Raw genomic sequence first — 72,089 nt, 5'->3', positions numbered from 1 at the left:
AGGCGGGTTAGAAAGTGAACCGAATTATCTATGGGTTTCTATCATACTGATAACTTTAGCAGTCAACCCAGATGCTATTTAAAAATATAAGGAATGGAGTGGGCTGGAACTCAAAACCTTATGTTTCTCTTGAGTGATGCTTGCCACATTTTTTTTACAAAGAAGTCTGTGATCAGACCGAGAATCCATCCCACGGCCTCTCAGTTTCAACACGTGCGCTTTACCGCTTTTTTTAAAGAAAAGGCAATTCCCCCCTTTCTCAAATCTTCGAAAAAGAATAAAAACTAAAATCAAAGCCATCCCCATCTAGCACCACCACTTTTACCCTATCTAGTTATAGCAGTAGACAACGAGCAGATACAGCACTGACTCAACTCTTGAAGAGTGATAGCAGTTCCTAGATACATTTCCCCACCCTACAGTGTGGCTAGATCCTGGATACGATCGGACTTACAAAGAATCCTGAGGGGCGTCCGGCTATATTGGCTGCCTTAAGTGAACAACTCAGACTTGGTCTATGCGGCGCCAGCGGGTGGCCGGGTTTTATGTATACGATAGTACATCACCAGCTATCCTAGCCAATATTTGACTTGTTTCACTGACAAACTGTGTAATGAGGGAGAACCTTTTATGAATGTAAAACAATGTTTTTTTTTTTGTAGAAACTTTGAACCAACCAGATAATTGTAAAACATGTAGTTAGTAAGGTGTACAAGATGTCGAGAAAATTACTATTTCCCTGTTTCTACTATGAGTTTCACCTTTGCACAATAAATCAGAAACTGTAAGATAGTAAAAGTAGTGTTGTATAGAAAGTGTCGTGAACGTCTTACAAACCTCCCCTGGAAATTTATTTGCAATGCTACGTTCTCCTACGACTTTTCTTTTCACTCATTTTATGAAAATATTAATAAAAGTAATATAGTGAGTATTATTTCGATTTATTTGCAGTATTGGTAACGTATAAAGAAAAGAAAATAAAAAACTTATTTCAACAGTGAGACTCAAACCGACGACCACCAAATTACAGTTTTATTCTCTTACGGCTGCGCCAAACGCCGTCCGGAAACTATGTTAACATACATGGTTCGTGTCTTGCGCGACCGAAGCCAAATAAGTTACACTCTGCTGTCTTGAGCTACTACCCTTGTCAGTTTTATTTCTGGACATGCATTTATCACAAATGTAGACGAAATCGGCGATGACAAATATCTATTGACGGACGTCTGGCCTGTTTAATCACAACAAAAACCATTGCTGATCGCAGAGCAACAGAAGTATGAATTAGGATCTACGGTGTACCCAGTGTAGCACATGGCACCATCGAGAGTCGTTACCAGGAAATTGGTGTACAACCGGGTGCCACTTCTCAAACTTGCACCCTTAACTCATCCCCATGCAGCCTGTCTCATATGGTGTGGAAAATGACACAGCTGGAGGGAAGAATGGCGTATACTTATGTTTAGTGATGAGAACTATTCTGAGTTAGCATGAGTGACAGTCATTTGTCATTATTGGCAACGAGAGCGCAAACATTAGAGCGTATCACGCAGCATCATGCATGTTCAGCCTGAAATCCGCCCATTACCTTTAAACTTCATTCTGTGAGTTCATAAGTTACTACGAGCTCGATTTTAATGCCCTGAACATTCCGCATTTTAAACTACACCACTGGCCATTAAAATTGCTACAACAAGAAGAAATGAAGATGATAAACGGGTATTCATTGGACAAATATATCATACTAGAACTGACATGTGATTACATTTCCACGCAATTTGGGTGCATAGATGCTAAGAAATCAGTACCCAAAACAACCACCTCTGGCCGTAATAACGGCCTTGATACGCCTGGGTATTGAGTCAAACAGAGCTCGGATAGCGTGTACAGGTACAGCTGCCCATGCAGCTTCAACACGATACCACAGTTCATCAAGAGTAGTGACTGGCGTATTGTGATGAGCCAGTTGCTCGGCCACCATTGACCAGACGTTTTCAGTTGGTGAGAGATCTGGAGAATGTGCTAGCCAGGGCAGCAGTCGAACATCTTCTGCATCCAGAAACGTCCGTACAGGACCTGCAACATGCGGTCGTGCATTATCCTGCTGAAATGTAGGGTTTCGCAGGGATCGAATGAAGGGTAGAGCCACGGGTCGTAACACACCCCAAATGTAACGTCCACTGTTCAAAGTGACGTCAATGCGAACAAGAGGTGACCGAGACGAGTAACCAATGGCACCCCATACCATCACGCCGAGTGATTCGCCAGTATGGCGATGACGAATACACGCTTCCAATGTGCGTTCACCGCGACGTCGCCAAACACGAATGCTACCATCATGATGCTGTAAACAGAACCTGGATTCATCCGAAAAAATGACGTTTTGTCGTTCGAGCACCCAGGTTCGTCGTTGAGTACACCATCGCTGGCGCTCCTGTCTGTGATGAAGCGTCAAGGGCAACCACATCCATGGTCTCCGAGCTGGTAGTCCATGCTGCTGCGAACGTCGTCGAACTGTTCGTGCAGATGGTTGTTGTCTTGCAAACGTCCCCATCTGTTGACTCAGGGATCGAGACGTGGCTGCAAGATCCGTTACAGCCATGCGGATACGATGCCTGTCGTCTCGACTTCTAGTTATACGAGGCCGTTGGGATCCAGCACGGCGTTCCGTTTTACCTTCCTGAGAACACCGATTCCATATTCTGCTAACAGTCACCGCGACGTCGCCAAACACGAATGCGACCCTCATGATGCTGTAAACAGGACCTGGATTCATCCGAAAAAATGACGTTTTGCCATTCGTGAGCCCAGGTTCGTCGTTGAGTACACCATCGCAGGCGCTCCTGTCTGTGATGCAGCGTCAAGGGTAACCGCAGCCATGGTCTCCGAGCTGGTAGTCCATGCTGCTGCAAACGTCGTCGAACTGTTCGTGCAAATGGTTGTTGTATTGCAAATGTCCCCATCTGTTGACTCAGGGATCGAGACGTGGCTGCAAGATCCGTTACAGCCATGCGGATACGATGCCTGTCATCTCGACTGCTAGTTATACGAGGCCATTGGGATCCAGCCCGGCGTTCCGTATTACCCTCCGGAGAACACCGATTCCATATTCTGCTAACAGTCATTGGAGCACGACCAACGCGAGCAGCAATGTCCCGATACGATAAACCGCAATCGCGATAGGCTACAATCCGACCTCTATCAAAGTAGGAAACGTGATGGTACGCATTTCTACTCCTTACACGAGGCATCGCAACAACGCTTCACCAGGCAACGTTGGTCAACTGCTGTTTGTGTATGAGAAATCGGTTGGCAACTTTCCTCATGTCAGGACATTGTAGGTGTCGCCACCGACGCCACCCTTGTGTGAATGCTGAAAATCTAATAAGTTGCATATCACAGCATCTTCTTCCTGTCGGTTAAATTTCGCGACTGTAGCACGTCATCTTCGTGGTGTAGCACTTTTAATGGCCAGTAGCGTAAATCTGGCCAATAAGTGAAATATAACGCGATCAGATTAACCTGTAGTGACGAGTAAGTTTCTGACAGTGCAACGGAATAGCAAAGGCGAGATTTAATGTAAATTAAGCCAAGGTAACTTGGAAGTATAACCCTTGTAGTAAATTTCATGTGATTAGGCCCTATCAGTGTTGGGGAATCTCTCCTTATAGGAGAAATTTGTGCAACGCAAAAAGAGTTGCATGTCTTCTAGAAGACCTACTAAATTGGAATGAGCTCATGTGCTATGTAAAGATCGACGTATTTGTCACCGCAAACACGTGACGTGATTTTGTACTGCGAAACATATATAATGTACTAGCTGAAAACTGCGCTGCAAAACAAAAAAATGTCTCCACTGAAGACAGATAATTCATTTTGTTTGTGGAACATAACTAAACTTAATTTAATTCTCTCGTGAAGGAGGTTCGTAAAGCTGCCCGGATAGACGAACGCGTTAACGTGTCGCTTCCAGGATTCATGGAGGCGATTTAGTCTAGACGGTAACAGGAGGGGTACACACATTTCCGTCTTCCGTCTCCTGGAAGAGGGGTGGCATCATGAAGAGCATCCGGCCACCAACTGTCAATTACAATGCCACAGCCCAATTAACAACGTTGCAAGCCATATAGCAATGGTACAAAATTATAGAATAGTGTCACAATCCATATAACAATGCCACAACCCATACAATAATGTCGACATCTTAGCGGAACGGGAAAAGACGAAGGTGAAGAAAAGAAGAAGAAGAAGAAGAAGAAGAAGAATAAGAAGAAGAAAATGAAGTGAAAGATATTCTTAAGGAAGCATATGTTAAAATTTAACTGAAGATCATAGAAATGAAAATTTACGTCTTAATAGTCGCAAACCACGTGAAAAGTGAAAAAGCATTTGTATATTATGCAGAAAAAGGGGAAAAGACGAAGGAGAAGAAAAGAAGAAGAAGATGAAAATGAAGTGAAAGATATTCTTAAGGAAGCATATGTTAAAATTTAACTGAAGATCATAGAAATGAAAAATTACGTCTTAATAGTCGCAAACCACGTGAAAAGTGATAAAGCATTTGTATATTATGCAGAAAAAGAATACAAAGTTTCATATCTTACAGACAAGTGCCCTTCAACGAGCTATGGGACGTCTATAATGTTATTTAACGAATAAAAAAGCTAGGAGATAACTACTTGCAGACTCAGATGAATGAATAGAAAAAAGACTTCGATTTCCATGTCTTCCAACAAAGTTCTGAACCGAACAAAGAAACTAACATTGCTCATATGAAATGCAATTTGAAAGAATCTCGAGTGAATGAATCTGATAAACCACATAACTTACAGTTACCCAAAGCACACGCAAGGAATCCACCATCTCACCCTAGTCCTGCAAGATGTCATTTCAATGAGCCCATTTCAGTATCAAAAGACAAGTGTCTATACTAGGTACATTACACAAAAGAATTAAAAGGTCACTTTTTCAGAACCCCGTCATTTCCCCCACTGCAAGAAAGAAGTTTGCAATTTAGCTCAAAGGTGCCCATAATCTTTCTCAGTATTGGTGTAAAATGCTGACTCCTCCAATGTCACTCTCGGGCTCAGCGACACTTCAAACAGTAAGGTGTCGACACATGCGAGGAAAGGCCAGATCTCCGAAGATCATGTGAGATGTGAGATGGGTTAATGAGATCACAATGGCTACAAATTTCATCATAATTCTGCCCAACGCTCTCGTGGATGTATCACACGCTAGGTAGTTGGTCACAACTTCTCTTACCACATTTTACCTCTTCGTTTGACGACGTTGCGATGGAGGTAAGCCTCCCACCGGAGGTTCGAGTCCTCGCTCGGGCATGGGTGTGTGTGTTGTTCTTAGCATAAGCTAGTTAAAGTTACTTTAAGTAGTGTGTAAGTGTAGTGACCGATGACCTCAGCAGTTTGTTCCCGTAGGAATTCACACACTCCTGAACGTTTCATGGAAGTCAGAACAGCGATACTTTCCGTTGAAATCACGTGGGCTTCTTACGAGTGAAAGAGGAAAGCATTTCAGACTCGCCACCACTCATAATCGACACGAAAAGGCCTCAGGCGATCTCATAAAGGCCGTCAATGGAACCACACCTTACCTTGGGGCGTTCATTTACAGACATTTCGAGGTTGAAAATGATATTTTTCAGTGCTATATGAGATAGAAAGACGTTCTTGACACCTTTGATACTAGTAACAAGAGGCCAGACAGTTCAACCTTCCTCTAAGGACATCGTGGCGTTGCAATCCAGTTGAACATGATTTGACCCATTGAAGTGTAGCGTTACTGAAATTTTTTCTCTGGTATACAGGGTGTAACGACTAGGCACCGTTCAAAACCATTCGACGAAGCAGCTTCATTATTTTTGAATTGATAAATAAAATTATATCGGTCCGTGGTATTCCTTCTCCTGGTCACAGAGACGGGATTAAGTTTCCATCACATGTTTCCATATGAGACATATCCACCTCACATGCAGCTTTTTGGTCCGAAGCAGGGAAGGACAATTATGCTTTTTCAGTCCTGTTTTGCACCCGCTTGTTAAGTGATGACACGTGGTGCGGCATTGAAATGAGCTTGTATAAGATGGCAAAGGGTCTATGCAAGATACCCCAGTTCGGCAACACCCTCACTGCCACCCACACACCTTCGTTTCACATCTATATCTACGTGATTACTCTGCTATTCGCAATTAAGTGTCTGGCAGAGGGTTCAATAAGCCACCTTCAAGTTATCACCACCATTCCACTCTCGAACGGCGCACGGGAAAAACGAGCACTTAAATTTTTCTGTGGGAGTCCTGATTTCCCTTATTTTATCGTGATGATCATTTCTCCCTATGTAGGTAGGTGCCAACAGAATGTTTTCGCAATCGGAGGAGAAAACTGGTATTTGAAATTTCATGACAAGATCCCGTCGCAATGAAAAACACCTTTGTTTTAATGATTGCCACCCCAATTCACTTATCATATCTGTGACACTATCTGCCCTATTTCGCGATAATACAAAACGAGCCACCCTTTTTGAACTTTTTCGATGTTATCCGTCAGTCCCACCTGATGCGGATCCCACACCGCACAGCAATACTCCAGAATACGGCGGACAAGTGTGGTGTAAGCAGTCTCTTTAGTACATCTGTTGCACCTTCTCAGTGTTCTGCCAGTGAATCGCAGTCTTTGATTTGCTCTAGTCACAACATTATCTAGGTGATAATTCCAATTTAGGTTACTTGTAATTGTAATCCTTAAGTATTTAGTTGAATTTAGAGCCTTCAGATTTGTGTGACTTATCGCGTGATCGAACTTTAGCGGATTTCTTTTAGTACTCATGTGAATAACTTCACACTTTTCTTTATTCAGGGTCAATTGCCACTTTTCGCACCACACAGATATCTTATCTAAATTATTTTGCAATTCGTTTTAGTCATCTGATGACTTTACTAGACAGTAAATGACAGGATTATCTGATAATAATCTAAGAGGGCTACTAAGATTGTCTTCTGTGTCGTTAATGTAGATCAGGAACAATAGAGGGCCTATAACGCTTCCTTGGGGAATGCCGGATATTACTTCTGTTTTACTCGATGACTTTCCGACTATTACTACGAACTGTGACCTTTCTGACAGGAAATCACGAATCCAGTCGCACAACTGAGGCGATATTCCATAGGCACGCAGTCTGGTTAGAAGACGCATGTGAGGAACGGTGTCGAAAGCCTTCTGGAAATCTGAAAATACGGAATCAATTTGACATCCCCTGCCGATAGCATTATTTCACGAGAATAAGGAGCTAAAGTCTATTCACCGAGAGATAGGACGAAACATAAACAGTGTCACGTGAGCGACTACGCTCGTTTCCAGAGAAAGCATTCGGTGTTCAGGTGATACGTAGGGGTGTGGAAAATCCTTGGCGCACGCTTTGCAGCTGGCGGCGTTCGGCTGGCTGTCGAGCTGGCACAGCGGACCGTGAGAAACCTGGGCAACAATGTACGAAATAAATTTAACAATAATGTTAAAATAATGTTAAACTGAGTTCATTCTGTCGAAGCAGATTTATTTTCATTCAGGTTGCTAACAAAACGCTCCATTAAAACACAATTAATTGTTAATTTTAAAAACAATACCAGTAATAATAATGAGAAAGAACGAAACAAAGTTCACTCTGTCGAACTTGAACTGTTTTCAAATGGTTCAAATGGCTCTGAGCACTATGGGACTTAACATCTGTGGTCATCAGTCCCCTAGAACTTAGAACTACTTAAACCTAACTAACCTAAGGACATCACACACATCCATGCCCGAGGCAGGATTCGAACCTGCGACCGTAGCAGTCGCGCGGTTCCGACTGCGCGCCTAGAACCGCTAGACCACCGCGGCCGGCAACTGTTTTCATTGAGACTTATAGCAAACCGCTCCTCTCTCTCCTCTATAATGCAGTCTAATTTCCACATTTGAGTTTCCACTTTTTCTACGACATGGAGGACGCACTTGTTCCAATCCTCTGCAGTCACTGTTCTTACTGCTTCTTCTAGCAGTACTTTAACTTCCGGCATTTTGTATGTTTTCCTTTTCGCTGCAACATAGCCTTTGATTCTGGGCCACGTCCGCCCCAGTAGCTGAGTGGTCAGCGTGACGGATTGCCGTCCTCCGGGCCCGGGTTCGATTCCCGGCTGGGTCGGAGATTTTCTCCGCTCAGGGACTGGGTGTTGTGTTGTGTTCATCATCATTTCATCCCCATCCGGCGTGCAGGTCGCCCAATGTGGCGCCGAATGTAATAAGACCTGCGCCAAGGCGGCCGGACCTGCCCCGCGAGGGGCCTCCCGGCCAATGACGCCAAACGCTCATCATCATCATTCTGGGCCACACTAACTCGATGGTGTTTAATACACAGTGGTACGGAGGAATTATGAGAACTGTTTTCCCTGCATTATTCGCCATTTCATCTATTGCGTATTCGTTGTGCGCTGTTCTGTGATTTTTAACTATATCTAAAAGTTCTTTCTTCAACATACCGTCTTCGAAATCCATGTTTCTAGATTTTAGCCACTCAGATATTTCGTGCTTATTGGAATTCGCATTGGGAACTTTTTCTTTTCTCCGAGAATGGTACGGCGCGTTATCAAGAACAATAACTGCATTTTCCTGAAGCCGAGGAAGAACATCTTGAAACCACTTCTCGAAGGTTTCGGTGCACATCTCCTGATGATAATCTCCAGTATTCTTCGATTCGAAAGTCCACAAACATCCTTCAAAGAACCCTGCTTTGCTGCCAATGTGTGCGATAATCAGACGTTTCCCTTTACCTGATGGGCCCTTGCTTCCGGTGGATAACCCGGACAGAAACGCTCGTTTTGAGGAATTTATAGTGTCATCTACCCAGACGTAACTTCGGGTATGTCCTGCGTTCACCCACGTCTCGTCCAAATAGTAAATGGGTCTGCCTTCATCTCTCAACCGTCTAATGGTTCGAAGATAACGCCGCTTCCATAAAAAGATGTCATCCCTGTCTATTAGCATGCTATCGCGCGCACGCCGGACATATATGAAATTCATTTCTCTCAATAACTTATAAAATGTAGTTCTCCGAAAATTGGCCAGATCTGCATCTTCGTTCAAGACTGTAACCACTTTGCCAATTGATGGCAATTCGTTACGAAAAAAAAAAAATCGTCTACTTTCCTTCGTATCGCATTTCTGTCGAAGTCATCAACATTTTCAGAAAGTTTGTCCTTATTTTCCTTACTTGGTAGTCTTCAAAGAGTGTGTGGCCTTGTACTCACTTATCACACGATACACTGAAGAACGTCCAACACCTGTAGCTGCAGCTGTTTTCGAAACAATATCATTCATCGACTGCTCTGGATGTAAAAGTTCCGTTTTATACACATTAAGCACCATGTGCTTCTCAGAAGAACTTAATGATTTCTTTTTTACTCGCTTCTTTGGTGGACTCAAAACTGACACGTCAACCTCGCTCGCTGAATCCGTGGATGACATAATAAGGACAGCCGTATGTGATGCTAATGAAATAAATGAATATATAAAATAAGAAACCATGTGATGCTATTGGATGCGCACATAAACAGTGAATTCTCAGCGTGACTACAGACACATATACTTACTCTAATAATCAACAACTAGTCTTTCAAGCGTCTTTACAGATGAGCTTAAGATATCCTGAAATACCTGCTGTACAACACCCACTAACGAGCTCACACCTGCAACTGAGGCGGCCACACTGACTGAGCGCCGCGCCTGCGAACCGCGCAATGCATCGCTCATAAAGGACAAACGGTTGCACCCATCGCATTCGAACAAACTACAAAATTAAATTCATACCTTTCTGAAACTTTTCTCGCTTACACCCCCACAAAAGAACTTAAAGGGAAAAAGTTTGTCGCTTACTATATTTCGGATGATGATTTGGTAAAAGTTCTATATCAGACGTGGGATTTTAATTCATTGCTTCACTATTACTGACTCTATTGGGCAGAAAATTTGCAGACGTCATCAACATATAGCACTGAAGGCAATTATAAAATTATTTTTCTGTGCGACACACAGTTTAGGAGATATGGCGTGATAAATATAGAGTAACGCGAAAAAACAACTTTTCCTGAAAGCTTTAATATTTCTCTTTTTGAGTGACAATAAATTTTAATGTAATGTAAATAAAGGTGTCGGAAGGTAGTTCTCGGATCACTTTATCATGTTCAGGTGCCAAATTATAAAAAACACGACTTTCATTTTTTAATTTCTGACGCCCCTGCCTTGTACACCCCTCGTCGGCAGCAGTGTGGTCACGCGCCTTGCCGTGTTTACAGTACGTCTCTCGTTTCGGTGAATGGAGTATAGTTGTGTTTCACAAGAACGAAGTTTCCTGAATCCGTGCTGACTATGTATCAATAAATCGTTTTCTTCGAGGTTATTCATAACGTTCGAATACAGTATATCAGGGCTTCACAACATACGTGCTCGCGGAGCAAGCTGTGAGCAGCAAGGCGCGAACACGCTACCCCCACTACCGGACCAGAGCGGAGAGTGGGGAGAGTCACGTGGGGCACACAACAGCTGCCGCCAGTCAATGTAAATCCGCGGCCACCTGCAGGGATATCACTCACGAATTATTACTGCGACAAATGAAACAAATAAAGGAGGATGTACACGTGCCACATAATTTTATTAGCTTAGTGTATGCCTCTACATTCGTATTAATTTGTGAACTGTTACACAATAAAAGGTGTCACTGAAGTATGGGATTCTCGGTTATCTTGTACTTTTTGCCCTTTACAATTGCGTCTATATTCGGTGTAATTGTTCTTGTGCATTGTAGGCGCAGCGTGCAGTTTAAATTTCGATCAGACAATGCGTTTCTCAGGCGCGTCTTGTTACATTTCATTGCAGAGAACAATTGCTCACAAACATACGTGGAACTGAACATTGATATTATTGTAGCCGCCAGTTTGTGCAAACGAGGAAATCTATCCTGAGGGAAGTGTCTGTAGAATTCCAAAATGTTTTTCTTGTTCTGAAAATTGTATTCTCTGTCACACTGCAGGTCAATAATTTCTAGTTACAGCTCAGGACGAATCTCTTAAATTTTCGCTGAATATGGAGAGGAGAACAGGTCAAAATCACTGTCTAGTGCTGTCAGATCTTGAAAGCGTTGATCAAATTCTTCCTTCAGGGCAACTAAACTATGTGAATAATGTTCACAGTCTTTGTGAACATCTTGCATGGATGATAATTTAAGAAAATGAGCTAGATTTCCTGTTTCCAGCTGACTCACCCAAAGTGTCAGTTTCATTTTTAAAGCTCGTATTCGATCTATGAAATGAGTAATTAGCAGATCTTTACCTTGTAGTGAAATGTTCAAAGCATTCAGATGGCTAGTTAAATCTGCTAAGAACGCGAGATCACATTTCCATGAAGGCTCTTTCAATTCAGGAACACACATGTTATTTATTTCCATGAACATATTTATCTCATCTAATAGGAAAAAAAATCGATTTAATAATTCGCCACGACTAAGCCAGCGGACCTCGCTGTAATAAGTCAGGCTACCATACTGGCTTTCTACATCCTCAAGAAAGCTTTTAAATTGCCTGTGTTGTAGCCCATGCTTCCTTATATAATTGGTTGTACGAACAACAACACTCATCACATTTTTTAGAGTGATACTCTTTGCACATAAGTTTTCCTGGTGGATCACACAGTGAACGCCCCTTATTTCATTCGGCATGGTCAGTTTTTGCATTTTCTCCTTCAACAGCGCAACGAAATATGGTTTTTTCCCTGTCATCGCTGGTGCACCGTCTGTATAAAATGAAACTAAAGAATTCCACGACAATCCTATATTTTCAACACTTTCTTCAACAGTACTTAAAATATCACCTCCGGTTGTAGTGTTCTTCATGGCTACTACATCGAGGAGCTCGTCCCTCACCTGAAGATCTCTATTAACACCTCTAATAAATATGGCAAGCTGAGCTGTTCCAGTGAAATCAACACTTTCGTCCAGAGCTAGAGAATACGCCATAAAATCTTTACAGATATTTGCAAGCTGGCTCTGGACGTCGTCTGCCATGTCCTGTATGCGACGCATAATGGTTATGTTAGACAATGTCACAATGCGAAACTGTTCAACTTGAGATGGACACAAATGTTACTCTGCAACTACCAAACATTCTTTTATTAAATCGCCATCAGTGAAGGAGCGCAGGGATTTCGCTAAAAGCAAAGCAATTTTGTAACTCACTCTGAGAGCTGCCTCAGTTGATTTTTCTTCGTCGTCCAGATCTTCTTCGGATAGCTTCCTTTTAAGTGTAATAACTTCCTGTGCACGATCTGGTCCATCACATTTTCCACTTCCGTAGTCTTTCGCGTGGTACGACATATAATGTCGCTGCAAATTAAATTTCCTAAAAGAATTAAGCGTTTTGTGACATACTAAACATTTTGCAACACCATCTTTTTCTGTAAACAGATACAATTCCTCCCAATGGGGGTTGAACTGCGCAAGCATGGTTGGGGTTACACAACGGCGACTTGACATGATTCTTAACCAGCGAAGTGACTCTTAGAGCTGATCGTAGTACTTTAAACGTTACACAGTCGGCGCGAATTCAATAGGCACGCTAAGCCCTATTCAAACGTGCGAGCGCATTTCCCCTCCCTCCCCTCCCTCCCTACTCCGCGACCTTGCACCTGATCGCGAGCACGTGCCTGAGCAGACGCGAGTACTCGCGCTCAAAACCGGCCAGTTGTTAAGCCCTGCAGTATATGTTCCAAAACCCTACTGCAAATCGACGTTAGTGATATGGGCCTATAATTCAGCGGATTACTCCTATTTCCCTTTTTGGGTATTGGTGTGACCTGAGCAATTTTCCAGTCTTTATGTACGGAACTTGGCTCTGAGCACTATGGGACTCAACTTCTGAGGTCATTAGTCCCCTAGAACTTAGAACTAGTTAAACCTAACTAACCTAAGGACATCAAAAACATCCATGCCCGAGGCAGGATTCGAACCTGCGACCGTAGCGGTCTTGCGGTTCCAGACTGCAGCGCCTTTAACCGCACGGCCACTTCGGCCGGCTGTACGGAACTTCCTACATCTACATATATATTTATACTCCACAAGCCACCCATCGGTGAGTGGCGGAGGGCACTTTACGTGCCACTGTCATTACCTCCCTTTCCTTTTCCAGTCGCGTATGGTTCGCGGGAAGAACGACTGCCGGAAAGCCTCCGTGCGCGCTCGAATCTCTCTAATTTTACATTCGTGATCTCCTCGGGAGGTATAAGTAGGGGGAAGCAATATATTCGATACCTGATGCAGAAACGCACCCTCTTGAAACCCGGACAGCAAGCTACACCGCGATGTAGAGCGCCTCTCTTGCAGAGTCTGCCACTTGAGTTTGCTAAACATCTCCGTAACGCTATCACGCTTACCAAATAACCCTGTGCCGGCCGCGGTGGTCTAGCGGTTCTGGCGCTGCAGTCCGGAACCGCGGGACTGCTACGGTCGCAGCTTCGAATCCTGCCTCGGGCATGGGTGTGTGTGATGTCCTTAGGTTAGTTAGGTTTAAGTAGTTCTAAGTTCTAGGGGACTTATGACCTAAGATGTTGAGTCCCATAGTGCTCAGAGCCATTTGAACCATTTGAAATAACCCTGTGACGAAACGCGCCGCTCTTCTTTGGATCTTCTCTATCTCCTCTGTCAACCCGACCTGTTACAGATCCCACACTGATGAACAATACTCAAGTTTAGGTGTTTTGTAAGCCACCTCCTTTGTTTATGGATTACATTTTCTAAGGACTCTCCCAATCAATTTCAACCTGGCACCCACCTTACCAACAATTAATTTTATATGATCATACCACTTCAAATCGTTCCGTACGTATACTCCCAGATATTTTACGGAAGTAACTGCTACCAGTGTTTGTCCCACTATCATATAACCATACATTAAAGGATCCTTCTTTCTATGTATTCGCAATACATTACATTTGTCTATGTTAAGGGTCAGTTGCCACTCCCTGCACCAAGTGCCTATCCGCTGCAGATCTTCCTGCATTTCGCTGCAATTTTCTAATGCTACAACTTCAGTGAGCGAGTGGTTGTATATAGTTGCTAAATATGGAGCTATCGCATCAGCATACTTTGAAAGGAACCTGACTGGTATACAATCTGGACCGGAGGCCTTACCTTTATTAAGTGATTTAAGCTGCTGTGCTACACTGAGGATATATACTTCTATGTTTCTCATCTTTGCAGTTGTTCTTGACTGGAATTCAGGACTATTTACTTCGTCTACTTTGGTGAAGGAGTTTCAGAAAACCGTGTTTAATAACTGTGCTTTAGTGGCACTGTCGTCAGTGATTTCACCGTTGTTATCACGCAATGAACGTACTGACTGCGTCTTGCCATTGGTGTGCTTTATGTATGATCAGAATCTCTTTCGGTTTTCTGCCAGATTTCGAGACAGAATTTCGTTTTGGAAATTAGTAAAAGCATCTCGCATTGAAGTACGACCTATATTTCGAACTTCTGTATAATTTTGCCAATCTTGGAGATTTTGCGTTCTTTTAAATTTGGCATTCTTTTTTCGTTGCTTCTGCAACAGCGATCTGACCTATTTTGTGTACCATAGGAGATCAGTACCATCACTTATTAATTTATGTGCTATATATCTCTCAATTACTGTCGATACTATCTCTTTGAAAACATTCCACAACTTTTCTACACTTACATGATTAGATCGGAAGGAGTGAAGACTCTCTCTTAAAAAGGCGTTAAGAGCATTTTTATCACCGTTTTTAAAATAGATATACTTTGCGTTTCTATTTGATGGTTGTAGGTGTTACGGTATTCAGCCTATCAGCAAATGCCTTGTGGTCGCTAATCCCTATATTCGTCACAATACTCACTATTTGTTCAGGATTATTTGTTGCTAAAAGGTCAAGTATGCTTCCGCAACCGTTAACGATTCGAGTGGGCTCATGAATTAATTGTTCAAAACAATTTTCTGAGAATGCACTCGGTACAATTTCGGATGACATTTTATGCCTGCCGCCGGCATTAAACGTATAATTTTTTCCCGCATATCGAAGATAGATTGAAGTCGCCACCGACTATAGTTGAATGAGTGGGGTTCCTATTTGAAATGAGACTCAGGTTTTGTTTGAACTGTTCAGCAACTATATCTTCTCAGTCGGGGGGATCGGTAAAACGATCCAATTAATAGTTTAGTCCTATTGTCAAGTATAACCTCTACTCATACAAATTCGCAGGAACTATCTAATTCAGTTTCACTAATTGGTAATCTACTTCTGACAGCAATAAATACTCCACCACCAACTGTATTTAATCTATCCTTTCTGAACACTGTTAGATCGTTTGAAAGAAATTTCGGATGAACTTGTTTCCGGCTTTAGCCAGCTTTCCGTACCTATAACTATTTGAGCATCAGTGCTTTCTATTAGGGCTTGGAGCTGTGGTTCTTTTCCAATACAGCTACAACAATTTACAACCACAATTCCCAAAGTTTCTACAACTACCTTACTACGAACGGTAGCAAGGATGGGGTCGACAGTTCTGCCTGCAGCTACACGACGAAAATCAATCGGAAACGATTCGACCATGTCATAGGTTTCCGAATCAATGAACATGCAAGCAAGTTCGGAGGAATCGAATGCTCTATCCTCAGCAACAGGCAAACGGGACAACGCATCGGCGTTTCCGTGCTTAGCAGTGGACCGATACAAGATTTCGAAGCGGTACTGCGAGAGGAAAATAGACCAGCGAATGAATTTCTGCGCTGTACGTGGAGGTACAGGCTTGGTCGGATGAAAAAGCGATGTCAAAGGTTTGTGGTCTGTGATTATGGTAAAGTGACGACCATATAAGAAGTCATGAAACTTTGTAACACCAATTACGAGAGACAATGCCTCTTTCTTGATCAGTGAATAATTTCTTTGGGCAGACGAAAGCAATTTGGACGCAAATGCAATAGGGCGATCGTGCGAGCCATCTTTGTGTGCAAGCACAGCACCGATCCCGAAATCCGATGCATGCACCATCAACAAAAGGAGCTTCTGGGGATCGAATGGCGTAAGGCAAATATTGGAAAGAAACGCCGATTTCTACTGGCGAAAGGCGCGTTCGCATTCCGTCGTCCAGACGAACGGAACACCTTTACGGCGTAAGCGATGAAGCGGAGCTGAAATGGAAGAGGCGTGGGGGATATATTTGTTATAGTAATTGATTTTTCCCAGCACACTCTGTAGCTGCTTCAAATTCTGCGGCGAAGGCAAGTCTTGTATGGCACGGAGGTACGTGGGACTGGGATGAATGCCTTGGGCATTGAGTACATGTCCCAGATATGGCAAAGCACTAGCAAATAACACACATTTGTCCTGCTGTAAGCGAAGACCATGTTGTCGCAAGACCTGAAATAATGTCACTGAGATTGGCTAAATGTTCTTCTTCCGTCTTTCTGGCGATCACAATATCGTCCAAATAGTTTGCTGCAGTAGGGACCGACGCACAAACAGTTTGTAGATATTGCTGAAACAATGCAGGGGCGGATGCACACCTGAATGGCAGTCGTTTGAATTGATACAAACCAAGATGCGTGTTAACCACCAAAACGCGCTGGGATTCTTCGTCCACCGGTATTTGCAAGTACGCATGTGCTAGGCCCAACTTCGAAAAATATGTGCCTGGGCACAGTTTGTCAAAAAGATCTTCCGCACGGGGTAAAGGAATAGTTGCAATCACTAATTGTGGATTCACTGTTGCCTTGAAGTCTACACAAAGTCTCAATTTTCCTGAAGGTTTTGGCAAAATTACTAAGGGTGATGCCGAGAGAGAAACCTGCACACGTTCAATTACATCTTGTGATTCCAAATCGTGTAATGTTTTTGCGACCTCATCACGGGATGCTTGGGGAACATTGCACGCTCTGAAAAATTTCGGTTGCGCGTTTACTTTCACTTCCAAATGTGCTTTATAGTTCTTAGTGCAACCGAGGTCCGGTGCAAAAATGTCTGCAAATTCTTCACATAGACGAGAAACACTTTCTGAAGGCACAGTCTGGTTCACTGATAGGACCTGATTTACTATAGACAGGTTAAACAATTGAAATGAATCGAAACCAAACAAGTTCACTGCAGAAGAAGAACAAAGGACGTAAAATGACACAAGTTTTGTTTGTCCTTTGTATGTGGAAGAAGGCTGCACTGTCCTAACACAGGGATCTCTTGACCTAAATAACTAGTTAACTTAGCATTTGCGGCATGCAACGGAGGTGTGCCCAGCAGTTAGTAAATGTCTTGATAGATCTCTGAAACTGCAGCTCCGGTATCGAGCTGGAATGGTATCACTTTGCCGTTAATGTCCAAGCCTACAAAAGATTTATTGTCCTGCTGATGACAAGAGCGACTGTCTCGTGCAACGTGAACTGACACTGGTACAAAATCACTTGCGACTTGACAAGAGTTACGGCGATGTCGACGCACACTATTTTTGGGACGAACACAGTCACTGTTAGAGTGGCACTGGGCGGATTGGAATGAACGACATGAATGTCCATGGGCGAAGTTTCGCGAGCCTGAGTATCCTTGGTTCAATTAAGATTCCGGCGCGAAGCAAAGGGCCTGGAATGGTTTGGAGTTTCCGATCTGAGCTTCTTCTGGCAAACACTCTGAACATGTCCTTTTTTATTACAGTAAAAGCAAATAGCTTGGTGTGACGGGCAGTTCTCACGTAAATGTTTAACAGTGCACGGCGGGCATGATTTGAGCACTGCAATTGCTTGCCGGCGCGGGACACATGGCGAAGAGCCTGGTGGCAGCGGCGCGGCCGGGCTTGAGGGCTGTTTACTGCTCCGTGCAGCTCGCCCGGCGGGCGGGTTAACCTGCCTGACACAGGGCTGGCGAAGTTTCAAATGATTCCTTAGCAAAGTCAAGTGTGTCCTGCCGATCCAATATGTCCATCACTTGTTGAAGGGAGGGATTGACTAGTTTCAAAGTCTGTTCCCTTATACGAACATCAGAAATGTTCTGTGCAATTGTATCACGTACCATAGTATCTGAATATGGGAGTCCACATTGACACTCAAAATCACAATCCCTATTAAGGCCTTGCAAGGTTGCAACCCACTCCCAATTAGTCTCATCTGCCGTATGTTTTGTACGAAATGAGGTATTCCGTTTCGCCACTACATTGACTGATTGTTTGAAATATGCATCTAATGCAGACAAAAGTTCTTCGTGGGACAGAATTGCTACGTCGCGTCGGGGAAATAATTTGACTATCACACCGTAGGTTTGCACACCGACGGACAACAAAAGAAATGGCTGCAGCTCGTTACCTTGAATTCTGTAGGCTGCGAGATGGAATCCAAATTGGCGTGATCACTCCGTCCAGCTTTCCAGTGCAGCATCAAAAGGTCTGAAGGTCGGTGCAGCTGCATGTTGTGGCTGCATTAGCGGTGGAGCGGCGGCTGCCACATCGTTTTGCATTGCACGTTGACCCTGGACGAGCTGTCCAACGGCATCCAGTAATGCCTGTGTCTGCTGATTCAGTAAGCGATAAAATTCGGACAGTACATCTGGAGATTGCGGCGAAGCCATTACACAATGAAATCAGGGAAGTCTGAACGACATATGTCAGTATAGTTAAGAACACAGTTATTACTCGTCGTCGCCAATTTTGTGTTAGCAGAAGAGCCAACACCGTGTTACGAGTGGAGGTCGAAATGCATGTATTTTAGCTCATGCAAGGTGGCGTGAGGAGGGAAGAACTATACCGACGTGAGATCTGGAACATGGCAAGGAATGAGAATTCAGAAAGCGGACGTAATTAGTATGATACTTAACTTTAATCCATTAATGATGAACGTTGCTCCTGACGGTACATGATTCACAATATTTTCTGTTGAGAATACATTCTTGAAAATAGTAGTTATAGTAACAGAATATGGCGCCTTGCTAGGTCGTAGCAAATGACGTAGCTGAAGGCTATGCTAAACTGTCCTCTCTGCAAATGAGAGCGTATGTAGACAGTGAACCATCGCTAGCAAAGTCGGCTGTACAACTGGGGCGAGTGCTAAGGAGTCTCTCTAGACTAGACCTGCCGTGTGGCGGCGCTCGGTCTGCAATCACTGATAGTGGCAACACGCGGGTCCAACATACACTAACGGACCTCGGCCGATTTAAAGGCTACCACCTAGCAAGTATGGTGTCTGGCGGTGACACCAATGAAAGATACGACAGCTTCAAACAAAAGCACTGTCAGTACCCAAACATTGCTCTTGAATCAGGTAAGAGTGGAGCTCATTCTTGAGTCATACGTACTTCTCAAGACATTTTCACGTGAAACCAAGTCAGTGTTGCAGTAATAAAGTAGGTAAATGCGCTCACACTCCATATCAACGCACATTCGTTGAAAATATCTTGACTTCAGCGTCTGACTTCGGTCACTGACTGAAGAACCAATGAAAGACAGGGCTCATGACTTTTTATGCCAATGCTTCTCGGTGAATGGAATAATGTACCCAAATTGCTTGGAGAACGTCTTTACTGGTCAGAGATTCCAGTCCGCCGTAACAGCCAGCCATACTACGACGTCCATATGTACTCACGCCTTCGTGGTTTTCCCAATTAATGTTGGTTGCTGGCATAAAAGAATCTAGTGTTTCAAAGACCCCCGTTTCTTTTGTTCCAAGATTTATTTTCCTGCAGAACAGAAGATCTTCATGAAATCTGCTGTCAGTATAAACCTCACGTTACAAACTAGAGGGGAATCACTGTGGTTGTCTGTAACTTTATCCAACCGAATAGCAAAATCACCATTACCTTTGAGTTGATCAAGGAGTTCGTCATTAATTTCTTCAGTTATATCGGGTCTTCGACGATTAATAATGTTGTTTGCATTCGACGGAGCTAACCTTTAAACACTTTGTTATTAAATAAAAACAAATTATTAATTTTGTATGATTCGACTGCTATCTACCATGCTGGCACAGTAGCGAAACTAACTTGCCGGCCCGCTACATAACACTACTAGCGAATTCGTTGCTCCTTTGCTCAGAAAGCAAAGAAACCAACTTATTATTTTTATGAAACCACTGCGACGCCCCTACTGTAAGGCTGTGACGCCCCTGGGAACAGTGATGCATAGTTTGAAAACTCCTTTTATATACGAAAAATTTTGAAATTTTATCCCGGTTATCCGCGTTTCGTGGCGTTTACCCACGGACATCGTTTTGTAATAGGTATGATGAAGAAGGGTCGCTAGTCTCAACTGAACTAAGAACTAGTCTGAATGGTCTTTTAAATTAATACAGTGGAGACTGAGCGGTGATAACCGATGGATCTCGTCCAAGGTGATTCTGTGGTTGTCCAAGACTAAAGCATTCACTTCTGCAACCAGTTCCTTTGTGATGATACGATGATCCTGTCCAGGGCGAGCATCGTCTTGAATCGTGCCCCTCAAGGAATCGTTCGTGCCATTCCACAACACTTGAACGACTCAGACTGTACTCACCGTACACAGCCTTCATCCGCCGATACATTTCACGGTCTCCAACTCCCTCGCCGCCAAAAATCGAATCACTCCTCGTTGTTCCTGCTTACTCCCCTGCATGTTCGGTAGTCTACAATAACTTGTATGACCACCTTCTCTGCGGCATGAAATCACACTGGCTCTATGCAACATCAAACGGTGCCCACGCGTCAATCTCTCTGCCACCATACCCGCAGTTACGTGGTGCCACATTACCTGTAAGGCAAAGGTAGACGCACTGAACAGATTTCATTTGAATGAAGCTATGAATGTAGCAAACTGGTAGAAAAAAAACAACGGACAGAATACAGTGAAGAGTGATCGTTGATGCAGGGCATGATTAACAGGGCCGGTGACCACTGAATAAGTGAGAAATAGATCCAAAAATATTTGAGAAAATAAAACAAAGAAGTGCTAGTCTCTCTGAACAATGGGTCTTACAGAGCTAACGCACTTCACATTCTTGTGTATTAAACCTTTAAGGTTCTGTAGTTGCAGCTGATAAACAAATGTGTATGATTTTAAAAGAATATAATTGAAAGGATAATCAGACAATGTCTTCCCCATGAATTATATTGAAGTAGAGTTATCAGAATGATAGTCTGTAGAATAATGGCTAATGCTGCAAAGCTGTTCAGCTGATCAGCAAGCTTCTATTGGCCGCCGGAACATTTCTTCTGCGCTGTTGATGGGAGTGGAATGGGCGCAGATTCAAACACCTTGTAAAACTGCAGACAAGACATTTGCCGTGTACGAGATGAGAGGGTACTTCGGATAAAAGCCTTTTCAGTGTATGTGTGTCCTCCGTGCCGAGAGAAGTGTGAGAACGATGCTCAAGTACAAGGAGATGTTAGAACAGGAGGAGGAGGTGGTGGTGACAAATGGACAGAACACACGACATCTATTCGTAACCGGCGATGTGCTGTGTGCTTAGTGGAGGAATTAAAGATACAACACAGTGAGTGTGGTCATCCAGCGTCGGAATTGTAGGTGGCACAAAACGTTTAACAAGGATGGTGGATAATAATTTGATTTGTCAGAAAGGGAATCGAGTGTAATGTCATGTCTAAGGTTGTAGCTATGGAACAAAACTGAAAGAAATCGCCCGTGAGACACTTGTAACTGAGATAGTGAGAAGACTTGACGTCCAGCGGGAAAAGGGGACACTTCCTGGCGCGAGTCGAGGGCACTTGGTTTCTGGACATCATTGCCGCAAACGTAGAACATCTAAATGTGGCCACTGCCGAAAGGCGTGTACTTTCGGCCCCTCCTCGGCTGTCTCTGGGAAATATGAGTATGGCCGGCCGTCTCGAACACGCCTGTCCGCAACCTTCTCGCAGCGACTGCAGCGAAGTGGCGCAGTGGTTAGCACACTGGCCTTGCATTCTGGAGGACAACGGTTCGAGCTCGCGTCCGGCCATCCGGAATTAAGTTTTTCAGTGATTTCTGTACACAGCGTAGGGCAAGTGCGGGGATGGTTCCTTTGAAAGTGCACGGCCGAGCCGGCCGGAGTGGCCGAGCGGTTCTAGGCGCTACAGTCTGGAACTGCGCTACCGCTACGGTCGCTGGTTCGAATCCTGCCTCGGGCATGGATGTGTGTGATGTCCTTGGGTTAGTTAGGTTTAAGTAGTTCCAAGTTCTAGGGGACTAATGACCTCAGAAGTTAAGTCCCATAGTGCTCAGAGCCATTTGAACAATTTTTTGCACCGCCGATTTCCTTCCCAATCCTTCCCTAATCCGAGCTTGTGCTCCGTCTCTAATGACCTCGTTGTCGACGGGACGTCGAACTCTAGTCTCCTCCTCGTCCTTCACGCCGACACGAGACACTACCTTCCGTCAGCAGCCGTGTCTTCATCCGCGCCAACAGCAGCCTGATCACTGCCCAGTAAAATGCATTGTAGCTCTCATTCGAGTGCGTCTGCCAGTTGCTTTTGTCTCATAGAAGCCACAATTAGAAACCCTAGTAGCGACCCTGAGAATTTTGTAATTGATAATGGGCAAATCATTATTTCCTTTTTCGTAAGTAAGAGAAATTTGTAAATTGTATTGGAATAACCATGGTCCACAGATACTTTTGTTTCGAAAAATACTAGGTTGGTGAGTAATTTCGTAGCGTTTTTCCGTAAGTTTAATGAACACAACAGATACACGTAGCGGAGACTTTAGTCAACAATAATGTATTCTCCTTTACTACTTACAACACTACCAACGTTGGGGTAACTTCTCGATTCAGTGACAGTAGAAATCACGTGATTTTTAGTCGAAGAACTATTGAGCCATGCTCGTAGGGCAGTTTCGCAAGGAAAGGAAGTTCCTTGAAGGTTGTTAGATAGAGAGCGGAAAAGGTGAACATTTGAGGCACAAGATCAAGTGAATGACCTCCAAACCCGACTCCTGTATAGTGGTTTTTGTCAGTCGAGCAGAGTGCGGGCGGGCGTTATCGTGGAGTAGCATCACTTCACTCAGCCTTTCTAGTCGTTGTTCTAGGACTGCTTCTGCAAGACGTCTCAGTAGCTGACAATAAATGTCAGCAGTGATGGTTACACCTCGGGTACGCAACTGATAGTACACCACACCGTCGGTGTTCAACCAGATGTAGATCTTTTGTGGATGCGAGCAGGTCTTTGTACGGGAAGTTACTGCATTTATTGGGCTCAACCATCCCTTTCTTTTCCTTATGTCAGCTTGAAGACACCGTTTCTCGTCACCAGTAACAATACGGGATAGGAATGGTCGGCGCTGATCACAAGACAGTTGATGTCGAGCAGGCAGAGATGCACTTATGGCCACCCCAAGTTTTGTCTTAGAGCATACGGTATCCATAAATCCGAATTTTGAACCCTCCCCATTTTTGTAAATGTTGCACGATAGTGAAATGATCACAGTTCATCACATTTGCAAGTTCAAGAGAACACTGACGTCGATTATTGTGGATTAATTCATTTGAACGATCTTCATCGAATTCCGAAGGTCTTCCTGAACATGGATTGACGTTGATGTGAAAATGATCTTCCTTAAAACGAGAAAAACTTTTTCTTGCCTCGCTCTGTCCAGTAGCATTATTCCCGTACACGGCGCAAATGTTTCTGGCTGCTCCTCTGCTCTCACCCCTCTATTGAACTCAAAGAGAAGAATATGTAGGAAATGATCCGATTTCTCCACTTGGCACTCCATTTCCTAGCGTCCACAGCTCCAATCACTAGCTCCAAATGACAATATGAAAGCTCAAATATCAACTGTGAGCTACAAATAAAAAATGACAATCGAAAAATAAACCCACAACAACCGGGATACCAAATTCATAAACAAAAACGCTACGAAGTTATGCAGCAAAATAATAAATATTTATTATTAATCTTGTTACATTCTTGGGGCTGACATACCTAGTCATTTTATATAATTTACAAATGGCGCACTCTAATTCAGATGAAGACCTTGTGATTCCTTTTTATTTAATACGCAAATGCTGCAATCAAGTGCTAATTAGTATAAATTTCACTGTAAACATTTCGACTACGATAAGGTCAAGTGAAAATTAACGCAAAATTTAATGTAGAGTTGTCGCAATGCATGTCGAACGCATGTAACATTAATTACAGCAGACGATGTAATGTCAGTGAAATGGACAGTTATTTGATGGTGTGCTTGTAATGAGTGGTGGTTTTGTTGGAGAACACTCCTGGGTATCATATTCACAGATTAGTGACGTAGTAACCGCATTCTCAATAGATGTATCGCACGATTCATTGAAGAGCTCTTCACTTCGGTTTATAATTGTGGATCGCAATATCTGGACAATGGAGCAGCTAGCTAGGTTCTTGCAGCTTAATTCTATCGACTACTTCAGTGATCCTCATTCAGTGGGTTAGCACTTTATGGACTTTGCTCACTGTCCAGCAGGTTAATACTAGGTATGAATATCAGTCTAGACGTATCGCACCATTAGTGAACATGATGCGAGACTACCATTCCTGCACTTCTTCATTCTAGTTCTAAGTAGAGCATAATTGCATCTTTTTCTATAACTCGCGTTGTCGTCGGTAAATAGTGTAGCCATATAGTTCATTAAACGCCAGTTAAACAATTTCATCAATTTATACTACTATAATAGAAAAGTCATTTTTAAAGATGTTACCAAAAATTTTGTGAAATTATTAACCGATTTATTTCAGATTCTTACACGATAATAAATGTTTGGTTAGACATACGCTACCCATTTTTAAATATTTATAGTACATACACAATATATACTACGTAAACGGGAAAGGTTGTTAGCAAAAATCTCGAAAAATCTTGATCGGTTTACTTCAGATTTTTACGCAATACTATAATAAATGTTCGGAAGGACGTAAGCTACGTATATATATATATATATATATATATATATATATATATATATATATGTGTGTGTGTGTGTGTGTGGGTGGGTGTGGGTGTGGGCTATCAACATAAATGTAATAATGTATAAAAAATTAAGCGTTGTTAGCAAGAATCTCTAAATGCTTTTGACCAATTTGACTGAAATTTTTACACGGTACTCTGAAAACCATTTGGATGCACATTGCCTATACATTATTAAAGTTCAAAAATGTTCAAATGTGTGTGAAATCTTATGGGACTTAACTGCTAAGGTCATCAGTCCCTAAGGTTACACACTACTTAACCTAAATTATCCTAAGGACAAACACACACACCCATGCCAGAGGGAGGCCTAGAACCTCCGCCGGGACCAGCCGCACAGTCCATGACTGCAGCGTCTGAGACCGCTCGGCTAACCCCGCGCGGCAAAGCATTTTTAATGTATGTAATACATAAATATTTATGAGTCATATGATAGAGAAAGTTAGCAGAGATTCTGTGAAGAGATCTGTGCGCGAAGTATACAACAACTGCCACCGTCACACCTTAGAAAAAGATCTGGCAGAGAACCCGAGAAAATTCTGGATGTATGTAAAATCACTAAGCGGGTCTATGGCTTTCATTCAGTCCCTTGAAAAAGTATGCTGATTCTTGTTGCATTATTGATTGTGTTTACTTAAACTTGTGGGTTTACTTTTTTCGGGTTCATAAACCTTTTATTTTTATAGTTATAAATTACTTTTTTCTCTTGACTGTCAGGATTTTCTGCGTCGAGAGAGACGCAGGCTGATTTCGTTGCCAAATGATGCGGGCATAAGCCGTAAATGTATGAAATTTTGGAAGGTTTCCTCTATCATGCTTCACAAAATTCCTTTGGATTGTTAGTTAAATGTCTTAAACGCATTTCGATAGTTAACAAGTAAACCATTTGCGTAAAAAAGTACGCGAAGTCACTGGTAATTTCAGCTAGCACTCATGTGATATCGTAAGCAGAGCCGACATTTTCAAATTTAATGTTTTTTTAAACTCTTCATTATGTAATAATAACAGGTATTTTGTGAGAATTTCGACCGAAACTGTTTTATTTATGTTATAATCATTCACAGTAACAACAATACAAACAATATTTATAACAAAGGAAAGTAGCCTATTATGAACTCACTTTCCACATGGACACATCCTGGTGATTCTTCAGTAACACAATCACTAAATCCAAAGCTAAACCGTTCAATACGTTTAAAGTAACAAATTCTAGGTGTATTAAACGTCACTAATCCGAACGAGAGGGTTAGACCGAAATCCAAAACCTCTCAGTACAGTTGTCGAAAAGTCGGCAGGAGGACCGATCGGTAACAGCTCTCAGAAGCTTACTGAATAAGAACTTCGGATACAGAACCGAAAATGACGTCACCACTGAGGCTAACCTACTGCACCGATCGGTATGAACGATACAGAATCGGGTGCTAGGCCAATGTTTCTCTCTAAAACCCTGCCGAAATTGATCGTAATTTAAATATGTAAATGCTCTGACTCTCCAGGTAGGTGTGCACACACGAACTTCATTTTTTGGTGGTGTGACCTTGACACTGGTAGAACGTGGTCGCGATTACTGGTCCTAATTCTTGGATGGTGTTCATCGGACTGATTCGAAATAAGACTTATATTCTGGATTCCAATGTACTGTTGACACACCGCGTCCTCTTCTTTCGTTCTTCGATTGTATTCAACTGATTCCCGTACAACCACTACTCATATTCTCCCCACGTCTCTCACGCGCCAATTTCGTCCGGTTCTTTTCCTCTCTCAAGTTAGGCTCCATATTCAGACTATTTCTGCTTCATTCTGCTTCTTGCATCTTTATTTTTAACGTTAGAGCTTGCTTGATTTTGTTTAGTAGTACCATCAATGCTTTAACCACGCTCTTTACGTTGTTCACTTTCGATTATACTAGTAAATCCCTCGACAACTTTGCGTTGCTCTTCCATTGGTATTGCTAACTCTGCTTCTGCTCGGCGCATCCCTTCATCTCGCTTTCCAAAAATTCTGTCTTGTGCCTACATCTACATCTACATCTATACTCCGCGAGCCACCTTACGGTGTGTGGCGGAGGGTACTTATTGTACCACTATCTGATCCCCCCTTCCCTGTTCCATTCACGAATTGTGCGTGGGAAGAACGACTGCTTGTAAGTCTCCGTATTTGCTCTAATTTCTCGGATCTTTTCGTTGTGATCATTACGCGAGATATATGTGGGCGGTAGTAATATGTTGCCCATCTCTTCCCGGAATGTGCTCTCTCGTAATTTCGATAATAAACCTCTCCGTATTGCGTAACGCCTTTCTTGAAGTGTCCGCCACTGGAGCTTGTTCAGCATCTCCGTAACGCTCTCGCGCTGACTAAATGTCCCCATGACGAATCGCGCTGCTTTTCGCTGGATCATGTCTATCTCTTCTATTAATCCAACCTGGTAAGGGTCCCATACTGATGAGCAATACTCAAGAATCGGACGAACAAGCGTTTTGTAAGCTACTTCTTTCGTCGATGAGTCACATTTTCTTAGAATTCTTCCTATGAATCTCAACCTGGCGCCTGCTTTTCCCACTATTTGTTTTATGTGATCATTCCACTTCAGATCGCTCCGGATAGTAACTCCTAAGTATTTTACGGTCGTTACCGCTTCCAATGATTTACCACCTATGGCATAATCGTACTGGAATGGATTTCTGCCCCTATGTATGCGCATTATATTACATTTATCTACGTTTAGGGAAAGCTGCCAGCTGTCGCACCATGCATTAATCCTCTGCAGGTCTTCCTGGAGTACGTACGAGTCTTCTGATGTTGCTACTTTCTTGTAGACAACCGTGTCATCTGCAAATAGCCTCACGGAGCTACCGATGTTGTCAACTAAGTCATTTATGTATATTGTAAACAATAAAGGTCCTATCACGCTTCCTTGCGGTACTCCCGAAATTACCTCTACATCTGCAGATTTTGAACCGTTAAGAATGACATGTTGTGTTCTTTCTTCTAGGAAATCCTGAATCCAATCACAAACCTGGTCCGATATTCCGTAAGCTCGTATTTTTGTCATTAAACGTAAGTGCGGAACCGTATCAAATGCCTTCCTGAAGTCCAGGAATACGGCATCAATCTGCTCGCCAGTGTCTACGGCACTGTGAATTTCTTGGGCAAATAGGGCGAGCTGAGTTTCACATGATCTCTGTTTGCGGAATCCATGTTGGTTATGATGAAGGAGATTTGTATTATCTAAGAACGTCATAATACGCGAACACAAAACATGTTCCATTATTCTACAACAGATTGACGTAAGCGAAATAGGCCTATAATTATTCGCATCTGATTTATGACCCTTCTTGAAAATGGGAACGACCTGCGCTTTCTTCCAGTCGCTAGGTACTTTACGTTCTTCCAGCGATCTACGATAAATTGCTGATAGAAAGGGGGCAAGTTCTTTAGCATAATCACTGTAGAATCTTAAGGGTATCTCGTCTGGTCCGGATGCTTTTCCGCTACTAAGTGATAGCAGTTGTTTTTCAATTCCGATATCGTTTATTTCAATATTTTCCATTTTGGCGTCCGTGCGACGGCTGAAGTCAGGGACCGTGTTACGATTTTCCGCAGTGAAACAGTTTCGGAACACTGAATTCAGTATTTCTGCCTTTCTTCGGTCGTCCTCTGTTTCGGTGCCATCGTGGTCAACGAGTGACTGAATAGGGGATTTAGATCCGCTTACCGATTTTACATATGACCAAAACTTTTTAGGGTTCTTGTTTAGATTGTTTGCCAATGTTTTATGTTCGAATTCGTTGAACGCTTCTCTCATTGCTCTCTTTACGCTCTTTTTCGCTTCGTTCAGCTTTTCCTTATCAGCTATGATTCGACTACTCTTAAACCTATGATGAAGCTTTCTTTGTTTCCGTAGTACCTTTCGTACATGATTGTTATACCACGGTGGATCTTTCCCCTCGCTTTGGACCTTAGTCGGTACGAACTTATCTAAGGCGTACTGGACGATGTTTCTGAATTTTTTCCATTTTTGTTCCACATCCTCTTCCTCAGAAATGAACGTTTGATGGTGGTCACTCAGATATTCTGCGATTTGTGCCCTATCACTCTTGTTAAGCAAATATATTTTCCTTCCTTTCTTGGCATTTCTTATTACACTTGTAGTCATTGATGCAACCACTGACTTATGATCACTGATACCCTCTTCTACATTCACGGAGTCGAAAAGTTCCGGTCTATTTGTTGCTATGAGGTCTAAAACGTTAGCTTCACGAGTTGGTTCTCTAACTATCTGCTCGAAGTAATTCTCGGACAAGGCAGTCAGGATAATGTCACAAGAGTCTCTGTCCCTGGCTCCAGTTCTGATTGTGTGACTATCCCATTCTATACCTGGTAGATTGAAGTCTCCCCCTATTACAATAGTATGATCACGAAACTTCTTCACGACGTTCTGCAGGTTCTCTCTGAGGCGCTCAACTACTACGGTTGCTGATGCAGGTGGTCTATAGAAGCATCCGACTATCATATCTGACCCACCTTTGATACTTAGCTTAACCCAGATTATTTCACATTCGCATTCGGTAATAACTTCACTGGATATTATTGAATTCTTTACTGCTATAAATACTCCTCCACCATTGGCGTTTATCCTATCCTTGCGGTATATATTCCATTCTGTGTCTAGGATTTCGTTACTGTTCACTTCCGGTTTTAACCAACTTTCCGTTCCTAATACTATATGCGCACTATTTCCTTCAATAAGAGATACTAATTCAGGAACCTTGCCCTGGATACTCCTGCAGTTTACCAATATTACGTTAACTTTTCCTGTTTTTGGTCTCTGAGGACGGACGTTCTTTATCAACGATGATAATGTCCTCTCTGGTAAGCCGTCAGGTATTTTATCGTTTCGCCCAAGGGGGGGTCCCTCTAACCTAAAAAACCCCCGTGTGCACGCCACACGTACTCTGCTACCCTAGTAGCTGCTTCCGGTGTGTAGTGCACGCCTGACCTGTCTAGGGGGGCCCTACAGTTCTCCACCCAATAACGGAGGTCGATGAATTTGCAACCATTATAGTCGCAGAGTCGTCTGAGCCTCTGGTTTAGACCCTCCACACGGCTCCAAACCAGAGGACCGCGATCGACTCTGGGCACTATGCTGCAGATATTAAGCTCAGCTTGCACTCCGCGTGCGATGCTGGTTGTCTTCACCAAATCAGCCAGCCGCCGGAAGGAACCAAGGATGGCCTCAGAACCCAAGCGGCAGGCGTCATTCGTTCCGACATGTGCTACTATCTGCAGCCGGTCACACCCAGTGCGTTCAATAGCTGCCGGAAGGGCCTCCTCCACATTACGGACGAGACCCCCCGGCAAGCACACCGAGTGCACACTGGCATTCTTCCCCGACCTACCCGCTATTTTCCTGAGGGGCTCCATAACCCGCCTAACGTTGGAGCTCCCTATAACTAATAGGCCCGCCCTCTGTGACTGTCCGGACCTTGCCGGAGAATCGGCCACTGGCCCAACAGGCGAGGCATCCTGTGGTGGCTCGGAAACGATGTCGTCACCACTAGGAAGCACCCCGTACCTGTTGGAAAGGGGTAAGGCAGCTGCCACGCGGCCAGATCCCACCTTCGCCTTTCGGCCAGGCACGCGAGAGCCCACCACTGTCCGCCATTCACCCTGGAGTGATGGCTGACCGGTAAGATGCTCACTGCCGGAAGACGCAGCGACATCAGGGGTTCCATGTGATTCCAAGGCCACCGAAGTAGGCATAGGTCTCACCACAGTTGGCCCAACGCCACTACGAGCCGACGCCTGCGCCTCGAGCTCGATGAGCCTAAGAGACAAAGCCTCCACCTGCCCCCGAAGAGTGGCCAATTCTCCTTGCGTCCGCTCACAACAACCACAGTCCCTACACATGACTATGTTTACCCTACCCTATACGGTGACAAATTCCCAAGATAATCTTCTGATGAGCTACTCTGATAATCAAGAAACACTCACTGAAATACGAGACGCGAAAACTACGCTAGGTTTTCCCAGAAAAACTATTTAAAAGCTAAGCGCAGCAAATAAGTACAAAAACGCTTTATACAAACAGTACTCGCTGCTGCTGGTGCTCTCGCTGTCACAAGACAACTGCTGATTCAAGTGACTAGTGGCTAACGGCCGCGAAACAAACAAATGACGGTTTTAGGGCGCTTTCTGTTCTAAATGATCAAGAAAACACTAAGAAATCTAACACGAAAACTACGTAAAGTTTTATCAAGAACTGTTAGTTACTATGCAGAGCAGATAAACACAAATAGAATCCCTTCCTTAGTGGAAGGTCGTAAACAAAATGCAAAATAAACGCTTTATACAAACAGTACTGTGCTGCTGCTGGTGCTCTCGCTCTCGCTGTCACAAGACAACTGCTGATTCAAGTGACTAGTGGCTAACGGCCGCGAAACAAACAAATGACGGTTTTAGGGCGCTTTCTGTTCTAAACGATCAAGAAAACACTAAGAAATCTAACACGAAAACTACGTAAGGTTTTATCAAGAACTGTTAGTTACTATGCAGAGCAGATAAACACAAATAGAATCCCTTCCTTAGTGGAAGGTCGTAAACAAAATGCAAAATAAACGCTTTATACAAACAGTACTGTGCTGCTGCTGGTGCTCTCGCTCTCGCTGTCACAAGACAGCGTTATCGCCCTGTACCCTTCTCTTCCAAGTCTGTAATTAGTTTCTGATCGTGTTTCCGGTAACATCAGACGTTTCTCGAATTTTGGAACATCGTTCCGCGATTTGTACCTCTAAGTCGGCGCCAAATTTTCTAACGTGGGACTATGCCTCTCTAAAGTGATCCTCCGTTCTTCCATTGCTCGAAACATTTAGCTAATCCTCATGTTTTGTGACTCTTGCCCCTTCCCGCTACTTTTCCATAACTCTTCACTGTTTCGGTGTATCTCCGCCACAAACTCTACATAATTTTGGACGTTTTCTGCTTTCTTGTCCGGCGTGGACTCTTCCGATATTAATTCACTGGACAACTCACGGTTCTTAATTTCCAGTTCTTCTTTTCCGTTGGTGGTTACTGCAGTTATAGTTTCAACTACTTCTGTTTGGCTAAGGTTTGTTCCCTTATCACCTGTATTTTCCTGCGCTCACCTTCGTCACCTTGTTTCACTTTCACCTGTGCTATTTTCGTGCTGATCAATTTATTATCATTTTTAGGCTTAGAAGTTTACAAGTCGAGATGTAGTGTCTTCACACAGTACTCAGTTATTTACGGAAAACTCGTCACTTTGCGACCCAGTACACTAATGATACATGGACATATTTTCCACAGAAGTGTCTCTATCCAATGGTCAGCATAACTCTTTTCATTCGCCTCCCGCAGTGTGGTGCCTTCGTTTCCTGGTTTTGTGCACTTCTACGTAAAGCTTCCACCTTTCCTTCACACGTCACATCATTATTACAGCTGAGTGAACAAGAAGATTCCATTTCCAGCGATACTGATATCGCAAACGTATGTAAGATCACGAACCAAACCAAAAATGTCTTAAGAGAATAATAGTTAGAAGAAATCCAGAGTATAGCGCTCCACGGTACAGGTTTTCGTTCAAGTTACCAGCCAACAGTTTTCCCATTACTAGACTACCTAAATCATTAACCTAATCCATAGCCTATTGGTCTCCAAAAATAAACAACTAGTTCGTCTCTACTTTCTTTTCCTGATACACAGCCAAGCAAATTCTCGACAGTAACGTGCGTAGTGCCCGTAATGTTTACAAGTTTCACAGAATTCGGTTACAGATGGATTACAACGTGCGCTGTGACCATTGAGATTGCACTGAGTATACCCAGTTGGATGTAAACTACCCATCTCACGCGTGCTTGCCTTGAAATGACGCAGATTAGGCAGGACATTTTCCTGCACCAACTTCACCTGAACAGGTAGACATCGCGGCATTTTTCTGCCTTATATGCACGAACTTCTACTCGACATATAATCTCACAGAATTCCTATAGTTCAATAATTCCTCATACATGAAACAATATCTACAAAAAACTCTCAGAAATACAGGCACATTTGAATATTTCCTCTTGATAACCAAATTTGTCCACTAAATTTCACGGAATACAACAAAATTCTAACCAGACACAAAACCTAAAAATATTTCTCCCAAAATTTTCAACGACGAGAACTCAGGACAACGAGGTTATTTAACTCATCAACCTTTTGTTGTTCGCAAGGAAAAGGAACAAATTAGTAAAAGTGCAAGCTTTTAACTAGTTTAGATTTGATCAAGTTCAGTTATTACTGGGTGTTCGTCCCACTTTTCCATTTGAAATCAGTTAAAAGAAAATTTCGATACGATAATCAAAGGATACCAGCCTCCCAAAATCCTGGGTAAGTGTCAAAAATCGTAATTAGGTGACTCATAAGACGATTGCATGTGTCCGAAAGCTACCAGAGTTCGGAGTCCTGGCTCAAGGTCGCCAGATTCTTACGTGCGGTGTCGGCTGTGGTTGTGTTCTGGTATGCACAGTACCAAGCTCTCGTGAACAACAAAGGAAGAAACCATCCTAAATGAACAAATGGATTAATTTAAAACGAAGGTCCTGAAACACAACGGAAACGTCTTATTTAAATGAATATTAATAGGGGAGGCTCAGTTCAGCATGAAACAAGAGGGTACCACAACACTCACATAGAGATATTAATATATGGAAGAATCTTCTAGATATGAACGGAAACAAACAGTCACTATAACAATTAAATTTACTCTCTTTCGACGTGAAAAATACCCACTAATATTTATAAAAAAGCATTGACAAATGCCGGCCAGTGTGGCCGAGCGGTTCTGCGCGCTTCAGTTTGGAACCGTGCGACAGCTACGGTCGCAGGTTCGAATCCTGCCTCGGGCATGGATGGGTGTGATGTCCTTAGGTTGGTTAGGTTTAAGTATTTCTAAGTTCTAGCGGACTGATGACCTCAGATGTTAAGTCCCATAGTGCTCAGAGCCAACCATTGATAAATGGATAAGCAATTATAACTTTAAAGTACACCCTTGGCCCAGGTGTGTGCCGAGGATAAAACACAGTTACGTTAATAATCCGCGGACATGGCCAATGATTGCATAAGTTGTTAGTTAAAAGTGGTAGGTACACGGAAAGATAGGAGCGAACACCATAAGATTGCCAAAATACGCATTGAGAGCAACAAGCTGTTTGCGTGACTTTAAAATCTTACAATCGGCTCCTGAAGGGCCCGAAATAACTTCACGTCAGAACGACGACCGCGCATGCAACGCACATTCATTTTACCAGGCGCGGAGAGCTCCAATAAATCGGACGGCGGCGCTAGCGACTGGAGAGTCATATTCAACCATCTTTTCGTACTTAGTGCTTAAGTGCAGACATCCTTCTAGTGGCAACAAGGCTCGTCTCATCATTCATCCGCCGTCCGCTGTGGCCGAGCGGTACTAGGCACTTCAGTCTGGGACCGCACGAGTGCTACAGTCGCAGGTTCGAATCCTGCCTCGGGCATGGATGTGTGTGATGCCCTTATGTTAGTTAGATTTAAGTAGTTCTACGTTATAGGGGACTGATCTCAGATGTTAAGTCCCATAGTGCTCAGAGGCATTTGAACCATTTTTTTCATGAGTCATCCCTCCTGTCATAACCTGAAGTTTTATCTCTGTAGAAAGCCTAACGTGAAGTCATTACTCTACCGAGGCTCAGACCGAAGTGTTCTCCTTCTGGTCACTCTGGAACCTTTCCGGTTTTTGTCAGAGAAGGAACTCGCTGGCCGGTGGTGACAACGATTGCGAGCGCCGACCAGGAAAACTCAGAAAAAGATTTTAAATAATCTCTCACTCTCGTATACTTTTTCTATGTTGAATCAGTAGGGCTCTTGAGTATGGAAGACAGTATAAAATCCCTCCCACTCCACGGCACAGTCCTGCAAGGGGCGCATCCAGTTCTCTGCAAGTCGACACAGCGAGAAAACGTGGGCTGTCCCGAAAATAACAGCAGGGTCAAATCAGAAAGCTGGATTGTGAAAGTTTAAACCGAGCCGTCGTAACGAAAATTCACACGCCATTTGGGAAGCCATATCTGCGTACAGCTCTCTTATCTTGCTAAAAGCCTTCTGTGAAGAATTCCATATTTCTTTGACAGAAAAAAGGGCGTACTGTCTGTCTCCTGCAGAGTGAGGTGGAGGACCGGAATGGCCGCGAGTGCATATCTACTTACCTTAGGCTGCGCTCTGCCCACAGTTATGATGGAATCATGATGTACCACAGTTTAATTGGAAGGAAGGAAACAATTACGTTTCTATTCAAAAGTGCAAAATGCGCAAGAGCTACTTACAGAGTCCACACAAACCCTGCTCCGGTGGTGTATTCGTAAGTGCGGCCGCCTTGCCAGCCAGTAGCCTATCACAATTATGATGGCAAATACCCTTTTGAAAAGACCCATATCTGGTGCAGCCAACTTATAAGCTTTTAGCTCGTGGCAGCTTTCAACGTACTAAGTAGGAAAGGCCACGAAACAAACAGTGGCAATGAAGACCCAGATCTGCAATTACAAAGCACTGTAACTGAATGAGTACTTGATAAAGGCAATCTGCGTATCATCCTCTGAAATATGTTATCAGTCAGTTTCAGAGAAATAACGGCCAAATTTCAGTTGTCACGATGCTACCAGTATAGCCAGCATTACTTGCTCATCATTTCGGTGCAATAATACACTACTGGCCATTAAAATTGCTACACAACGAAGATGACGTGCTACAGACCCGAAATTTAACCGACAGGAAGAAGATGCTGTGATATGCAAATGATTACCTTTTTCAGAGCATTCACACAAGGTTGGCGCCGGTGGCGACACCTACAACGTGCTGACATGAGGAAAGTTTCCAACCGATTTCTCATACACAAACAGCAGTTGACCGGCGTTGCCTGATGAAACGTTGTTGTGATGCCTCGTGTAAGGAGGAGAAATGCGTACCATCACGTTTCCGACGTTGATAAAGGTCGGATTGTAGCCTATCGCGATTGTGGCTTATCGTATAGCGACATTGCTGCTCGCGTTGGTCGAGGTCCAATGACTGTTAGCAGAATATGGAATCGGTGGGTTCAGGAGGGTAATACGGAACCCCGAGCTGGATCCCAACGGCCTCGTATCACTAGCAGTCGAGATATCAGGCATCCTATCCGCATGGCTGTAACGGATCGTGCAGCCACGTGTCGATCCCTGAGTCAACAGATAGGGACGTTTGCAAGACAACAACCATCTGCACGAACAGTTCGACGACGTTTCCAACAGCATGGACTATCAGTTCGGAGACCACAGCTGTGGTTACCCTTGACGCTGCATCACAGACAGGAGGGCCTGCGATGGTGTACTCAACGACCAATCTGGGAGCAAGAATGGCAAAACGTCATTTTTTCGGATGAATCCAGGTTCTGTTTACAGCATCATGATGGTCGCATCCGTGTTTGGCGACATCGCGGTGAACGCACATTGGAAGCGTGCATTCGTCATCGCCATACTGGCTTATCACCCGGCGTGATGGTATGGGGTGCCATTGGTTACACGTCTCGGTCACCTCTTGTTCGCATTGACGGCACTTTGAACAGTGGACGTTACATTTCAGATGTGTTACGACCCGTGGCTCTACCCTTCATTCGATCCCAGCGAAACCGTACATTTCAGCAGGATAATGCACGACCGCATGTTGCAGATCCTGTACGGGCCTTTCTGGATACAGAAAATGTTCGACTGCTGCCCTGGTCAGCACATTCTCCAGATCTCTCACCAATTGAAAACGTGTGGTCAATGGTGGCCGAGCAACTGACTCGTCACAATACGCCAGTCACTACTCTTGATGAACTGTGGTATCGTGTTGAAGCTGCATGGGCAGCTGTACCTGTACACGCCATCCAAGCTCTGTTTGACTCAATGCCCAGGCGTATCAAGACCGTTATTACGGCCAAGGGTGGTTGTTCTGGGTACTGATTTCTCAGTATCTATACACCCAAATTGCTTGAAAATGTAATAAACATGTCAGTTCTAGTATAATATATTTGTCCAATGAATACTCGTTTATTGTCGGCATTTCTTCTTGGTATAGCAATTTTAATGGCCAGTAGTGTATGTATGGAATCGGCTTGCTCAACTCTGCATTTGGTGTTTGCGGACAAGAGGCCTTTCAGGTGATGGAAGCAAAAGTACGCGGGGGAGAGGCGCTTAGTGTCCTTATTCAGGTACATTGTCAAGAGCTCCTACAGGAGACACGTAGTGGGACTTGTAGCAAATCGAGGACGCCCTGCAATCTGAGGCGGTTGCCTGTGATTGGCTTCTGGTTGGCAAGGCGGCCGCACTTACGAATACACAACCGGAGCAGGGTTTGTGTGGACATGGAAGTCACCCCTGCGCATTTTGCAATTTTGAAAGAGAAACGTAATTGTTTCCTTTCTTCCAAGTACGCTATGTGGTACATCGTGACTGCGTAAAAAACATCTGTGTTAATTGTTAATCATGGAACCATGGACTATCAGCGTAATCTCTAAATGCAGCTCCACAGTGTAACTTAGCGATGTCTTGCGTGAACTGCAGAGTGTTTCAGTATAATATTAGTGCATGCATATCTGGAGAGAGATTCCTACATAAACAGACCATGCTGTCTCACTTGGAGTTTCTCCATTTCCCCCAGGTTTACACTGGGCTACGTCCACAGTAATGTAATATTGTCAGACTTAACTTGGGTGGTCACATTTGATGGTGAAGCCTCAGTGTGTCGGATATATTGTCTCGTACAGGTAACTTACAGTAATTAAAGTAAGGCTACACTAGAAAAACATCTGGCACTCATCTTTGGTCCTAAACTATAGCAACAAAGATACGTGTGGCATCAATAATGCTGTATGGTATAAAGCAGTCTTAGAAAACATCTGGCAGCCATCTTGGTTAGTAAATCAGATCATAAATATACCAACAGTGACAACACAGATCGCCTACTGGGAGAGGGGGACGGGTAGGTGGCAGGACAGGGTGAGGGGCAGAGGAGGGGGTATCTCTCAACTAACAGGCGGTGTTTGTTTATATAAGTGTCATAAGTCATTCTCCCACGGCTGGCTCTGTCCTACTACTCAAAAATAAGACCAATCAGGAACATATAAAATTAACTGTAGCGATTAATAACATGTTCTGCAACGAACAAACAAGATGATAATTTACGATGAGATACAAAGAATGTGTAATCCAAAGTGAAAACAGTCTCTCCACATTTAGTAAGCAGCCTCAGGAAAATCAACACTGTACGGTAGACATAAGCAATAATCTTTTCATTCTTCATAGAACATAAAAGAAAGTATCTTAGATAAAATACTATAGAAATCGAGGCAAAATAATCCAGTTTACGTTTTAAACAAATGAACAGCACTTAAAAATAAAAACAAAAAATTTGGTAAAAACTTTCACTAGCTAAGATCTCATGAACTGACAACCGGTTTTGACAGTTGTAATTGTCATCTTCTGGTCTTCAAAGGTTATTGCTATAAAATACGTTCCAGTGTGACTCAGTAACTCATACCATATTGTCGTTATAGTTGAGAAAAAAACAGTACATTATACACAAGTTTGTCGACAACGAAATCATTTACAGTTAAAAAGAAACTTGTGCACATGGGCATGTTCGCAAACATAGTACTCACAGAAGTTTCTTGTTTCTTAAAAGGCACGGTATACAGTAAAATGCACATCTGCGCAACTATTTATGTTTGCGAGACATGTTACATGCATCGTCGATCCACCTTACACGAAGTACACGGTAGCACCGTAGAAGAATCGAATAAATATGGCAAGAGGAATTCAACCTCAAGGGCAAAGTATTTAACCATACCCGAAAGGCTTCCAAATTTATAAATTTGGTCAATAAAAGCACTGGGTACAGATCAGTGATAACTGCAGTTGAATGAAATCATAATTGCATGGAATTCTTATTCGTTAACTGTAAACTGAATTTCTGTAAAGTGTGAATGATGAAGACCGCCAGAAATTTAATGAAAGTGCTGTGATTAGCATTAAACAAAATGTCTCTTTTAACAGTTGATATCGTTCATGGGACGTATGGCAGTGTGTGTTCACTATTCTGATTGCATTGGTGAAAGTCAAAATAATTATACTGGTAAGTTATTTAAAACACAAAGCTGAACAATATGTGGCTGCACCTTATGAAAAGTGGTAAGATGGTACTTACAACATTTTGACTGTCCAATAAAATTTCATGTGAGATAAATACTGGGAAAAACATCATAGATAACTCAGTAGTACCTGATGGACCAAGAAGAAAAGCACTAGTCATATTACTTGACACGACGGTTTGGTCCCCAACCTGCATAAGTTCTTCATCCTGGTGTCTCCAGAATGTGCTCTGTGTCACAAGATTCATTCGATCATAAACTAAGAACACTTGAAAGTGTGTACAAAACTGAGTGATTGAAATTCAGAGTTAACAACATTATACTGTGGAGTAAGAAGGCGAATGACGATAAGTCAAGTGCCAAAACATTAAAATAATAAGAATATTTTTTTAATGTGTTCTGGTGCTGGGCTTTGTGTCTTCTTTGGCTTTACATTGTCTTCCGACATTGTGTAACCCTGAAGTTTGGGGAGGAACCATTCAATCAAAAAAATGGGAAAAGTTATCTAGAAGTTTTTTAACAACAGAGAGAGGGGATGGATATATCATATTCTGAAGGTCATAGGAATCTATTTTCAGTGGCGCACAGCTGGTAGAAAATGGCTTTGAGCACTATGCGACTTAACTTCTGAGGTCATTAGTCACGGCTGGTAGACGGTAGAACTGAAAGCTGAGAGAGAGGGCACGATCCGTATAAAACGAAAGTGGTTAACAATCCAGGCACAGGTCGCTGACGGAGGAATGGGGGAGGGGACGAGTAGTACATGAAAACAGTAGCAGTAGTGAGGCCCAATGAAGGACCCTTGCGAAGTGACAAAGAATTCAACGGAGACACGAAAGTCGATAGCATCCATCGAAAACGGTCATAGCTACAGCTCAGTTTAGTAGTAATTCCACGAGTACTAGGTGGCTTTCATCTACTGTTAAATATGAAAAAATGCGATAGGCACTACGTGAGACACATTCGGACGACCCGCCGCTAAAAGCTCGCGTCGCAGTGGATATAAATGGGAAGTAATAATTAACAAGGTACTGAGACAAGGCTATAAACTTTACATAATGTTATTCAATGTGCTAATCTTGTACAGGAAACTAAGTAGAAATTTGGAACTGGAGTTAAAATTGAGAGAGAACATATAAAATCTTTAATATTTGCTTATAGCACAGTAATTTTGTCAAAGATGACACAGAATTTGGAGGAACAATTGAATGGAATCGATAGAGTATTGAAAAGAATTTGCAATATAAATATAAATAAAAACTGCTATTTGGGGACGCAAAATAATTGACGATGGCAGAAGTAGGCGGAGTATAAAATCCAGATGCGTAATAATAAGAAATTTTTTGTGAAAGTAGTAAACATTTCAACATCCACTATAAATATATTTATTAGGAAGCTTTTTCTGGAAGTATTTGTCTCACGTGAAATATTGATAATGAATATTACATACAATCGTTTTAATGTCCAATGTTGCTGCATTCCCTAGCTAAATGCAATATGCTGGCACCTTCGTTCAGCTGGTTTATTAATTTAAATTTATCGGAAACGTTAATGTCAAGGCGTACTCTTCTGGAGTCCATTGCGAACGGCAGAACAATCTGTTATAAGAAAAGTTTCAGACGTCGTGAAAGAATACAAAATATGACGGTTCGCAGGAAGGGGAAAATCGTGGAACAGTGTAGCCCGGCGTTAGCAGAACTTGTACATGCCACGCGTGTATTGGAAATTGCTGGCTGGATAGCTTTCAGTTAACCGAATTTTCAGTTGATTGGTATTCAAATACCCCATGCTAGACTGTATACGATAGCTTTTCTCCAAAAGTCAGTATGGATTTTGAGAGAATTGCTCGACCTTTCACACAAAATATCTGCTAACCGAGGGTGCAGGTCATCAGCCAGATTCTACGAGGGCGTGCTGAAAAGAAGGCAATGTTTCCGAATTTCTTATGTGAGACCTCTTAAAGCTTTTCAAATAAAACAAAGGGTATTAACATCCTATACATTTATTCTTCATGTCTACATATTCGCACTCCTCTGCCACTAGTGGGCTCCAGGTTGTAGCGTGTATATAACATAACTATGTCAGTGAGTAAGAAATAAAGTGCTGCAATCGAGTTTACAATTCAAAGAGTTCCTCCACACACGGAGCACCCACTCCTTCAGCCAGCATGAAAGTGTCAGGTTGCACACGAGCGCTACGACATCTGTAGCAATTCAATGCCTTGAGTTCACTGTCATCCATCATCCTACATGGAGCTCCATTTGGCTCCATACGATTTTCATCTGTTTCCAAATCTTAAAGAACGCCTTCGAAGACTTCACTTTGATGGTGATGAAGCTGTGCAAGCAAGTCAAACATTCCACGGTGACGGTATCAAGAAACTGATCTCTCGTTGGGAGAAACGTGTTCGTCGTCAGCTTGACTATAAGATTGCAGACACGAAGAATAAAGATGTAGAATGCTAAGAACTTTAGCTTTATTTCAAGAACTTTAAGAGTTTCCACATAAAATATTCGGAGGCATTACTTTTCAGCACGCCTTCTTACAATGGTCAGCCAGAACATTGTGACCGCATAACCAATAGCCAGTACGTCCACCTTGGACACGGATAACAGCGGCGACGCGTCGTTGCATGGATGCGGTGAGGCCTTAGTGGGTCGCTGGAGTGAGTTGACACCACATCAGTACACACAAGTCACCTAATTCCCGTAAATTCCAGGGCGGTGGGGGGTGGGGGGATGAGTTCTGACAATACCTTCAATAACATCCCAGATGTGTTAGATCGGATTCAGATCTGGCGAGTTGGGAAGGGCGGGTGGGGGGGGGGGGGCAGCACATCAATTGGAACTCGCCACCGTGTTCCTCGAACTACTCCATCACACTTCTGGCCTGCGCATTTTCATGCTGAAAAATGGCATTGCCGTCGGAAAACATGAGCGCCATGAAAGAGTATACTTGGTCTGGAACCAGTGAACGATACTCCTTGGCCGTCATGGTGCCTTGCACGAGTTCCACTGGACCCATGGATGCCCATGAGAATGTTCACCAGAGCATAATGGAGCCGCCAAAAGCCTGTCTCCGTTCCGCAGAACAGATGTCAAGGAGCTGTTCCACTGGAAGACGACTGATTCGCGCCCTCCCATCGGCATGATGAAGAAGTTAGCTCGATTCATCAGACTATGCAACACTCCGCACTCCAACTAGGAGCGCCGATGGTCACCTGCCCATTTAACTTGTAGTTGAAGATGTCATGGTGTTAACATTGGCGTATACATAGGTCGTCGGTAGCGGCGGTTCATCGTTAGGAGTGTTCGATGCACTGTTTGTTCACTCACTTGTACTCAGCTCACCATTAATGCCTGATGTCAGTTCCGCCTCAGTACGTCGCCTGTCCTGTTTTACTAGTCTGCCCAGGGTACGACGTCTGATATCTGTAACGAGTTGTGGCTGGCCAACCCCACGATGTCTGGACATGGTTTCACCTTGGTTTTGCCACGTATTGAAGACACTCACTGCAGCACTCCTCGAACAACCGACAACTCGGGCAGATTCTGTTGCTGATGTAAAGTATTTTAGTGTATCAACATCCATTCCTACTGTATCGAGCCTCTGGGCCATCACAATCTGCCCTCGGTCAAACTCAGGTAGATAGGGTGCCTTCCCCATCCCACAGACGGACAACACGTTCACTGATACTACATGTACACTACTATCGCGTGGACTGGTTTTATATCGATAGTAAGTCTGAGGTCATAAAGTTCTGACTTATCAGTGTATATATCTAGACTTCTAGAAAGTATTCGATATTGCACTATAATTTATACTTTTAACTGAGGTCCGAGCATATGGAACCAGCGGAAAAATGCTCCTATCGGAGCACAAAAAGGCTAATATGCTCCAGTTTATTAAAAGACTGACTGAAAAATGGGGTAGCAGCTGCCTCATTCTATCATTCTTAGCACTTATAAGAATTTTTCACAAAATTTTAGTACACGAACATGTTCACGCTCTTTTTAACTCACCTCTAACACCCACAAGCTTCCTAAGTGTAGCTAGCTCACATCCACTTGTTCATTGCTGTAAGTCGCCGCCGGCCGGAGTGGCCGAGCGGTTAAAGGCGCTACAGTCTGGAGCCGCACGACCACTACGGTCGCAGGTTCGAATCCTGCCTCGGGCATGGATGTGTGTGATGTCCTTAGGTTAGTTAGGTTTAAGTAGTTCTAAGTTCTAGGGGACTTATGACCACAGCAGTTGAGTCCCATAGTGCTCAGAGCCATTTGAACCATTTTTTTGTAAGTCGCACATACCCATTCACTTCCACTTGTCCATCCTCACTCACTCACTCATTCAGCTCAACTTATTGCCATTATCTCTTTGTGTCTTTCTAACTGTTACCGTAATCTTTCTCATAGCTACAGATCCTTTGTTCTGATCTACTAACACTACCACTGTCTCCCTCTTACTCTCACTTGCTGCCACTATCCCTTTCATTTGTTCTCAGTGCTGCTGTCTCTTCTCGCTGTCACTATCTTTCTTTACCTCGTTGTCATTTTCATAGACTGTCTCATTATCCCTGACTCTCATCCACCTCCACTTTCGCCTTCTCTTTATTCCTGTCCCACTGGCAGTGTCACCTTCATTCTTTTCCTAGTAAATTTCTTTTACTGCCATCTATGTTTCACCGTCACTGTGTTCCTCTCGTTGTCTCTCATTGCCATTGCCTCCTTCGCTCTTAGTATACTATAACCACAACCTCCATTTTTCTAGTATTTATTACTTTTCCGTCTGTTTCCCACCGACATTGCTTTTGTTCCAGTGTAAAGTCAAGCGCCGGCACTCCTGTCGGGAATGCTAGAGCAGAGAGGGCTGTGAAGAAGACGTCAGACAACTGCATGCGGAGCGACCCCTCTCTAGGACGACAACCCAACGACAGCGCCCTCGACACGAAGAAGACATAAGCGCCGCGCCGCCTGGCAGCGGCCCATTTGAAGACTAGCCAGTTCTGCGAGATCTACAGTAGTGAGTTCAAGAATAGCAAAGATTAGTCATTTCGCTTCTACTATATAACACTGTCTATACTGAAGAGATTTCTTATTTTGTCTGCCGCCTTTTGCCTACGACACATTTGTATTTCACAAAGTTAACTATTGCAGTAATTCCCTTTTGTAATAAACTTCATTAATACGATTTGCTGAACTGTTGCCTAGTGACCCGAGAGCGCAGGTTTCTTAGGCACCACATATTCGGCGAGAAGGAAGGATATAACAGTTTCCTTCTCTCTCAGTATAAAGAAACTCAAATATGCTCGAGTACCAAAATTTTTGGGACAAGGTTTAAAGATGCTGAGAAAGTTAGAATGAGGTAGCTGGTACCCCATTTTTCAGTCAGTCTTTTAATAAACAGGAGCATATTCGCCTTTTTTGTGCTCTGATAGGAGAATTTTGGGCTGGTTCCCGTCCTTTCCCAACTACAGTAGGGCATGTTGCTCATATGAAATGAATTTTATGGGTCAGTAAAATTTTGATACTTTATTACGTGAAACTAAAATAACGCACAACTATATAATTTCGCACCTCATACCGGATTCTATGTGCACAAAAATTTTACATGTGCTTCAGTAGCACGATAAAGTCGCTTTCCCAGAACGCTTCTGATGATAACAGAGACACTGTACGGCATATTTCTCCGTGATACCTCATTTTATAAGCCCACACCGGATTTTACGTGTAGGCCTACGAGCAGGGTAACTTTCAACGTCTGTATCTCGGAAACGGTTTCATTGTTGTTCCAGATCGGGATCTTAGGAACAAATTGTAAAACCTGAGCCATTTGCTATGGATAGCCGTCTTGGAATCCACGGCTCGGTTTTAGTATCCAGAAAACATGTTTACGGATTATCTGAGGAATCACCCACGAACTAAATGGTGCCTCCATTATATTCTTAGGACGCACCATAGACCACATGTAATGCAAAAGGAACCAACCCATTTTCCCTATTTGCCTAAGCTGGTGGAAGTGTGTAACACTAAAACATTGATCTTGTGGTGTAGGATAGTTACAGTAAGATGATCCTTTGTTGGGTATACAAATGGTCACTAGCCCACGAGCTGTTCAAAACACTTAACCCTACTCTTGCATTGCCAATAGGACGCGAAGTATGAGCTCTGGAAAAAACCGTTTTTATGTGCGGTGTTTTGGAACATATTAAGGAGAGCATTTTATCGAATGCGTACTGATAAGTTCTCAAATATGTGACCAGCTGAAAGACCATTCGAGTAATATAACTCAGTATGTTGATCTGAGGGATGTTCATTCGACACAGAAGTACGCCACAAGTTCCCCTGGTAAGTATAACAGGACCGCTCCTCTTCTAAGATAACATTGAAAGTCTGTCAGATCGGATGGACTGAAATATGAGATTGTCTGCTGATGAGATATGGATAAGTATTATCGTTGGGTGACTGTAGGGGATTGTGGAGGACCAGAACGGAAATTCAGTTTGAGGTGGTGAGTATCAGTGTGCTTTAAATGTGGATAAGTGTAAATCAATGCGAATGGGCAGAAAAAATTTTCATGTTTTGTTCCAATGCAGCATTGGTGGGATGCTGTTTGAGCTAAATATATGGATTAAACATCTAGGCGTATTATTGTGAAATGACATAACATGGAACACACACACTTAACGTTAGTTGTAAGTGTAGCGGCATCACCGTTTAAGATAAGAAAAAGTTAGATTTTGTGCAATATTTCTGAGCGCGTAAGTTACAGCCAGGCGCAGGCCTGTTGACAGTAAGTTACGCTACCAGCGGTTGCGAAGTAGAATGGAGGCCACAGGGCCGTAGAACCACTGAAAAGAGTAAACACAGCGGTTTGCATGGGGAAAGTTACAGGCAGAAGGGGCCCACTGGCCTACCTACATCTACATCTACATCTACATCCATACTCCGCAAGCCACCTGACGGTGTGTGGCGGAGGGTACCTTCAGTACCTCTATCGGTTCTCCCTTCTATTCCAGTCTCGTATTGTTCGTGGAAAGAAGGATTGTCGGTATGCCTCTGTGTGGGCTCTAATGTCTCTGATTTTATCCTCATGGTCTCTTCGCGAGATATACGTAGGAGGGAGCAATATACTGCTTGACTCTTCGGTGAAGGTATGTTCTCGAAACTTTGACAAAAGCCCGTACCGAGCTACTGAGCGTCTCTCCTGCAGAGTCTTCCACTGGAGTTTATCTATCATCTCCGTAACGCTTTCGCGATTACTAAATGATCCTGTAACGAAGCGCGCTGCTCTCCGTTGGATCTTCTCTGTCTTGTATCAACCCTATCTGGTACGGATCCCACACTGCTGAGCAGTATTCAAGCAGTGGGCGAACAAGCGTACTGTAACCTACTTCCTTTGTTTTCGGATTGCATTTCCTTAGGATTCTTCCAATGAATGTCAGTCTGGCATCTGCTTTACCGACAATCAACATTATATGATCATTCCATTTTAAATCACTCCTAATGCGTACTCCCAGATAATTTATGGTATTAACTGCTTCCAGTTGCTGACCTGCTATTTTGTAGCTAAATGATAAAGGATCTATCTTTCTGTGTATTCGCAGCACATTACACTTGTCTACATTGAGATTCAGTTGCCATTCCCTGCACCATGCGTCAATTCGCTGCAGATCCTCCTGCATTTCAGTACAATTTTCCATTGTTACAACCTCTCGATACACCACAGTATCATCTGCAAAAAGCCTCAGTGAACTTCCGATGTCATCCACCAGGTCATTTATGTATATTGTGAATAGCAACGGTGGCCACAGGGCCGTAGAACCACTGAAAAGAGTAAACACAGCGGTTTGCATGGGGCAAGTTACAGGCAGAAGGGGCCCACTGGCCTACCTAGGTGTTATGAGTACATGACTCGGAGTGGCTCGTTAGCAAAACAGAGGCACACAGCTGCATATAAATAGGTGCCGGTTCACTAACAAGGCATTCAAGTGTGACAGCTCTCCTGGACAGCAAGGCGTGTCACACCACTGGCTACACACAGCAGCAGATGGGGCGCCAGCATTCCTGTCCACGGCAGGGCGCTTGTTCGACACTCTGAGACCAACGTGGGGTCTGCAGTCAGCCAGCAGCGGGCCACGCCATGGGTCGCTACTGTGGGCAATGTTGTTGCCACCCAACACACACTAGAGGCATTCCGAGGCGAGGGCCACATATTCGGACTCCAGATCACGGACGCTTGTTTTTGCCGTGATCTTAGCCACGCTGGCGAGGAAGCACGCTGTGGGCCGCCCTGCAGCTCCCACTAGGCTGTGCTGAGGCAGCATCGATGGAGACCGCTGAGTCGACTGCCGGTGCATTCTGATGTCGTCACAACTCCATAGCCGTACAAAGCTGACACACAGCAGTGCGCTGCATGGGTTGCTGAGGCAGCCATTCCGCACCAAGCCGTTTGACATAGTGGTGATGATGATGTTTGGTTTGTGGGGCGCTCAACTGCGTGGTTATGAGCGCCCGTACAATTTCCCAACCTTTGCTCAGTCCAATTTCGCCACTTTCCTGGATGATGATGAAATGATGAGGACAACACAAACACCCAGTCATCTCGAGGCAGGTGAAAATCCCTGACCCCGCCGGGAATCGAACCCGGGACCCCGTGCTCGGGAAGCGAGAACGCTACCGCGAGACCACGAGTGGCGGACTTCTTAAAAATGGTTCAAATGGCTCTGAGCACTATGGGACTCAACTGCTGTGGTCATAAGTCCCCTAGAACTTAGAACCACTTAAACCTAACTAACCGAAGGACAGCACACAACACCCAGCCATCACGAGGCAGAGAAAATCCCTGACCCCGCCGGGAATCGAACCCGGGAACCCGGGCCGGTTTGACATAGTGCAAAGTGGTTTCCTCAGAATTGTGGGGCTCGGTGACACAGACCGAGGGGAACGGGGGCACTGTAACTGGAAACAATAAATCACTTGGGAAACTCGGACAAGTTTTAATATGGCGCATTCTGACAGTTTCCATCCGCATCCAACATTCCTCTACATAAGGGAAGCAAATAGCCTACTACAATGTATTGGGAGAATTCTACTAAGTTGTAGGGCACTAATACAGGAAACCGGTGGCAGAACAATTGTCAGCCCCTTATTGAGTTCTTCTGGTGTATTAACACTCAGAACTGGAGAAAGGCCGAAAAATTACGTTCAATATAATGCCAAAACATCGTCAGTGCATCGTTCTTGTACATTCTCAGATCGGTGTCAGTAGACAACCGGTAACTTACCTTCCACCCCTCCCATCAACTACTTGGGTAATATGACCATGATCGACTATGGTTAATGAATTTGATTTTGGACAAGGCTATCGTATTCGAGGAAATTCTGTCCGATTAAATCAAATGGTTCAAATGGCTCTGAGCACTATGGGACTCAACTTCTGAGGTCATTAGGCCCCTAGAACTTAGAACTAGTTAAACCTAACTAACCTAAGGACATCACATACATCCATGCCCGAGGCAGGATTCGAACCTGCGACCGTAGCGGTCTCGCGGTTCCAGACTGCAGCGCCTAGAACCCCACGGCCACTTCCGCCGGCTCTGTCCGATTAGTGGAGGGATGTGTACAAAAAATCGTCAAAAGAACAATCCATTTTATTCTTGCACATTCTACATATCTGGATTTTGTTTCATTCTTAAAAACAGTGCCATCTCTCACATACAACACAAAACGAAAAGTTGCTATAAACCTGACTGGATAAACATCGTATATCCAACCGAACTGATTTAACGAAATGTCTTTACATGCTGCTTCGTCGTGTTCAATAACAGAAATTTTATCCACTGCCGCTTTTTCTATCCCAGTTGGTGAACCACTCCCTATTGGAGATTTCAGTTCCGTTGTTGCTTTAACAACGTCTGACACTTCTTGTATAACCGGTACTACTTCATTAAGCCCTTTACTTGTGCCTGCAGCTACCTCAACAATTGTAACTGCAGGTACGCTACTCTCTATGCTAACACACTTTCTCCCTCTAATCGTGTTCTACCCAATCAGATTTTTTCATAACGATACTTTCGTTGTTTGTTTCTGGACCGCCAGTATCTACCCACGTCGGTTTGGCCGCTAACCAGTGCGGTTAAAGATTTTCCGGACAACTCCGCTTCTTTCGCTCTGTCTGTAATTTTGATTCCCTCTATCCCAATTATTTTCCCTTCGTGGTCCTCGTACCATGTTTACCTGGTACTGGCTTCTTTCATTCCTATAATTATTACCATTATTATTGCTGTTGTCACTGTTGCCACCGTTTGTAAAACTTTCGCAGTTATTCCACCAGTTGTCCTCGTCTTCAACTTTCAGTAAAAATGTAGTAATCTTGTTGTAATTACTATCAATGTATCGCTCTGAGTCGTCGGGAAGCTACTGTCAAAGCTCCCAAACGATCCCCGATTGTGACCGATTTTCACGAAATTAATCTAGTTTGCTGACCCAATTTTCGCAAAACTCTCATCGAGATCCAAGTGTTGGGTTATAGGACCCCGATAATACACAATCCTCTCACACTCTCTGTTGCTTCTGTTGCTACCAATATTACTTCAAGAATGCATTTTTGATTTCTTGAAAGCACATGTTAGTAACATCGAGGTTCATAGCCCATCCCTCAACCTCCCCCGCTAGCACGTCGATAACAGCGTTGATTTTTTGTTTATCCCTCCACGCTGATGGTGTGGAGTCCTTAGTAAAATCCATCCCATGCAAGCCACCTGCTATTTGAGTGGGTCGAAGCGCTCCTCTTTTGCTAGTATCTCTCAGTAATATGCACCTGACACAATACATTGTTTTGTCTTTTCTGCAATTTCTGTTTTAATTTTGCTACTTTACTCACTACCTCGAAAGTTCTTATGGTCAACGTCTCCACCTCTGACTTTATCTTTCCGCAAATGTCGCACTGTTTATTAACATTAGTGTCTCCTGCGGATACCACAGTTTTCAAATTTGAAAACTCTTTCGTGTTTTTCTTTTGTACCGCTCATACCTATTCGAAGAATCTCTCTTGAAATTCATCGAGCTTACTTTCCACAATAGATCCAACATTTTCTTGAGTTCCACTATTTGTGAGTCAAATCGACTATTTATATCAACATCTTGTTAATGTACCGTCGCCATGTCATGTTTAAGGTTGCCGATTGCGGAATTCATAGTTGCTTTTTATTTTTGGCAGCATCTACTTTTCTCTTTGCCGTCCATACGTTGCTGTTAACACTTTTGATTGTTTCGGTCTGAGAATCCGTGTTACTCGACTGAGTATCTATTTTACTAAACAAATTTTTTAATAATTCATTCATATTTCCAGAAGGGTCTGGTTGTGACTCTGACTCCCGTTCCCTATTAAGTTCGTCTCCACTTTTATCACCCGTTGGTTCGCTTTTAACATGTGTTCCATATACCGTAGTATTTCCAAGTACTAGGAATTCCGCTACTTTAAGTTATTCTGTTCCTCCTGCAGCACTTGTGATGCTTGATGCCGGGTCCTCGACAATGGATTCCGCCGCAAGAGGATCCTACTTTGGATCGCCTGTTCTCAATCGAATTCAACTAAATTACCTACTTCATTATCCTCCATCACTTTGTTTTCTTTATTGCTTTATACAAATTTTGTTCTTGTGGTTTATCTCCACTTACTATGACCGCCTCTGGTAGCTGAGTGGTCAGTGCGATGGAATGTCTTACCTAACGGCCCGGGTTCGATTCCCGGCTGGGTTGGAGATTTTCTCTGCTCAGGGACTGGGTGTTGTCTTGTCCTTATTATCACCAGTTTCGTCCCAATCGACACGTAAGTCGCCGAAGTGGCGACAACTCGAAAGACCTGCACCAGGCGCACGGCCTAATCGTCGGGAGGCCCTAGCCACACGGAATTTCCATTTCCACATGTCAGCGTCTTTCTCTCCATTGCGAATTTCTTTTATTCATATACGAATTTAAGCTAAGTGAAAAATTTAGAACCAATAGACAAGGCTAGAACTGATATTGTCCTGTCACCAGTATCGCCACGTGTATCTCCCCCGTACTAATCGGTTAATGCGATAATATGACCGTGATCACGTGGAGTGGAGGGAAGTGTACGTCAAGTCGTTCTGAAGAACATTCTATTTTATTCCTGTACTTTTAACGTATTTGAATTTTGTTTAATACTCACATCAAATACGAAACAGAAAGGAATACCAAATGACTCAAAGAGCCCACAAAACTAATTGAAATAACTGAGACATTAATTAATACTGTCGTCCGTTCAATTGGGCACTGTCTGTCCAATATCTGATCAATAATGCGTACAACAAAGATTACGTAACCATTTGGGTGAACGTAGGGATCAGAAGATTGACACACGTTTCTGACAACACAATACGTTATGAAATAATAATAAATAAAGAAATCAATTGTCTTATGTCGTTAACACTGAGATATACTAATTTAGAGAAATGTATTTAAACTCGTTATTAAAAAGTATATGATTGAGCTCTTTTGTTACGACAGTAATTTACGGAACCTGGTATTAATGTTTACTTAAGCCCACTAGTTTCCTGGACATGGCAAGGTACGTTCTTTAAATATACTGTAGTTAGTATGATCATTCACTGGATTAAATAAGCAATTGTTGGCTTTCAACAGACTAACAACGCCAAAATACGAACAACATCAGTACAAAATAGCATTGTCGTAATAGATACAGAAACGAAATATGTAAACTTAATTTATTCTTTTCTTTAATTTGATGTTACCAGAATTATTTTAAGTTACTTTACAGTACTTTGTCTTCACTGACTTATCGAGAATAGCTTTGCCTCTAAATATTATTGAACAATACTGATAACTTGAGGCTTCATTATTAATTACTTTAAATTATTTTCAAGCATACAAACAAAACTACAAATAATAGTCTTTAATACGTTTTTTTGGCTATTTAAATAACGACACTTGGGTCTTCAATATCTGAAAAAGAATGGGACCCTAAGTGACAAGGTCATGTACCTACACTTTTTACTTACATAATTTATTATTGAAATAAAATTCACTGAAGTTTCTAACGTGAACGAAACCAAAACAGCATTAGAGTTTCTCGTAGATGTTAAACCGTCGTCTTCTTTGTCGTCTAGTGGCCTTATTGCTCTATGTAATATTGGGGGCTCACCTTGATTCGCTATGAGCAAGTATGGAGCTAGATCTTGATGTTACTGGAGCCTATTACATCTCCCCACACGCCTCCAGAGAGAGCGCTCCTATATAAATCATAACTCTCTACCAACGATATTTCTTTCCTTAACTTTCCCTAACATTATTAAACCAGAATAAATACATCATAATATAAAATAATTTATACCGCTTACAGTACATATTACAGTTCTAATTAACACATGGTATCTACAGATTTGCAGAATAAAATAAATACATCATATTTACAATGAACATAATGGGCAAAATTATTAGGGGGCAGATCTGTGATATGTCTCGTAAACCACAGATGCGCGACCTGGGTGAAGGTCAACTAGCGCGTGGAACATTACACAAACATACGCACAAACACACCCACCTAACCACCCACCCACCCACCCACACACACACACACACACACACACACACACACACACAGAGAGAGAGAGAGAGAGAGAGAGAGAGAGAGAGAGAGAGAGAGAGACTACGCCACTCCGGGAGCTATACGGAAATACGTTTCCCCTTGGTGGTGCTGCATGGCGGCTGTGCGTACTTTTGTGGATGTACAGCTGTCATCGCAGTATGTAGGTGCCCAATCGTGGTGGGCGGCGAGCTTGGCAGCCTTACGCCAGAGTGGACTGACCTAATTGATTAAACAACATGTGGCGGGCCGGCGCCTGCGTTCTGTTCAACTTTGACGGGAGTGCAGGTAGGATGCAGTAAACACGGGTTGTTGCATCTGGAATGTTTGTCATCCCCACCAGTGCGTTTTAAAGAGCAGTATCTAATAAATTCTGAGGCGTTCCTGTCACTACCACAGTGTTGTGCAAATGATCTGTAAGGTGAGACGAAACGTTGGGGGTATGCAGATAATGTTTTGCTAAACGCTACTGAGGAAGTTTAGAGAACCACGTTTCTGTCAGATAGCTGACCAAATGTGCTGCCTCCAACGTAAGGACTGTAAGGACAACATAAGTGAGATTATAGCTCGTTCAGTTTCCTACCGGAAAGTCGGCCGCTGTGGCCGGACGGTTCTAGGCGTTTCAGTCCGGAACTGCGCTGCTGCTACGGTCGCAGGTTCGAATCCTGCCACGGGCATGGATGTATGTGATATCCCAGGGTTGGTTAGGTTTAAGTAGATCTAAGTCTAGTGGACTGATGACCTCAGATGTTAAGTCCCATAGTGCTTAGAGCCATTTGAACCTACCAGGAAGCTTTATGCCCCGCACCATTTGCGAGTGGAACAGGAAAGAGAATGACAATCATTGGTACAAGGTGCCATCCTTCAAACACTGTAAAGTAGCTTACGACGTTAGTATGAAGATGTGTAAGTTTAATATCGCATTTCATGGCTGTTACTGGAGACGAAGTACAAGTTTCCGAACAAGGACCAATCCAACATTATATTCTGTGACCAGAGTAATAGTACGAAAACAAGCAATTTTAATTAAAGAAATGTTTGCAAAACATCGAGAGTGTTACATTATATTAGTTAATGTAATAGAATCAAAATCCAGTTTCAGATTTTTAAATCAATTCGTAAGAGTCTATTGTTTGCAAAGAAAATCACTTTAACCGTGTGTGAAAAAAGGAATAATACTTTTGAATCTTGGAATTACATCTCCCTGGAGAAATAGCGAGTCTCGACTTTATTTCCGATAAGCACAGAAGCGGCAGTAACGAATTAGAATTTGTGCAAAGGCCAGGACTTGAGCCGACGCCTCCTGCGTACTACACAGATTTGCTATCCAACGCTGCACGGATTATCCTGGTCCAATCCCCTCACTAACACAAACTTCAATTCGCACCTCAGCCCATCTCTATTTTCCCCTTCTTCACTGGTCAGTATTGCCGAGGCTCTGGAACAGCGCCTCATTTATGTACGCAATGAGGAAATCCTGCCTGTACCTCAGGCGTAGGTGATCTGTTGTCTCCTGGAAAATTTAATTCCGTAGTATTAATGGATCACCTACACCTGAGGTACAGGAACCATTAAGTACAAAGCTGGGATGCTATTCCAACATCGGAGAATCTCGGCAATACTGACAACTTAAGGTGAGGAAAATCAAGACGCGCTGAGGTCTAAATGGAAGTTTGTGTTAGGGAGAGCGCTGAACTACTGCACTCCGTGCAGATACGTTAGCTGCAGTGCTAGAGTAACGTACTGCATAGCATACTTGCATTGTAAGCAGGTATCTCGGGTTCAAGTCACAGCCCAGGCACAAATTTTAATTCGTTACTTCAACCTCTATCCTTATCGAAGACTTTTGAAGGGGTCTGCACCAGTTCTATATTTATGTGTCGAACATGCATTGAGGTAATAGCTAAACATATTTGGTTTAAAGGCCCTAAACAATTTCCAGATGCTTGTCTTTCAACTTTCTTAAACAGAGTACTCGTGGTCAGTCTGTCATTTAAAATAGCTGTTAGTAAATTCGTATCACCCAGGTCAGATGAATTTAGGTAAATGTATGTGAATATCAAGAACAATAATTTATCGTTGTCTGACAAAACCAGTGAAAGGTATTCAGCCACTGCTAAAAACAGAATTAAATATAAATACGAGAACTTGAGATTAAGTGTTTCCGTTCAGACATTAAAACAAATTTAGAAACTTAGTGATAATGCAAATATATATAACAAAATTTATTCAGCGATACACAGAGAATTATAACAACTGTTTCCATTCGCAAATTTCAGTTGTTTTACGCCCAGAATATGTATCTTAATTGCTAAAATACAATGAATTCTTGTAATATTCACACCTTTCTAAACTGCATGAATTTGAGTCAGTTTATAAGTACATGGTAACAGGAGAAATAAAAAGGAAGGAAAAGAGTTTAAAGTTGCAACCTTATACATGAGAACCACGTCAATTTTTCGACGCCACAGCTTTAAAACATGGCAAGTTACAATTTCAGTTACACGAAAAAAACTTTTGAGGCTAGCACACAGCAACGTCACTGCTCTCAACACTCAGCAGAGGGGTGTGAAACATGCATGCCCTACTTTCTTTCTAAGGAGGTATTAGCAAAGCATTTAACTGAATGCGTATAATTTAAACAGGCCAACAGTGTCATTCTGAATACAGGTAAACAGTATCCAACCGTGATAAGTTCAGCATCAAAACACAACTAGTGTGTGTCATATACCCAGTGAGTCCAAAAGGTTTCGCGACTGAATTAATAGAAATCAGAGAAAAGTTGATATGGCGTTTTTAAAGTTTCACGTGTTCTACAGGGTCTCCCCCACTTGAGTATAGCGCATACAAAGTTCATACAGCTATTTGAAGCTCTTAGGAAAGTCCTTTGGGAAGTTGTTCAACTCATGCGTCACTTTCGTACCTTCTTCAGTCTTGGTGAATCATCAGAAACCCATTCTACACTCTCTCGTTTCGTAGTAGGTTCGTTCTGATAACACCAAGTCTCATCACCAGTCATGATTTTTTGCGGAAAGGTACTGTGTGCGTTTCTCAATTCACGTAAGTCACTACAGGCGTTCATCTGTCGTTGTTTTATCCCGAGAATCAAGGTGTGCGCATCAAACTCTGCACACAGTTTACTCTTCCTCGAAACACTCTGGAGAATGTCTTGAACACTTGCTTTAGGTGTGTTCAGTTCGTTACACCATTGCCATTTGCGGCACAACTACGTTAACACTATGGTCGCCCGTCCACTACTTAAAACTACCTGCTCACAACTGACTGGTCGAATGCACATTTGGTGATTACAGCTGCTGGTACAAGCTGGCCGGCCGGGGTGGCCGAGTGGTTCTAGGCGCTACAGTCTGGAACCGCGCGACCGCTACGGTCGCAAGTTCGAATTCTGCCTCGGGCATGGATGTGTGTGATGTCTTTAGGTTAGTTAGGTTTAAGTAGTTCTAAGTTCTAGGGGACTGATGACCTCAGATGTTAAGTCCCATAGTGCTCAGAGCCATTTTAACCATTTCATTTGTGTATGCTTGTATTGAATTGTAACTACAAGTAGTTGCTCATGTAACTGGTAACCATATTCTCGATAAACTCATCTGAATGAAGGATGCATACGCTCACAGATCACAACTGACACGCCTGTTGTAAACACAGTTAAGACCAAAGCTGTTGCGATCACTCGCTCCTGTGGTTAATATTGGCTCTTAACAAAGGCAGATAAGGGTCGCAACGCCTTCCCTGTGGATTTGCTGTTTAAGTTCAGAACTGGTATTCCATTGAGTAATAATTAGAGTCAATTGACCACCTCTGTCAAAGAGAGTCTTCTCCAAGCAATTAATTGCTCGTTAGATATAAGTAGAAAATAATATTAAGCGTCACAAAATCGCGAGTTGCTGCGTTTCAGCAACGTTTCAGCAGTTATGAAATAGGGGACGATGATGCGGTGAAGAATTGAAGATGCTGATAAAATAAAGAAAAATTACGTCGTGTTCAGGGACCATGGTAAATAATAGGGAAGGGGGCCCAAATTTCGTCAGTTTAGTGCGTTAGGAGCTGTATAAGTTCTGAAAGATTACCTAAAGAGCTACAAACTGTAACATATACAGGGTGGTCCATTGATCGTCACCGGGACAAATATCTCACGAAATAAGCGTCAAATGAAAAAACTACGAAGAACGAAACTTGTCTAGCTTGAAGGGGGAAACCAGATGGCGCTATGGTTGGCCCGCTAGATGGCGCTGCCAAAGGTCAAACGGATATCAACTGCGTTTTTTAAAAATAGGAACCCCCATTTTTTATTACATATTCGTCTAGTACGTTGGACCACGTTTTTCGCTTTGTGATAGATGGCGCTGTAATAGTCACAAACATATGGCTCACAATTTTAGACGAACAGTTGGAAACAGGTAGGTTTTTTAAATTAAAATACAGAACGTAGGTACGTTTGAACATTTTATATCGCTGGTTCCAATGTGATACATGTACCTTTGTGAACTTATCATTTCTGAGAACGCATGCTGTTACAGCGTGATTACCTGTAAATACCACATTAATGCAATAAATGCTCAAAATGATGTGCGTCAACCTCAATGCATTTGGCAATACGTGTAACGACATCCATCTCAACAGTGAGTAGTTCGCCTTCCGTAATGTTCGCACATGCATTGACAATGCACTGATGCATGTTGTCAGGAGTTGTCGGTGGATCATGATAGCAAATATCCTTCAACTATCCACACAGAAAGAAATCCGGGGACGTCAGATCCGGTGAACGTGCGGCCATGGTATTGTGCTTCGACGACCAATCCACCTGTCATGAATTGTGCTATTCAATACCGCTTCCGTGCGGCCATGGTATTGTGCTTCGACGACCAATCCACCTGTCATGAATTGTGCTATTCAATACCGCTTCAACCGCACACGGTCTGTGTGCCGGACGTCCATCATGTTGTAAGTACATCGTCATTCTGTCATGCAGTTAAACATCTTGTAGTAACATCGGTAGAACATTACGTAGGAAATCAGCATACATTGCACCATTTAGATTGCGAGCGATAAAATGGGGGCCAATTATCCTTCCTCCCATAATTCCGCACCATACATTAACCCGCCATGGCCGCTGATGTTCCACTTGTCGCAGCCATCGTGGATCTTCCGTTGCCGAGTAGTGCATATTATGTCGTTTTACGTTACCGCTGTTGGTGAATGACGCTTCGTCGCTAAATAGAACGCGTGCAAGAAAACTGTCATCGTCCCGTAATTTCTCTTGTGCCCAGTGGCAGAACTGTACACGACGTTCAAAGTCGTCGCCATGCAATTCTTGGTGTATACAAATATGGCACGGGTGCAGTCGATGTTGATGTAACATTGTCAACATCGAAGTTTTTGAGATTCCCGATTCTCGCGCAATTTGTATGCTACTGATGTGCGGATTAACCGTGACAGCAACTAAAACACCTACTTGGGCATCATCATTTGTTGTAGGTCGTGGTTGACGTTTCACATGTGGTTGAACACTTCCTGTTTCCTTAAATAACGTAACTATCCGGCGAACGATCCGGACACTAGGATGATGTCCTGGATACCGAGCAGCGTCGTGCATGGGGGCTTAATTATAATAAAGATATATGAATTCAATGCAAATACTTTTTAATTTTCTGTCGCTGTATGTCCGATTACGCAAGTCTCGTAAACGGCTGGCCCTGACTAGTATTATTACGCAATCTGACTGCATGTAACAACCACAAAGAATGAAATGAAAATTTCAGTTAATACAATTAATTAATTAAGTCCCCAGCAACTATAAAACCTACGAAACCAACAAAGCACAAGTGTAGCTGTTCTGTATGTGGTAATATGACTCAACGCACATCTGGCACGGTTCTTCTTCAACAGGACAAGAATTTTTAAATATCATTTATACTGACGTGATAAAAGAAAATTAGAAATACTATAATTGTGCAAGAAACCCAGAATTACACTCTAATACAAGAACACACGCCAGATGCTTTGTTGACTGAACCTGTAATAAAGCATTATTCAGGACACACAAATAATAAGAAAATAAAGAACAGTAGTTAGTTACCTTAATTTATATTGACGAAAAGCACTCAGATCATTACAATATCTCCATTGGAACAACATCTGCTATCTCTCCCATCAAATAACTGCATAAACATGGAACAACACTCTCCACTACCGCATCTCACTCTGACTTCAGCTACAAGCAGTGTCCACCACAACTTCTCGGCGAGAACTGCTTGTCGCTACCTCTCAATAAGCACTGCCAGTGGAGGCGGCGGAACAATACTCTCTGGCGCGATTTCTGGCGCTGTGGCTCAGTGTAGCCACCTTTCAACACTTCCTGTTTCCTTAAATAACGTAACTATCCGGCGAACGATCCGGACACTAGGATGATGTCCTGGATACCGAGCAGCGTATATAACACACGCCCGTTGGGCATTTTGATCACAATAGCCATACATCAACACGATATCGACCTTTTCCGCAATTGGTAAACGGTCCATTTTAACACGGGTAATGTATCACGAAGCAAATACCATCCACACTGGCGGAATATTACGTGATACCACGTACTTATACGTTTGTGGCTATTACAGCGCCATCTATCACGAAGTGAACAAAGTGGTCCAACTAAAACATTAATATTTCTTTACGTACTACACGAATATGTAATAAAAATGGGGGTCCCAATTAAAAAAAAAAACGCAGTTGGTATTCGTTTGACCTATAGCAGCGCCATCTAGCGGGCCAACCATAGCGCCATCTGGTTTCCCTCTTCAAGCTAGACGAGTTTGGTTCTTTGTAGTTTTTTCGTTTGATGCTTATTTCGTGAGATATTTGCCCCGGTCACTATCAATGGACCACATTGTATTCCTGAATTTATGCTGCACTCGAAGACAAGTTGCAATTAAAATGTTGTAACGCAGCCGGCCGGTGTGGCCGAGCGGTTCTAGACGCTTCAGTCTGGAACCACGCGACCGCTACGGTCGCAGGTTCCAATCCTGCCGTGGGCATGGATGTGTGTGATGTCCTTACGTTAGTTAGGTTTAAGTAGTTCCGAGTTCTAGGGGACTGATGACCTCAGATGTTAAGTCCCATAGTGCTCAGAGCCATTTTTTTTTGTTGTAACACACTAAAGCCGGTATTTGACATTAACGTCAACACTTCAAAAAGAGAAATAAAAAAAAAAGTGTTCGTAAAATCATCCCCACAAAAGTTACCCAAAGTATAATTAATCTGTTTTTTTTTTTTTTTTTTTTTTTTTTTTTTACTTTCTAACATTGCCAGACAGTTCCACTACTATGAATCACTTTAATGTCATGAATGGACAATCTTTTCAAGTTTTTTCAGCCTACCAAAGATGTGTACTAGATGAATTTGTGTGTCTGTGTAGATAAACTAATGATTTCGTGCAACGAATCCATTTCTCTCTACTTGCCTTTTTTCATATCAAAAAAGTAAAATAATCTTTGTAAATAGCAAATAAAATTAGTGTTTAATAATAGTTCCAAATTTCGTGCCCAGGAAGAAAAGTACAAGTCCACTGGGAACGAAATTACGTACATCCCCAGATTTATTACATTGTTCGCTGTAGCAACATAGGCAAAATCTTTGACTATAACGTTAACACACCAGAAACTACTACACACGATTCAAATAAAGCCCAATATTTGAACACAAAGCAATGTTCACAATAGGAATTGCAGGCTGTTATTTTGACTGTTAAACTAATTCATCTCAGCATTAAAAAAAAAAGAATTCTTTCGTACACCCAAGCTACACGTGCTCCACAGCAAACTCTCTCATCAGTGTTAAGGACAGAGGTCGCGCATGTAGCGCAGTTAAACATTCGTTATCTACTGTGGAAACCGACAACTCCTACGGGGACGAAACTAGGTGCGGGCTTGATATTAGGGGCCCCCCCCACCTTAAATCTTTTAATTCCCGCCGGCCGAAGTGACCGAGCGGTTCTAGGCGCTTCAGTCTGGAACCGCGCGACCGCTACGGTCACAGGTTCGAATCCTGTCTCGGTCATGGATGTGTGTGATGTCCTTAGGTTAGTTAGGTTTAAGTAGTTCTAAGTTCTATAGGACTGATGACCTCAGATGTTGAGTCCCATAGTGCTCAGAACCATTTGAACCATTTTTTAATTCCCGTAATACCGTTGCTGTTCAGTTCTCGTCAAAGGCGTACCTTCACAGTTCATCTTTCTCAGGTAAAGGCTGTGCTAGTATGACGAAGTGATTTTATGTTTATCCAGAAACTCGTATTGTGGGCTACGTTGTACTACTGGAGTAGTCCTAGGATTGATGGGGGAATATGTGCTGCTAGGCGACACTATCTGTATCGTCAACTGTTGTTAAAAAAGACATCGTTGATGACGTCGCAAGTGTCGTGGATCGATTGAACCATGTAAAGCCGATCGTTGTTTCTGTACTGAGTGGTACCCTCTGTGTCAAAACTGAGGAGAACGGTTGCGCATGCCTGGTTGTCTTCTTTTGGCATCTGCACGGGAAGGTTCTCCTTACGGGTACGGAAAACAGTTCGGTAAGGGTCAAGAATGTAAAAACCCTGAGAGCGCCATTCTACTGCAAAGGAAGACATGCTGCATTTGTAAAAATGTTCAAATGTGTGTGAATTGCTATGGGGCCAAACTGCTGATGTCATCGGTCCGTAGACTTACACACTACTTAAAATAACTTATGCTAAGAACAACACACACACGCATGCCCGAGGGAGGATTCGAACGTCTGGCGGGAGGGGGCGCGCAATCCGTGATATGGCGCCTCAAACCGTGCGGCCACTTGCGCGGCTGTGGCATATTGTAGTATCATTGGTAATCTGCGTATTAATCACGTCAGTACTTGCACCTGTCACGAAACTCATGTAGAAAGAGACGAGATGGGGATGTGCTACATCAAGTTACTGCCAATGAAACCGTGCTGCATCTGTTCGATAGTAAATGGGTTAATAGGAAGGAACACTTATGAGGAGTGACGCAATTCATTAAATTTACTGAATGGAAGTGGTAGATTCTATTTTGATCGCTACCTATATGCTTGCCAATTTTAAGACTGTGAATATAGTTTTCCCCTCTCGTCATATATTTGAAATTGCGACTGTGCCGAAACTGCTGTGGAAGAAGGTACTACATTGGGACAGGGATCTAGCCTGCGATGTTTTATGGCATATAATTTGGCTTAAGTTTTATACGTTGTCTTCAAGGAACTTTCGACTCACGCGTTCGGATCCTATCATCTGTTCTGAACCCTCACGGTGGTCCGGGGTATGGTTCTCGACTGAATATTTTCTTAGCCAAATACTTTCTTAGAACAAAGCTTTCAGCCGGCGGAAAGCCGGGTTATTTACAGTTCCCCTTGAATTATAATATTTAGTTTTAAGCTTACCATGGAGTAATTTTGTGGCCAGTGGCTCTGCCTGGGGAAAAAAAACACCTATGGATAGATGCTCAGTGCATCACATTTTACTGCATACAGGGACTGCATTTTAACTGCAGATATTGCAATATATCGAAAACTACATATCGGATCGATAAAAGTTACAATTACAGTTTGTTTGTATCGGAGTGGGGCATCCAACGATACCACAGTCGACCCTCCACTCCACCCCTCGCGTGGGTGGTGGGAGGCAACTTTGAAATATTCAATGGGAATCCCTGTTTTTTCTTGCAAATTACGATTCTGCGGAAAAATTTGCGTATGTTTTGTCTGAAGCATTTTGTTCGTTTCGCCACCTTTGGGGTTGTAATCGGAGGTGTAGAAATGGGTTAAAAATCGTAATTTACGACGTGCTACTCAATGGTCTTTGAATATCCAATGGGACGTGGGACTACCTCCACGCTGCGCGGGTAGGACAGGCGACTACATATGTTCTAATTGGAAATCTCATTCACAACGATGTATCCTCCGAAATATTGAACAAGGGACTACTGGACGCGTCACTGTGGCCGTGTACCGAACTACGACGTACACTATGTGATCAAAAGTATCCGGACACCCCAAAAAAATAAGTTTTTCATATTAGGTGCATTGTGCTGCACCTACTGCTAGGTACTCCATATCAGCGAACTCAGTAGTCATTAAACGTCGTGAAAGAGCATAATGGGGCGCTCCACGGAACTCACGGACTTCGAATGTGGTTAGGTGATTGGGTGTCAATTGTGTCATACGTTCAATTGGTTAAAATGGCTCTAAGCACTATGGGACTTAACATCTGAGATCATCAGTCCCATAGACTTAGAATTACTTAAACCTAACTAACCTAAGGACATCACACACGTCCATGCCCAAGGCAGGATTCGAACCTGCGACCGTAGCAGCAGAGCAGTTCCGGACTGAAGCACCTAGAACCGTTCGGTCACACCGGCCAGCCTGGGTCAAACGTCTGTACACGAAATTTCCACAGCCCTTAACATCCCTAGGACCACTGTTTCCGATGTGATAGTGAAGTGGAAACGTGAAGGTACATGTACAGCACAAAAGCGTACAGGCCTACCTCGTCTGATGACCGCCGACAGTTGAAGAGGGTCGTAATGAATAACAGACAGACATCTATCCTGACCATCATACAGAAATTCCAAACTGCATCAGGATCCACTGCAAATATTATGACAGTTAGGTGGGAGGTGAGAAAACTTTGATTTCATGGTCGAGTAGCTGCTCAGAAGCCACACATCATGTCAGTGAATGCCGAACGACGCCTCGCTTAGTGTAAGGAGCGTAAACATTGGACGTTTGAACAATGGAAAAACGTTGTGTGGAGTGACGAAGCACGGTACACAATCTGGCGACCCGATGGCAAGGTTTGGGTGCGAATGCCCGGTGAACGTCAGCTACCAGCGCGTGTAGTGCCAACAGTAAAATTCGGAGGCGGTGGTATTATTGTGTGGTCGTGTTTTTCATGGAGGGGGCTTGCACCCCTTGTTGTTTTGCGTGGCATTATCATAGCACCCGGCTACATTGATGTTTTACGCACCTTCTTGCTTCCAACTGTTGGAGAGCAGTTCGTGGATGGCAGTTGTATCTTTCAACACGATCGAGCACCTGTTCGCAAGGCACGGCCTGTGGCGGAGTGGTTACACGACAATAACATCCCTATAATGGATTGGCCTGCACGGAGTCCTGACCTGAATCATATAGAACACCTTTGGGATGTTTTGGAACGCCGACCTCGTGCCCGGCCTCACCGACCGACATCGATACCTCTCCTCGGTGCAGCACTCCATGAAGAATGGGCTGCCATTCCCCAAGAAGCCTTCCAGCACCTGACTACAGGTATGCCTGCGAGAGAGGAAGCTGTCGTCATGGCTAAGGGTGGACCAACAACATACTGAATTCTAGCATTACCGATCGAGGGCTCCGCGAATTTGTAAGACATTTTCAACCATGTGTCCGGATACTTTCGATCACATAGTGCATCATAGAAGGCAGTACGCTGCGACCGAGGATTATGTATCCTGCAAACGTAGAACTGGTAGCGGCTCTAAACATTACAGTACTTGCACATTGTTTACTGCCTGCACACATATCTAGGAGAACGGACGTGCAAGTGGACGGTGAATGAAAAAATTGAAGTGATCCTGATTTACAGATAATGTAAGAGAAATGTTGAGGCTCAACCACGGGACTGCTACGGTCGCAGGTTCGAATCCTGCCTCGGGCATGGATATGTGTGATGTCCTTAGGTTAGTTAGGTTTAAGTAGTTCTAAGTTCTAGGGGACTGATGACCACAGAAGTTAAGTCCCATAGTGCTCAGAGCCATTTGAACCATTTTTTTTGTTGAGGCTCATGTGCCTGGTATGCCGAACGTTTTGCAGAGAAAGCTCGCTCTCTTTCACTCTTTTGAAAGGTTGTGAATGCCTTTATGTCTGATGGCAGCATAGAGACCAGCAAAAGGAAACTAAGCAAACGTGTTACATATGAAATTAATGAAACAGCTATACTAGCGGTAATGTACCACAACCCAAGGATAAGCGCCCGGAAATTACACCGCGATTCCGGTATGTCCGTAGGTAGTATTGTCACAATACTACCTCTTCGTAAGTATCATCCCTACAACGTGTCACTGCATCAAGAACTTCGTGGCCCCGATTTCCGTAACCAGGTAGTGTTTTGTGAAAGAGCTCGTCAATGAATGCAAACGAACCCCACGTTCTTGCCGAGGTACTATTTTCCGATGAGACTACATTCACAATCTATGGTAGCGCTAACATGTATTAGTGGAGTGTAGACAATCCTCACTGGTTACGGCAAGTAGATCATCAAAGTCCTTGGTCGGTTAACGTATGGTGTGGCATCATGGAGAACAAACTCATTGGTCTGTATTTTATCGACGGCGCGTTGAATGGACTCAAACATCGAACTTTTTGGAACAGGAACTACCGGTACTACTGCAGAGTGTTCTCCTGGACGATGTATGATGGTTCGGCATGACCGTTGATCAGCGCATTACGCAATTGAAGTACGGGAGGTATTAGACCGCGTTTACACCGGTCAGTGGATCGGCAGAGGTGGCTCTATTAACTGGCCCCCCTATGTTTCCGGATTTGACGAAGCCGGATTTCTTTCTGTGGGGATATTTAAAAGATAAGGTGCACCAGCAAGTGCCAACAGGCTGTGAAGACATAGTCGACCGTATCAGAAACGCCTGTCCTGACATTTATGCAGATATGCCTCTGTCCTGTGTACGGTCATTTAAAAAGCGAATCACTAAGTGTATTGAAGTTGGCGGTATTACGTTTGAACACTTACTGTAATTGGAAAAGCAGAGTAGAATTCGCCTCGAGGCACGGTCATAGTGGCGCGCTAAGTAGTCCACTGTTCGATATGACAGAGGACTACAACGTTGTGAATGGGATTTCCAATTAGAAGGAATGAAAATTGGCCTGTACTACCCTCGCAGCACGGAGGTGGGGTCCCACGTCCCATTGGATATTCCAGGGCCATTGAGTCGCATGTCGTAAATTACGATTGTGAAGCCATTTCTATTCCTCCGATTACGGTGCCATCTGTGGCGAAATGAAGAAAATGCTTCAGATACAACGTATGTAGATTTTGCCGTAGAATCGTAGTCAGCAATAAAAAACGGGACTTCCTATTGAAGATTTCAAAGTTGGCTCCCGCCACCCACGCGCGGGGATGGGTGGGGGTTCAAGTGTGGTATCGTTATATGTCCCCCTCAGAGACAAAATAATTGGAATTGTAACTTTTTTCTTTCAATGTTTAGTTTTCGACATGTTTCAACGTCTTCAGTTAAAATGCACACCCTGTATTGCTTATGCAGTGGGCGTCAATTGTACAGCACAACTTGTTGTCAGTGTATGCCGTGTATGTGTTGTACATAGACCATCTGTAAGAAGTGGCATTTATACTGCTTATGGTTTATGCCTGCTACTGTGTGTGTTAACCTTAGTTGACAGCTTTAGTCATAGGCGTAGGTACTGAAAGCTTATAGATCCCTTTGCAAGCTCTCATTTCAAGGGAGAGTTTGAGTTGTCGATACGAGATTGTATATGATGGTGTCACGGAGTATTGAAATTTAACTTGTGCTGGACACGCTAAGGTTTTCTTTTTTTTAATTTTTGTTAGTTTCATCTTAGAAACTTGTTGACTTGCGTGCCCGTGTAAGATTCTACCTGCAAGAACAGAGTTGTACTTTTATTAAAAATTAATGAAATGTTAATGGATTTAGTTTTCGACATTTTTCAACGTCTTCAGTTAAAATGCACACCCTGTATTGCTAATGCATTGAGCGTCAATTGTACAGCACAACGTGTGTGTGGCGGTAACGAATTAATTTGCGCTTCCTTCAGATGTTACGTTTGTGTATTGTGTGGTATCAACGTTCGACACCACACTCGTTAGGGGTTGCAGTTATCGACCGCGGTCCGTACTAGTATCGCTGGACCCCCGAGTCGAGACAAGCGCCGCTAAGCGCTGCTCCGCGGCTTGTAAATCTCCAGCGTGCGCTCGGCCACTCTCGCTCGGGACGTCAAGTAGGAAAGTAGTATAGCCTTCAACTGATAGGAAGCAACCCCTAACAAGGCGCTTAGTTAAAGTATGGCCAATGTGATGCCTCTATAGCTCTCTGTTTGTAATTATATTACTTCTGACTATGAAGACTCCTGTACCACCAGTTAAGTACAATATATTATTTTTTACCAACGACTTCCAATTATTTTAGTCGTTGTAGACCCAGACCACGCATCCAGCTCCTTGTCGAATCCACTGATAAACCTGCTGTATATGGAAAGAAGATATTTGTATGTTTCTATTTAGCATTGGCCACCAGTCATTCACATTAGCGACGGTTCGTTCGTCTTCATCACAACATATTGTAATTATTTCTATATTGGTCTGATTATAGTGTATGTATTTCAGATGAGCAAAATTGTCTACTTAGGTACCGTATTTAAGTTGGTGGCGAAGAATCATCACTGTAACTGACGACCTGTATATAGCGAATGAGCATATATGGACAAACAGGGGTTTAACAGAAATATGGAAATACCGCGAGATAAGCATGCTTTAACATAAAGACAGATGCTACCAAAGGTTGTTGCGCTGTTATGTTTGACCACACAGCGGTGTTCTGCGTACTTGAGAGTGCCTTATGTCCGAGCTAAGTTATTCGAACATGGCCAAATCGTTGGTGTTCGTATGGTGGGTGCTTTCGTAACGAAGGGAGCCGAAGTGTTTACAGTTTCAAGAGATATATATACCGCATACAGAGAAAGCGGAAGGACATCATGCGCCACGTGACAACGCGGAGGAAAGAGTGTGTTGAGTGATCGTGACGGACGGTTATTGAAGTCGATTGTGATGAAAAATAAGGCGACGACAGCTGCAAAAGTCTTTGCAGAAATGAATGTCGCACTCGTGAATACTGTCAGCACTAAAACAACACAAGGGCGGTTCATAAGGAGGGGACTGCAAAGCGAGGTGGGAGTCCAAAGCCACTCATCATATGTTCATAACAATAAAACAGGAGTAGACAAAAATCCGGAATAATGGAGCTATGGAAGAAAGTCATATGATTGAATTAGTGTTGTTTCTCACTGTTTCTTACTTCTGGCCGAGTTTACACACACGAGCGAAATATGGCGGGGACTCAATGAAGATTGAAGTAGCCGTATTGTGGTAGTCCATGGGCCTCCTAGTTACTCTGCAAAGCCGCATTACTGTCAAAGATTATGTGACCATTTTGGCTCATCTGGTCCACCCAACGGTAAAGTAATTGTTCCTTATCTTGATGCTGTGTTCCAAGCCGACGGGCCCGTTCTCACATAGCTAGTATTGTCCAGGATTGGTTTAGTGAATACGAGGATGAATCGTCGCATCTCCCTTGGCTGCCAATACGTCCAGATCTCAATATTACTGAACTAATGTTGTCTAATTTGCAGATAAAAATGCGTGATCGCTTTCCACCTTCATCATCGTTACCTGAACTAGCCATTGTTTTGCAGTTAGGCATGGAAATGTGCTATGATTTTCGAGTTCCATTTCTTTGTCTGCCATCTTGTGCGTATGAGATGCAACGATATTGCCAAGGAATAAAGTCAGCTGCTAACTGTATTAATGAAAACTGCTGAGGAATGCTGTGTAAATTATGTATGAAAATTTTTGTGTGACATGTAATTGTTATATATTGGCTTTCAGAATTTGTAACATTTGTAATATTAAGGTCATGAATGTTAACAGGTCATTTTGCTCATTAATTACTCGTGAGGATAACACAGCAAGTACCATGCCCAGTTTTCCAGAAACTTCACTCTGCGAAAGAGGGCTCAAAATAAGCGAACACGTGTCTCGGCTTATCTACATCTACATCTACATACATACTCCGCAATCCACCATACGGTGCGTGGCGGAGGGTACCTCGTACCACAACTAGCATCTTCTCTCCCTGTTCCACTCCCAAACAGAACTAGGGCAAAATGACTGCCTGCCTCTGTACGAGCCCTAATCTCTCTTATCTCATCTTTGTGGTCTTTCCGCGAAATGTTCGTTGGCGGCTGTAAAATTGTTCTGCAGTCGGCCTCAAATGCTGGATCTCTAAATTTCCTCAGTAGCGATTCACGAAAAGAGCGCCTCCTTTCCTCTAGAGACTCCCACCCGAGTTCCTGAAACATTTCCGTAACACTCGCGCGATGATCAGACCTACCAGTAACAAATCTAGCAGCCCGCCTATGAATTGCTTCTATGTCCTCCCTCAATCCGACCTGTTAGGGATCCCAAACGCTCGAGCAGTACTCAAGAATAGGTCGTATTAGTGTTTTATAAGCGATCTCCTTTACAGATGAACCACATCTTCCCAAAATTGTACCAATGAACCGAAGACAACTATCCGCCTTCCCCACAACTGCCATTACATGCTTGTCCCACTTCATATCGCTCAGCAATGTTACGCCCAAATATTTAATCGAGGTGACTGTGTGAGGCGCTAGACTGCTGATGGAGTATTCAAACATTACAGGATTCTTTTTCCTATTCATCTGCATTAATTTACATTTACCTATATTTAGAGTTAGCTGCCATTCTTTACACCAGTCACAAATCCTGTCCAAGTCATCTTGTATCCTCCTACAGTCACTCAACGACGACACCTTCCCGTACACCACAGCATCATCAGCAAACAGCCGCACATTGCTATCCACCCTATTCAAAAGATCATTTATGTAGATAGAAAACAACAGCGGACCTACCACACTTCCCTGGGGCACTCCAGATGATACCCTCACCTCCGATGAACACTCACCATCGAGGACATCGTACTGGGTTCTATTACTTAAGAATTCTTCGAGCCACTCACAGACTTGGGAACCAATCCCATATGCTCGTACCTTAGTTAGGAGTCTGCAGTGGGGCACCGAATCAAACGCTTTCTGGAAGTCAAGGAATATGGCATCCGTGTGATACCCTTCATCCATGGTTCGCAAGATATCATGTGAAAAAAGAGCGAGTTGCGTTTCGCAGGAGCGATGCTTTCTAAAGCCGTGCTGATGCATGGACAGCAACTTCTCTGTCTCAAGGGAATTCATTATATTCGAACTGAGAATATGTTCGAGAATCCTGCAACAAACCGATGTTAAGGATATTGGTCTGTAATTTTGAGGATTCGTCCTTCTACCCTTCTTATATACAGGCGTCACCTGCGCTTTTTTCCAGTCGATCGGGACTTTACGTTGGGCAAGAGATTCGCGATAAATGCATGCTAAGTAAGGAGCCAATGCAGTAGAGTACTCTCTGTAAAACCGAATTGGAATCCCGTGAAGACCTAGCGATTTATTTATTTTCAACCTATTCAGCTGCTTCACAACCCCAGGGATGTCTATCACTACGTTCTCCATACGGGAACCTATACGAGACTCAAACGGCGGCATGTTTGTACGACCCTCCTGCGTGAAAGATTTCTCAAATGCTAAATTTAAAATTTCAGCTTTCGTTTTGCTGTCTTCCGTTGCCAGACCAGACTGATCAGTGAGTGACTGGATGGAAGCCTTCGACGCGCTTACCGATTTTACGTAAGGCCAGAATTTCCTTGGCTTTTCAGCAAGATCTTATGCTAAGGTATGACAGTGGTAGTGGTTGAATGCTTCGCGCATCGCTCTTTTTACAGCAGCACGAATCTCTACTAACTTTTGCCTGTCCTCATTCTCCCGATCTTTCTTGTACCGCGAGTGCAACTGCCTTTGCTTCCTGAGCGTTCTCCGAATTGCGCTGTTAAACCACGGCGGGTCTTTTCTGTCCGTAACCCATCTTTTTCGGTACATACTTGTCCAATGCGTGATTTAAAATGTGTTTAAAATTTGCCCATAATTCTTCCACTACCATCGTACCGGAAGTACGTAAATGAAGTCGATTCATTTACTAAGTGGGATGCTAACTACTGCATATCTGCTCTTTCTAGTAAGAATACTCTCCAACCATTCTTGACCGACTTTTTTGCTTTAGTAACCATAGTCGTAATGACAACATCGTGATCACTAATCCCTGTCTCAACACTGACACCGTCGATGAGGTCTGGTCTGTTCGTGGCTACCAGATCTAAAATATTTCCATTACGCGTTGGCTGTCGATTTAGCTGCTCAAGACAGTTTCCGTAAATATTCGATGTTTCCGAAAAATAGAGTCAAAATTTTCGAGATTTTTCCAGGTACTTTATATGCCTTCTACCGCGTGGTATCGTTAGACGTAATGGTGGCACTGCAGCCTCTTAATTTTGTACCCAATCTTCGAAACCCGATTATTACTTTTATTTTTGTTTTTCATTTATATTCACATGTCTGCAGAAGATTACCACAAGAATGTTTTCCAGTGTATATTATTCGTCTACTAATTGTATATAATATGAATAATAAAATTATTTGGAAGTATTTCTGGTATAATTTCTGAAATTGGAAACGTCAGTTTTCAGAAAGTGATCCGTTATGCATGGTTTGCCGCGAAATTATTATCTATGCGCAAAGTCTTCAGCAATGTTAACGACATTTCTTCCTCTGGTGAGATTCATATGACGGAACGGCACTGTGCCAAACCTACCTTCGCGAATGCTCGTGGTTTTCGGCATATCTATGTTTCGAATGTTTCTACATCCTAGAGTATGCACCAAATCTTCCTGAAGAATAACTGTAGGAATAAAATATAAGAATTAATATAAGAATTGATATGAGAATTAAGTATCACAATATGAGAATCCAAAAAAGATTTTAAGCCTTCAACATGTCGTAGACACGTATGTAGTGAATGTGTGACTGATTGTGAAATACAGTTGTTATTTTACAATTAATATAACGTCCTTGCTGTGGTGTCACCGCCAGACACCACACTTGCTAGGTGGTAGCTTTAAATCGGCCGCGGTCCATTAGTACATGTCGGACCCGCGTGTCGCCACTGTCAGTAATTGCAGACCGAGCGCCACCACACGGCAGGTCTACAGAGACGTACGAGCACTCGCCCCAGTTGTACGACGACTTTGCTAGCGACTATACTGACGAAGCCTTTCTCTCATTTGCCGAGAGATAGTTAGAATAGCCTTCAGCTAAGTCCATGGCTACGACCTAGCAAGGCGCCATTAACCATTTCTACAGAGAGTCTCACTTGTATCATCAAGAACGCTGTATACAAATGGATTAAAAGTTAAGTATTCCAGCAGCTACGTACTTTTCTTTATAGCATTCATTACGTATCCTGTTCCAGACCTCACGCCCGTCTGCGTTAGATTATAGCGTGC

The sequence above is a fragment of the Schistocerca cancellata genome, chromosome 4, assembly GCF_023864275.1.
Source record: "Schistocerca cancellata isolate TAMUIC-IGC-003103 chromosome 4, iqSchCanc2.1, whole genome shotgun sequence".
Classification (NCBI taxonomy): domain Eukaryota; kingdom Metazoa; phylum Arthropoda; class Insecta; order Orthoptera; family Acrididae; genus Schistocerca; species Schistocerca cancellata.
Note: the sequence above shows the minus strand (reverse complement) of the source record.